Raw genomic sequence first — 62635 nt, forward strand, 5'->3', positions numbered from 1 at the left:
TTTCCTGCTTCATTGCCCTTTCAATACAGAGGTATACAAAAGGGTGGGAGCCTCCATTGGTTGGCCAGGCCTAACCAGCCTCTCCTATGCTGGGTGGGCCTATGGAGTGTTCGGAGACCTCGGTGGTAGGGACCATTGCACCTTGTTTCTAGTCAGTATAGTGGTCAGGCACTTTATGTGGAATGCACGATGTCTAGTTTCTACCCAGAAGAAAATCCTCCTAGTGGATGAGGTTGTTAGCAATATCATGGGTGACCTGGTGAAGGTGCATTCTTTGGAGGTCGGCAGATTGGGAGCATCCAAAGCCTCTCGTCTTTGGAGGGGCTTTTCCTTTTGGGTGCCTTAATGTGTCTGCCTTCATGAGGGAGGGGGGGTCGTCACCGGTGCTCAACTGGAGGTGGGGGTCTGCGTTCCGCTGAGGCACCAAAAAATTATAGAGATAGGGCTCGGAATAAGGGAAAGGTGAGGGTCAGCATAGGGTCAGCTTTCAATAGGGTCAAGAAAGGGCTAGTAATAGGGTAAGGAGATAGGGCAAGCGATAGGGAGGGTGCAGCGGTGGACGTGGTACCTTGGCCTCTGGGGGGGAGCTGGGGGGGCTTTCCCTTCTCTCTATCTGGTGATGGGCTAGGTAAGCACTGGAAGATTTTTGTTTTGTTTAGGATTGAAATGGCAGGAAAAAGGTTTACAAGCGACCGAACTTGGTGCTTTCGGGTACGGTGTATTTTGTATATGGTTTGGTATTTGGACAAGTTGGTGATGTGTATTGTATTATATTGTAGAAATGTTGTTAGAATAGGGATAGACTTAAAGAGGCTCTGTCACCAGATTTTGCAACCCCTATCTGCTATTGCAGCAGATAGGTGCTGCAATGTAGATTACAGTAACGTTTTTATTTAAAAAAAACGAGCATTTTTGGCCAAGTTATGACCATTTTTGTAGTTATGCAAATGAGGCTTGCAAAAGTCCAAGTGGGTGTGTTTAAAAGTAAAAGTCCAAGTGGGTGTGTATTATGTGCGTACATCGGGGCGTTTTTAATACTTTCACTAGCTGGGCGCTCTGATGAGAAGTAACATCCTCTTCTCTTCAGAACGCCCAGCTTGTGACAGTGCAGATCTGTGATGTCACTCACAGGTCCTGCATCGTGACGGCCACATCGGCAGCAGAGGCTACAGTTGATTCTGCAGCAGCATCAGCGTTTGCAGGTAAGTCGATCTTACCTGCAAACGCTGATGCTGCTGCAGAATCAACTGTAGCCTCTGCTGCCGATGTGGCCGTCACGATGCAGGACCTGTGAGTGACGTCACAGATCTGCACTGTCACAAGCTGGGCGTTCTGAAGAGAAGAGGATGTTACTTCTCTTCACAGCGCCCAGCTAGTAAAAGTATTAAAAACGCCCCGATGTACGCACCTAATACACGCCCACTTGGATTTTTACTTTTAAACACACCCACTTGGACTTTTGCAAGCCTCATTTGCATAATTACAAAAATGGTCATAACTTGGCCAAAAATGCTCGTTTTTTAAAAATAAAAACGTTACTGTAATCTACATTGCAGCGCCTATCTGCTGCAATAGCAGATAGGGGTTGCAAAATCTGGTGACAGAGCCTCTTTAAGTGGGTTAATAGATAGGTTGGGAGGGGGTCGGGTGGGGGGGGGGGGGGGGTTGCCTGACCCAGCCCCGGACTATGCGGACATGGGAGGACATGGGGCGGGGGGCTGGGCTGGGGTGTTGGGTGTGGTGGTGGGGGCCAGCATCTGGACTATGCGAACGTGAGAGGACATGAGGCGAGATGCTGGCTGGGGTGGTGGAGTTTAGGTAAGAAGGGTAAGGTTAGGGAAAGTCAGGATGTGTATAGTGTGTTTAAAAAAAAAAAAAAAAAGAAAAAAAAAATTGGGATTAGTATTATTATATTTTGGATTGTTTTTGTTATTATTATTATTTTATTTGTTATTATCATTATTATGTTGTTTGATTATTATCATCATTATAATGTTGTTTCTTTAGGCCCTTGGTTGACGCGGGTCGGGGGATTTTCTGTTGGTACTTTTGATTACGTTTATATGATGTTTGTATATATTCTAGTTATTGTTTAGCTTCGGATGAAGTGTAGATGTAAGTATATAAGAGTGGGGTGTATGTGGCCGGGTCTGGTATGGTTTTCTCTTCTCATATACTGAAATGTATATAAGAAAATTTGTTTATAAGAATTTGGTTGTGACTTTTTGGTTATATGGAATTAGTTATGTATTTGTTTTTCAGTTTATGTTTTGTAAATTTATATAAAATAAAGAGATACAGGATATAACTCAGGATCAGTACAGGATAAGTAATGTAATGTATGTACACAGTGACTCCACCAGCAGAATAGTGAGTGCAGCTCTGGAGTATAATACAGGATATAACTCAGGATCAGTACAGGATAAGTAATGTAATGTATGTACACAGTGACTCCACCAGCAGAATAGTGAGTGCAGCTCTGGAGTATAATACAGGATATAACTCAGGATCAGTACAGGATAAGTAATGTAATGTATGTACACAGAGACTCCACCAGCAGAATAGTGAGTGCAGCTCTGGAGTATAATACAGGATAAGTAATGTATATACACAGTGACTCCACCAGCAGAATAGTGAGTGCAGCTCTGGAGTATAATGAGGGAGGGGGAGTCGTCACCGGTGCTCAACTGGAGGTGGGGGTCTGCGTTCCGCTGAGGCACCAAAAAAAAATATAGCGATAGGACTCGGAATAAGGGAAAGGTGAGGGTCAGCATAGGGTCAGCTTTCAATAGGGTCAAGAAAGGGCTAGTAATAGGGTAAGGAGATAGGGCAAGCGATAGGGAGGGTGCAGCGGTGGACGTGGTACCTTGGCCTCTGGGGGGGAGCTGGGGGGGCTTTCCCTTCTCTCTATCTGGTGATGGGCTAGGTAAGCACTGGAAGATTTTTGTTTTGTTTAGGATTGAAATGGCAGGAAAAAGGTTTACAAGCGAACGAACTTGGTGCTTTCGGGTACGGTGTATTTTGTATATGGTTTGGTATTTGGACAGGTTGGTGACGTGTATTGTATTATAATGTAGAAATGTTGTTAGAATAGGGATAGACTTAAGGGGGTTAATAGATAGGTTGGGAGGGGGTCGGGGGGGGGGGTTTGCCTGACCCAGCCCCGGACTATGCGGACATGGGAGGACATGGGGCGGGGGGGCTGGGCTGGGGTGTTGGGTGTGGTGGTGGGGGCCAGCATCTGGACTATGCGGACGTGAGAGGACATGAGGCGAGATGCTGGCTGGGGTGGTGGAGTTTAGGTAAGAAGGGTAAGGTTAGGGAAAGTCAGGATGTGTATAGTGTGATTAAAAAATATATATATATAAAAAAAAAAAAAAAGGATAAAAAAAATAAAAAAATAAAAAAAATAAAAAAAAATTGGGATTAGTATTATTATATTTTGGATTGTTTTTGTTATTATTATTATTATTTTATTTGTTATTATGTTGTTTGATTATTATTATTATGTTGTTTCTTTAGGCCCTTGGGTGACGCGGGTCGGGGGATTTTCTGTTAGTACTTTTGATTATGTTTATATGATGTTTGTATATATTCTAGTTATTGTTTAGCTTCGGATGAAGTGTAGATGTAAGTATATAAGAGTGGCGATCAGTACAGGATAAGTAATGTAATGTATGTACACAGTGACTCCACCAGCAGAATAGTGAGTGCTGCTCTGGAGTATAATACAGGATGTAACTCAGGATCAGTACAGGATAAGTAATGTATGTACACAGTGACTCCACCAGCAGAATAGTGAGTGCAGCTCTGGAGTATAATACAGGATGTAACTCAGGATCAGTACAGGATAAGTACTGTAATGTATGTACACAGTGACTCCACCAGCAGAATAGTGAGAGCAGCTCTGGAGTATAATACAGGATATAACTCAGGATCAGTACAGGAGAAGTAATGTATGTACACAGTGACTCCACCAGCAGAATAGTGAGTGCAGCTCTGGAGTATAATACAGGATGTAACTCGGGATCAGTACAGGATAAGTAATGTAATGTATGTACACAGTGACTCCACCAGCAGAATAGTGAGTACAGCTCTGGAGTATAATACAGAATGTAACTCAGGATCAGTACAGGATAAGTAATGTAATGTATGTACACCGTGACTCCACCAGCAGAATAGTGAGTGCAGCTCTGGAGTATAATACAGGATATAACTCAGGATCAGTACAGGATAAGTAATGTAATGTATGTACACAGTGACACCACCAGCAGAATAGTGAGTGCAGCTCTGGAGTATAATACAGGATGTAACTCCGGATCAGTACAGGATAAGTAATGTAATGTATGTACACAGTGACTCCTCCAGCAGAATAGTGAGTGCAGCTCTGGAGTATAATACAGGATGTAACTCAGGATCAGTACAGGATAAGTAATGTAATGTATGTACACAGTGACTCCTCCAGCAGAATAGTGAGCGCAGCTCTGGAGTATAATACAGGATGTAACTCAGGATCAGTACAGGATAAGTAATGTATGTACGCAGTGACTCCTCCAGCAGAATAGTGAGCGCAGCTCTGGAGTATAATACAGGATGTAACTCAGGATCAGTACAGGATAAGTAATGTATGTACGCAGTGACTCCACCTGTAGAATAGTGAGTGCAGCTCTGGAGTATAATACAGGATAAGTAATGTATGTACACAGTGACTCCACCAGCAGAATAGTGAGTGCAGCTCTGGAGTATAACACAGGATATAACGCAGGATCAGTACAGGATAAGTAATGTAATGTATGTACACAGTGACTCCACCAGCAGAATAGTGAGTGCAGCTCTGGAGTATAATACAGGATATAACTCAGGATCAGTACAGGATAAGTAAAGTATGTACACAGTTACTTAGATGTTTATGGAGATTTATTTTATATGAGCACGGTTACATGGGTCACAGGTGGAGAGCGGCTGTATCCAGTGGCGGATTATCATCAGGGCGGATCGTGCGGTCGCCCGTGGGCTCAAGGCTCCCAGGGGGCCCATGGCCGCTCGAACCGCATGGGCCCCCTCATGCCCGGTGGCGTCGCTAGCACCGGAGGGGGCCCCGGTGCTAGCGGCAGCCACATTCGATTGTATCAGAGTCCTCAGATACAAACGAATATTACAGGCTACAGGCCACATAAGGCTTGCAGCCTATCAGCCACTGGGAAGACTCCCTGCACAGGCCTGCGTGATGAGGTACTGCATCACGCCGGTCTGCGCATGCGTCTAGTCCGAAGGCTTCACATGCGTCCAGCTTGAGCGGCCGCCTCGAGAACGCAGCAAGGTAAGTAAAATATATATATATTTTTTTAGGTGGAAGTAGAGCTTACACTATATACAAGGGGGGGGGGGTTCTCTGTCACACTATATACAAGGGGGGAGTGCTGGGTGGCCCTATATACAAGGGGGAGGGTAGCGCTGTGTGACACTATATACAAAGAGGGGAGTGCTTTGTGACACTATATACAAGGGGGGGGGTTCTCTGTTACACTATATACAAGGGGGAGGGGAGCGCTATGTGGCACTATATACAAGGGGGAGCGCTATGTGGCCCTATATACAAGTGGGGAGCGCTGTGTGGCCCTATATACTAAGGGGGAGCGCTGTGTGAAACTATATACAAGGGGGGGGGCTGTGTGGCGCTATCCACAGCGGTATGTGTGTGGCGCTATTTACAAGAGGGGGAGGGTTGTATGGCGCTATCTATGTCTATCCGTGTCTAAAGCTCTCTACGGGGGGGAAGTGTGTGGTGCTAGCTATAGGGGGGGTGTAATATCTACAGGGGCTGGGTGGCACTATGTACAGGGGGGCTGTGTGTGGCACTATGTACAGGGGGGCTGTGTGTGGCACTATGTACAGGGGGCTGTGTGTGGCACTATGTACAGGGGCTGTGTGTGGCACTATGTACAGGGGGCTGTGTGTAGCACTATGTACAGGGGGCTGTGTGTGGCACTATGTATAGGGGGCTGTGCGTGGCACCATGTACAGGGGGCTGTGCGTGGCACTATGTAGAGGGGGCTGTGTGTGGCACTATGTACAGGGGCTGTGTGTGGCACTATGTACAGGGGCTGTGTGTAGCACTATGTACAGGGGGCTGTGTGTGGCACTATGTACAGGGGGCTGTGTGTGGCACTATGTACAGGGGGCTGAGTGTGGCACTATGTACAGGGGGCTGAGTGTGGCACTATGTACAGGGGGATGAGTGTGGCACTATGTACAGGGGGCTGTGTGGCACTATTTACAGGGGGCTGTGTGTGGCACTAAGGTACAGGGGGCTATGTGTGGCACTATGTACAGGGGGCTTGTGTGTGGCACTATGTACAGGGGGCTGTGTGTGGCACTATGTACAGGGGGCTGTGTGTGGCGCTATGTACAGGGGGCTGTGTGTGGCGCTATGTACAGGGGGCTGTGTGTGGCACTATGTACAGGGGGGCTGTGTGTGGCGCTATGTAGAGGGGGCTGTGTGTGGCACTATGTATAGGGGGCTGTGTGTATGTTGTTTTACAGCGTTTGGTATTATTATATTCATGCACGCAGTGTTTGGTGCTATTATATTTAGGGGCACAGTATGTGGCACCATGATAATTTTATTTTCGTTTATAGGTGTGGAAATGTTGGAAAAGTGAGAAGCCGCAGACATCTGAGTGGCAAATTCTGCAGAAATGAGTCACGGCCGGGAGAAGTCGTCATGAGCTCTGGACCGGATGGATGAGAAAAGAGGAAAAAAACGACTAGAATCTGAGACGTCGTCACCTGTGAGTCACTAGATTTATAGGGAATCTGTCATCTCTCCTGACATGTTTATTATAGGAAATCCTTGTATTTCACAAAAAGTGTTTCTGCAGTCCAGGACTGATAGACAATTCCCCTTGTCAGGAGGACGTGTCCATGAACAGTGTGATCCTGTCAGTATGCGGGGACACAGCCCTGTGACAAGGGGAATCGTAACACCCATTTGTTAATGCTTGCCCAAAAAGGTAGTGTTAAAAATAGTTACAGTGCGGAAGGGGGGCCCAAGTTTGTGTAACAGCCCAGGGCCCATGGTCTTCTTAATCCGCCACTGGCTGTATCACGTTTCTGTGGTGTATAGAATCCTAGAAGTGTTGGGGCTGCTGCTGAACTTCCACGTGGTTTGTACCAATCCAACAATTACAAGCCTCTGTTCCTATCAGTTGCCACATGTACTGGGAGTGTTACTGCTAGAAGAGTTTATCTCACACATTGCACCCAACCGAGCCCGCACAATAAGAGATGGAGGCCATCCAGCCCCATAATACACAGCCCTAGGGGGCGCTATACTCTCTCTCTCTCTCGCGCTCCGTCTCTCTCTCGCGCCCTCTCTCTCGAACTCTCTCTAGCACACTCTCTCTCTCGCACTCTCTCTCTCACTCGCACTCTCTCTCTCACTCTCTCTTGCACTCTCTCACACTCACGCGCCCTCTCTCTCTCGCGCCCTCTCTCTCGCACTCCCCCTCTCTCGGGCCTTCTCTCTCTCGCGCTTCCTCTCTCGCACTCCCTCTCTCACTCGCACTCTCTCTCTCTCACACTCACGCGCCCTCTCTCTCTCGCGCCCTCTCTCTCGCGCTCCCCCTCTCTCGTGCCTTCTCTCTCTCGCGCTTCCTCTCTCGCACTCCCTCTCTCTCGTTGCATTGAACCCCGGGTCTGGGTAGGGACATGTTGGATCTGGAGCTGTGGACGTGTCTGGAGATGAGAGCTGCAGTTGCCGGCAGAGGGGCCCCTGGCTCAGAGCACATTATTGAGGGACATGGGGGAGGGGAGCCTCGATCTCATGCCCCCACGTTCCCTGTTCTGGGACAGCAGGATCTGGTTCTTGTATGAGGGGCGACTATTATAACGATATAATGTCCGGCAGACAATGACAGCACATCCTGCGGTTAATTACTGGGCGGTGCTCGTGTTTGGGGCGATATTCAGAGGCACCCGATGAAGCCGCTAATTAAACCCTCGACACCTGAAAATTCACGATGAGGAAAGTCGAGTTTCCCAGGACAGAAAGTGACTCAGAGAAACTGGACTGGAAATACGGTATTGTACGTTATTGCAGACAGACGCCACCATTACACTACCGAGACTCTGCAAGTGTCTGCGATCCGCAGGTGGAGTGTGACTAAGTGGAGAGACAGGGAAATTAGACTGTGAGCCGCAGGCATTTTATTGAGATGATAGAAATCGTAACGTCACGACTGCGATGAGAGGATGCGGGGAGCGTGGATTTACCAACATGTAGATTGTGAACAACCCGCAACGGTCAGGCCGGTCATCATCACCTGTCCATACAAGTCACGGCCGCCATAGAGATACGAGACGGAGCGATGCCAGGAAGAATGTGAACCCGGTCTACCGGAATATAAGCTCAATTCTATCCCCTCCCGTCCCCGATGTGTCCTGCACTCAATGCCGGTCAGGAAAATGGCCGGGACCTTGAGAATCAAGAAAATGTAGTAAAAAAACAGGGCGACAATCCGGTGTGAACGGTCGCAACCACAATTCTGACCCCACTGGACAGAGCTGCAGGTAGTGGGGGATCCGGGACCTCCGCAACCACCGTCAGACCGGTGGAGAACATACTGGACCTAGTAGTGGTCCTCAAAGATGAGGGTCATATCCCAGAGAAGCCCAAGTCTGGGGGTCCACGACTTAACCCATCAGCCAAACCCTGGAGAAGAACCGAGCGCACGGCCGATATGAGGAGAAGGTCCGGCAGACATCGAGGATCTCCTCTAAGGAAGCGCGAATGTGTACGGACCTTGGGGACATTGTGTAGGTGGGTTGGATTCTGGATCATTCCTGTAAATGCTACAGAACAATGTGAGGGGGAAGGGCGGTAGATGAACTGAAATTGGGGTGAACAGTCCAGCTCTGAATCATCCAGTAGATGTGATGGGGGGGGGGGGGATGACCACCATCATCCATGACATGAGGAGGAGTGTGGAGCGCTTCCTAGGGCAGGTCTAGTTACGGGTCACGTTTGGGTCGGAACCCTTATGTATTATTTCTTCTTCTCTTTCAATGGACTTGACAATTTGTGTTCAGTGGTTGTAGCCGGTGCTGAATCCCCCGGGAGATGATGAGGAGCTTCTCATGGTGACAGCTCGTAGTTCAGGAATGTCACCTGGCGAGTGCTCCAGAGAACGCCCCTCTCCACCCGTCACCTGAGCGGGACGGTCTCATCCCTGAGGAGGACCCTGTACGGGCCCCTGTGATACCAGTGTTTGGGATTGGACGGTTTCTAGGACACTTTTCTCAGGGTGTGAGGAGCCCGGGACAAGTCAGACCAGAACAACGGGTGTAACGATACCGAAGAGCTTACACAATGCAACAGCGTCACACACGTCATATCCAGCCCTATAAGATAACTATGTCACTGTGCGATACAGGACAACACGATACCTGCAAACCAGCGACAAACCCCACACTGGAAAACGGGTCAGGCTTACAGTAATGGGCAAAACCTCACGTCCAATATCATCTGGAGATGCCATAATATACAATACAGATGCTCCCCGTGTAATATCACACATGTAATACAGACGCACCCCGTGTAATATCACACATGTAATACAGACGCACCCCGTGTAATATCACACATGTAATACTGACGCTCCCCGGGTAATATCACATGTAATACAGACGCTCCCCGGGTAATATCACATGTAATACAGACGCTCCCTGTGTAATATCACATGTAATACAGACGCTCCCCGTGTAATATCACACATGTAATACAGACGCTCCCCCCCTGTAATATCACACATGTAATACAGACGCTCCCCGTGTAATATCACATGTAATACAGACGCTCCCCCTGTAATATCACACATGTAATACAGACGCTCCCCGTGTAATATCACACATGTAATACAGACGCTCCCGTGTAATATCACACATGTAATACAGACACTCCCCGTGTAATATCACACATGTAATACAGACGCTCCCCGTGTAATATCACACATGTAATAGACGCTCCCAGTGTAATATCACACATGTAATACAGACACTCCCCGTGTAATATCACACATGTAATACAGACACTCCCCGTGTAATATCACACATGTAATACAGACGCTCCCCCCCTGTAATATCACACATGTAATACAGACGCTCCCCGTGTAATATCACATGTAATACAGACGCTCCCCCGTGTAATATCACACATGTAATACAGACGCACCCCGTGTAATATCACACATGTAATACAGACGCACCCCGTGTAATAACACACATGTAATACTGACGCTCCCCGGGTAATATCACATGTAATACAGACGCTCCCTGGGTAATATCACATGTAATACAGACGCTCCCTGTGTAATATCACATGTAATACAGACGCTCCCCGTGTAATATCACACATGTAATACAGACGCTCCCCCCCTGTAATATCACACATGTAATACAGACGCTCCCCGTGTAATATCGCACATGTAATAGACGCTCCCCGTGTAATATCACACATGTAATACAGACGCTCCCCGTGTAATATCACACATGTAATACAGACGCTCCCCGTGTAATATCACATGTAATACAGACGCTCCCCGTGTAATATCACACATGTAATACAGACGCTCCCCGTATAATATCGCACATGTAATACAGACGCTCCTCGTGTAATATCACACATGTAATACAGACGTCCCCATGTAATATCACACATGTAATACAGACACTCCCCGTGTTATATCGCACATGTAATAGACGCTCCCCGTGTAATATCACACATGTAATACAGACGCTCCCCCGTGTAATATCACACATGTAATACAGACGCTCCCCGTGTAATATCACATGTAATACAGACGCTCCCCGTGTAATATCACACATGTAATAGACGCTCCCCGTGTAATATCGCACATGTAATAGACGCTCCCAGTGTAATATCACATGTAATACAGACGCTCCCCGTGTAATATCACACATGTAATACAGATGCTCCCTGTGTAATATCACACATGTAATACAGACGTTCCCCGTGTAATTTCACATGTAATACAGACGCTCCCCGTGTAATATCACACATGTAATACAGACACTCCCCGTGTAATACCACACATGTAATACAGACGCTCCCCGTGTAATATCACACATGTAATACAGACGCTCCCCGTGTAATATCACACATGTAATACAGACGCTCCCCGTGTAATATCACACATGTAATACAGACGCACCCCGTGTAATATCACACATGTAATAGACGCTCCCCATGTAATATCACATGTAATACAGACGCTCCCCGGGTAATATCACATGTAATACAGACGCTCCCCGTGTAATATCACACATGTAATACAGACGCTCCTCCCTGTGTAATATCACACATGTAATACAAACGCTATCAGTGTAATATCACACATGTAATACAAACGCTCCAAACCTCCAAACGCGCTATTTATCAAGACTGCACAAGTCCACTGGTGCTGTGTTAATGTGTTGGGAATCACATGTACGCGCCAGATACCAGGTATTACACGCAAGAAAATGGACCGGGTACACAAAGTACACACAATAAAAAACACCATCAGACGCCGGGTACCGTACGTACACACCATCAGACACCGGCTACCGTACGTACACACCATCAGACAGCGGGTACCGTACGTACACACCATCAGACAGCGGGTACCGTACGTACACACCATCAGACAGCGGGTACCGTACGTACACACCATCAGACGCAGGGTACCGTACGTACACACCATCAGACGCAGGGTACCGTACGTACACACCATCAGACGCAGGGTACCGTACGTACACACCATCAGACGCAGGGTACCGTACGTACACACCATCAGACGCAGGGTACCGTACGTACACACCATCAGACACCGGGTACCACACGTACACACCATCAGACACCGGGTACCACACGTACACACCATCAGACACCGGGTACCACACGTACACACCATCAGACACCGGGTACCACACGTAGACACCATCAGACACCGGGTACCACACGTAGACACCATCAGACACCGGGTATCACACGTACACACCATCAGACACCGGGTACCACACGTACACACCATCAGACACCGGGTACCACACGTACACACCATCAGACACCGGGTACCACACGTACACACCATCAGACACCGGGTACCACACGTAGACACCATCAGACACCGGGTATCACACGTACACACCATCAGACACCGGGTATCACACGTACACACCATCAGACACAAGGGTATCACACGTACACACCCCAGGTATCACACAATCATATACAGTATATGACACGCACACACCATTATATACTAGATATCACATAGAAACTTTACTTCCCGTCAGAAACACAGAATTGTGCAGTACAAGGAGGAAAGGGAAAACTCGTCCTTATAGAGTCCATAGAGAAGTCCTAAATCTATGTGCGGGGGCGAGAAACACGGGACAGAGGAAAGACCTTCTACCTGAGCTCTACCGCAGCCCTGAGGGAGCAGGCCGTATATGCACATACATGATAGGTCACACCTGTCCATGTCACCGCCGTATACAGGAGTGCATCCCCTCAGGCACTCGCCCTAAAGCGTCTGCAGGTCCTCTCACCTGTGGAGTCAGGAGGTCTCGGGCTGAGGACCATCTCAGTGCGGAGGTGAAGGTGGGACGTCTTCTTCTCACTAGTAACCTACAGAGCTGCCAGGTGTGGCTCCACGGGGTGGAGACAGGAGATTACAGCCTGAAGCCTCCCTCCCCTCTCATTCCTTGCACCGTCCTCATCCGCACACAGGCCACTCCACCTGCAGCCACCCCAACATTGAGAACCTCTGCTTCCCTGTCCTCATCCACACACAGGCCACTCCACCTGCACACACCACAACATGGAGAACCTCTGCTTCCCTGTCCTCATCCGCACACAGGCCACTCCACCTGCAGCCACCACAACATGGAGAACCTCTGCTCATCCCAGGCACTTACACCCCCCCAGGGAGTGAATGTGCGGCCCCCGGGGGTCAGCTGGGATTGAGGATTAGATGAGCGGCTGCTGCTGGACATTGTCCGGTGAGGATTATTCCATTGCTCCAGCCTCTGTGTCTGTAAGGCAGGGACTCCTAGCGTCGTACATAAGGCAGGGACTCCTAGCGTCGTACATAAGGCAGGGACTCCTAGCGTCGTACATAAGGCAGGGACTCCTAGCGTCGTACATAAGGCAGGGACTCCTAGCGTCGTACATAAGGCAGGGACTCCTAGCGTCGTACATAAGGCAGGGACTCCTAGCGTCGTACATAAGGCAGGGACTCCTAGCGTCGTACATAAGGCAGGGACTCCTAGCGTCGTACATAAGGCAGGGACTCCTAGCGTCGTACATAAGGCAGGGACTCCTAGCGTCGTACATAAGGCTGGGTTCACTTCCTCTTTTCATGTGTAATGGAGGAGTTTTACGCCTCGAATTAAGTCTGAAAAAACGCCTCCGATACGTCGGCAAACATCTTCCCATTACTTTAACTGGGTCTTACGATGTTCTGTGCCGACGACCTGTCATTTACGCGTCGCTGTCAAAAGAAGTGCGGGACAATTATATACATTACATGCGGTACACTTATATACATTACATGCGGTACACTTATATACATTATATGCGGGACACTTATATACATTATATGCGGGACACTTATATACATTATATGCGGGACGCTTATATACATTACATGCGGGACGCTTATATACATTATATGCAGGACACTTATATACATTATATGCCGGACACTTATATACATTATATGCCGGACACTTATATACATTATATGCCGGACACTTATATACATTATATGCCGGACACTTATATACATTATATGCCGGACACTTATATACATTATATGCGGGACACTTATATACATTACATGCGGGACACTTATATACATTACATGCGGGACACTTATATACATTATATGCGGGACACTTATATACATTATATGCGGGACACTTATATACATTATATGCGGGACACTTATATACATTATATGCCGGACACTTATATACATTATATGCCGGACACTTATATACATTATATGCGGGACACTTATATACATTACATGCGGGACACTTATATACATTACATGCGGGACACTTATATACATTACATGCCGGACACTTATATACATTACATGCGGGACACTTATATACATTACATGCGGGACACTTATATACATTACATGCGGGACACTTATATACATTACATGCCGGACACTTATATACATTACATGCGGGACACTTATATACATTATATGCGGGACACTTATATACATTACATGCGGGACACTTATATACATTACATGCGGGACACTTATATACATTACATGCGGGACACTTATATACATTACATGCGGGACGCTTATACACATTACATGCGGGACGCTTATATACATTACATGCGGGACGCTTATATACATTACATGCGGGACGCTTCTATACATTACATGCGGGACGCTTCTATACATTACATGCGGGACGCTTCTATACATTACATGCGGGACGCTTCTATACATTACATGCGGGACGCTTATATACATTACATGCGGGACGCTTCTATACATTACATGCGGGACGCTTCTATACATTACATGCGGGACGCTTCTATACATTACATGCGGGACGCTTATATACATTACATGCGGGACGCTTATATACATTACATGCGGGACGCTTATATACATTACATGCGGGACGCTTATATACATTACATGCGGGACGCTTATATACATTACATGCGGGACGCTTATATACATTACATGCGGGACGCTTATATACATTACATGCGGGACGCTTATATACATTACATGCGGGACGCTTATATACATTACATGCGGGACGCTTCTATACATTACATGCGGGACACTTATATACATTACATGCGGGACACTTATATACATTACATGCGGGACACTTATATACATTACATGCCGGACACTTATATACATTACATGCGGGACACTTATATACATTACATGCGGGACACTTATATACATTACATGCGGGACACTTATATACATTACATGCGGGACGCTTATATACATTACATGCGGGACGCTTATATACATTACATGCGGGACGCTTATACACATTACATGCGGGACGCTTATATACATTACATGCGGGACGCTTATATACATTACATGCGGGACGCTTCTATACATTACATGCGGGACGCTTCTATACATTACATGCGGGACGCTTCTATACATTACATGCGGGACGCTTCTATACATTACATGCGGGACGCTTATATACATTACATGCGGGACGCTTCTATACATTACATGCGGGACGCTTCTATACATTACATGCGGGACGCTTCTATACATTACATGCGGGACGCTTATATACATTACATGCGGGACGCTTATATACATTACATGCGGGACGCTTATATACATTACATGCGGGACGCTTATATACATTACATGCGGGACGCTTATATACATTACATGCGGGACGCTTATATACATTACATGCGGGACGCTTATATACATTACATGCGGGACGCTTATATACATTACATGCGGGACGCTTATATACATTACATGCGGGACGCTTATATACATTACATGCGGGACGCTTATATACATTACATGCGGGACGCTTATATACATTACATGCGGGACGCTTATATACATTACATGCGGGACGCTTATATACATTACATGCGGGACGCTTATATACATTACATGCGGGACGCTTATATACATTACATGCGGGACGCTTATATACATTACATGCGGGACGCTTATATACATTACATGCGGGACGCTTATATACATTACATGCGGGACGCTTATATACATTACATGCGGGACGCTTATATACATTACATGCGGGACGCTTATATACATTACATGCGGGACGCTTATATACATTACATGCGGGACGCTTATATACATTACATGCGGGACGCTTATATACATTACATGCGGGACGCTTATATACATTATATGCGGGACGCTTATATACATTACATGCGGGACGCTTATATACATTATATGCGGGACGCTTATATACATTATATGCGGGACGCTTATATACATTATATGCGGGACGCTTATATACATTATATGCGGGACGCTTATATACATTATATGCGGGACACTTATATACATTATATGCCGGACACTTATATACATTATATGCCGGACACTTATATACATTATATGCGGGACACTTATATACATTATATGCGGGACACTTATATACATTACATGCGGGACACTTATATACATTACATGCCGGACACTTATATACATTACATGCGGGACACTTATATACATTACATGCGGGACACTTATATACATTACATGCGGGACACTTATATACATTACATGCCGGACACTTATATACATTACATGCGGGACGCTTATATACATTACATGCGGGACGCTTATATACATTACATGCGGGACACTTATATACATTACATGCCGGACACTTATATACATTACATGCGGGACACTTATATACATTATATGCGGGACACTTATATACATTACATGCGGGACACTTATATACATTACATGCGGGACGCTTATATACATTACATGCGGGACGCTTATATACATTACATGCGGGACGCTTATATACATTACATGCGGGACGCTTATACACATTACATGCGGGACGCTTATACACATTATATGCGGGACGCTTATATACATTACATGCGGGACGCTTCTATACATTACATGCGGGACGCTTCTATACATTACATGCGGGACGCTTCTATACATTACATGCGGGACGCTTCTATACATTACATGCGGGACGCTTCTATACATTACATGCGGGACGCTTCTATACATTACATGCGGGACGCTTCTATACATTACATGCGGGACGCTTCTATACATTACATGCGGGACGCTTCTATACATTACATGCGGGACGCTTCTATACATTACATGCGGGACGCTTATATACATTACATGCGGGACGCTTATATACATTACATGCGGGACGCTTATATACATTACATGCGGGACGCTTATATACATTACATGCGGGACGCTCATATACATTACATGCGGGACGCTTATATACATTACATGCGGGACGCTTATATACATTACATGCGGGACGCTTATATACATTACATGCGGGACGCTTATATACATTACATGCGGGACGCTTATATACATTACATGCGGGACGCTTATATACATTACATGCGGGACGCTTATATACATTACATGCGGGACGCTTATATACATTACATGCGGGACGCTTATATACATTACATGCGGGACGCTTATATACATTACATGCGGGACGCTTATATACATTACATGCGGGACGCTTATATACATTACATGCGGGACGCTTATATACATTACATGCGGGACGCTTATATACATTACATGCGGGACGCTTATATACATTACATGCGGGACGCTTATATACATTACATGCGGGACGCTTATATACATTACATGCGGGACGCTTATATACATTACATGCGGGACGCTTATATACATTACATGCGGGACGCTTATATACATTACATGCGGGACGCTTATATACATTACATGCGGGACGCTTATATACATTACATGCGGGACGCTTATATACATTACATGCGGGACGCTTATATACATTATATGCGGGACGCTTATATACATTATATGCGGGACGCTTATATACATTATATGCGGGACGCTTATATACATTATATGCGGGACGCTTATATACATTATATGCGGGACGCTTATATACATTATATGCGGGACGCTTATATACATTATATGCGGGACGCTTATATACATTATATGCGGGACGCTTATATACATTATATGCGGGACGCTTATATACATTATATGCGGGACGCTTATATACATTATATGCGGGACGCTTATATACATTATATGCGGGACGCTTATATACATTATATGCGGGACGCTTATATACATTATATGCGGGACGCTTATATACATTATATGCGGGACGCTTATATACATTATATGCGGGACGCTTATATACATTATATGCGGGACGTAATTGGAGCCGTTTTTAAATCAGGAACAGCTCCAAATTACGTCCGTAATGGACGCCGCGAAAAACGCGAGTACGAGCAATTACGTCTGAAATTCAGGAGCTTCTCCTGAAAACCGCTCGGTAATTTCAGACATAATTGCAGTTATCGTGTGCACATACCCCAAGACTTCGCTCCATACTGAACCCCAATACTCATCACTGGGGGGGCAGAATAAAAACCTGGACACAACAGTCACCTTTGATGCGAGGTAGACGACGCATTTCTTATATGGCGGTGACAACGCGGGATCGGTCCGACTATTAACACTGTGCACCCCAAGTTCTCATAGTGAGCTCTGACACAATGTGGGGGTGCTGGTCCACTATATCCCTGCTCATCAGCCCCCAAACCACCGGGGGAGAGCCGTTCAGACTTGTCTGAGACCCCGGGTTCCCCAGTCCGGGCCCTCGTCACAAGCTTCATCATCGGAGCGGCAGTAATTGGGCGCGCTCCCCTCTAGTCATCGCTTCATCAAATATTAGACCCCAAGGACCTTTTCGTCAGAACATTTACCCCCCCCCATTCCTGTGGCTTAGATCCAGACTCTACACGACGACCTCCAGTCATTATACACAATATGAGCGGACGCTCCAGCTCATTCCCATCCGCTCAGTGTCCAGCGGAGCTGTAAAGCCTTCAGTCTGGGGGGAAGTCTCAATCTCCTCTGGACGCAGCCGTTTTCCTATTATTCTGCCGTCATGTTACGTGGAGTGCAGCCACAAATTCTCTGCTGGAATAAGATCTGGGGGGGACTCGGCCGTTGCGGAATGAAATCTTTCTGTAATTCCATTGTCTTCACGTTTTGGGGTCTTCTTGAATAAACCTTCTGTCCAGTTCTCTTGCGGACTGCAGCAGGTTTTTTCTCTATATATTTTACAGCGTTCACAGTGTTCCACAGCCTCCTGTAGAGAAGCCCGACACAGCAACTGCCGACTTATTGACACTGGCCAACATTGCGGCTTCATCAGAACAATGAACCTTTATCCACCTGACCGGCCGCAGCGCAGAGGATTTCAGCAGGCGATTTCCCCGTGTAAGTTCACAGCCTGGGGAACACCTGTCACAGGGTCTCTTGGCCTCGTTCAGTCGTCGCCCCTCGTGGGTGCCCCGCTACAGGCGGGTTTTGCTCTGCCACATTCTTTGCAGGTTTCTTTCTGTTCATTAAAAAAAGTTGGATTCTTGGCCTGGAGATTCAGTGATGTCACCCAAGAAAACAGGGACAAGTCCAGGGGGTGAACAAGGTCTAAGAGTCATGAACACCTCAGCAGGAGCGGCACTGAACGTTTATATATCAGCAGGAAGATAAACCTCTCGTCTGGAGCCCCGTCCACCATTACACATAAGAAAGGAGCAGCAAATATGACACAAGGGTCAACTCCACCAGCTGAAGGCACGTTCTTCCCAGGAATCTTTCCTGAGCTGTTGTGTTCTGGGAGAACATCTAAAGTCTCAGCTCTCAGAGGGCACGAGGGTGAAAGTCGGCACTTTATTCACATTTGTCTTCTGGATGCGCTCGGTCTTCCCAGCGTCACGCCGCCTCTGCGCTCACCGTGGACTGTATGTATCTGCAGTAACTTCACCTATTACCTGTACCAGTGCACAACCCCTCACAGCAGCGCAGAGGAATCTGCATTATGATTGTCGCAGTGGCCCGTAAATGACCGCACATGGGGGAACGTTCTCCACAGAAAATATCACCACAAATAATAAACATCACAAATTTATTATAAAATGTAAAAAAAACAAAAAAAACAGAACGGCGCGGAAAAACCCCCAGAACGGAGCATCGGGGCCTCAGGTGAAGGAGAGGGAGAACGCCCGGTATTTGAAGTTGGTGAAAACATCAATTTTACAGCTGCTGCCGGCGGCTGTGAGAACCTGAGGAATAAACACAGGATGAACAGTCTCTCACTCTCCCAGCAGTCTCATACTCAACAACGGATGTCTCTTACTGCCAAAACTGTTACTAGAGAATGCCCTGTCTCTCAGGGAGCGCACGCAGTCTTTTCCCATCTTTTACCTGTCTCTAAGACCCTCTCCATTCCCCCGTCTCTCTCTCTCTGTGATTCTCTCCTTCCCCGTCTCTCCCTCGCTCTCTGTGATACTCTCCTTCTCCCATCTCTCTCTTGGTGATTCTCTCCTTCCCCCGTGTGTGTCTCTCTCTCTCTCTCTGTGATTCTCTGCTTCCCCAGTCTCTCTCTCTCTGTGATTCTCTCCTTCACCTGTCTCTCTCTCTCTCTCTCTGGGATTCTCTCCTTCACCTGTCTCTCTCTCTCTCGGGGATTCTCTCCTTCCCCCGTCTCTCTCTCTCTGGGATTCTCTCCTTCACCTGTCTCTCTCTCTCTCGGGGATTCTCTCCTTCCCCCGTCTCTCTCTCTCGGGGATTCTCTCCTTCCCCCATCTCTCTCTCTCTCTCGGGGATTCTCTCCTTCCCCCGTCTCTCTCTCGGGGATTCTCTCCTTCCCCCGTCTCTCTCTCGGGGATTCTCTCCTTCCCCCGTCTCTCGGGGATTCTCTCCTTCCCCCGTCTCTCGGGGATTCTCTCCTTCCCCCGTCTCTCGGGGATTCTCTCCTTCCCCCGTCTCTCGGGGATTCTCTCCTTCCCCCGTCTCTCTCTCTCTCTGGGATTCTCTCCTTCCCCCGCCTCTCTCTCTCTCTGGGATTCTCTCCTTCCCCCGCCTCTCTCTCTCTCTGGGATTCTCTCCTTCCCCCGCCTCTCTCTCTCTCTGGGATTCTCTCCTTCCCCCGCCTCTCTCTCTCTCGGGGATTCTCTCCTTCCCCCGCCTCTCTCTCTCTGGAATTCTCTCCTTCCCCCGTCTCTCTCTCTCGGGGATTCTCTCCTTCCCCCGTCTCTCTCGGGGATTCTCTCCTTCCCCCGTCTCTCTCTCGGGGATTCTCTCCTTCCCCCGTCTCTCTCTCGGGGATTCTCTCCTTCCCCCGTCTCTCTCTCGGTGATTCTCTCCTTCCCCCATCTCTCTGTCCGGTGATTCTCTCCTTCCCCCGTCTCTCTCTCTCGGTGATTCTCTCCTTCCCCCGTCTCTCTCTCTCTCTCGGTGATTCTCTCCTTCCCCCGTCTCTCTCTCTGTGATTCTCTCCTTCCTCCGTCTCTCTCTTGGTGATTCTCTCCTTCCCCCGTCTCTCTCTTGGTGATTCTCTCCTTCCCCCGTGTCTCTCTCTCTCACTCGGTGATTCTCTCCTTCCCCCGTGTCTCTCTCTCTCACTCGGTGATTCTCTCCTTCCCCCGTGTCTCTCTCTCTCACTCGGTGACTCTTTCCTTCCCCCGTGTCTCTCTCTCTCACTCGGTGATTCTCTCCTTCCCCCGTGTGTGTCTCTCTCTCACTCGGTGATTCTCTCCTTCCCCCGTGTCTCTCTCTGTGATTCTCTTCTTCCCCCGTCTCTCTCTCTGTGATTCTCTCCTTCCCCCGTCTCTCTCTCTCGGTGATTCTCTCCTTCCCCGTCTCTCTCTCTGTGATTCTCTCCTTCCCCCGTCTCTCTCTCTCGGTGATTCTCTCCTTCCCCCGTCTCTCTCTCTCTCTGTGATTCTCTCCTTCCCCCGTCTCTCTCTCTCTCTGTGATTCTCTCCTTCCCCCGTCTCTCTCTCGGTGATTCTCTCCTTCCCCCGTCTCTCTCTCTCGGTGATTCTCTCCTTCCCCCGTCTCTCTCTCGGTGATTCTCTCCTTCCCCCGTCTCTCTCTCTCGGTGATTCTCTCCTTCCCCCGTCTCTCTCTCTCGGTGATTCTCTCCTTCCCCAGTCTCTCTCTCTCTGTGATTCTCTCCTTCCCCCGTCTCTCTCTCTCGGTGATTCTCTCCTTCCCCTGTCTCTCCCTCTCTCTCTCAGTGATTCTCTCCTTCCCCCGTCTCTCTCTCTCGGTGATTCTCTCCTTCCCCCGTCTCTCTCTCTCGGTGATTCTCTCCTTCCCCCGTCTCTCTCTCTCGGTGATTCTCTCCTTCCCCCGTCTCTCTCTCTCTGTGATTCTCTCCTTCCCCTGTCTCTCCCTCTCTCTCTCAGTGATTCTCTCCTTCCCCCGTCTCTCTCTCTCGGTGATTCTCTCCTTCCCCCGTCTCTCTCTCTCGGTGATTCTCTCCTTCCCCCGTCTCTCTCTCGGTGATTCTCTCCTTCCCCCGTCTCTCTCTCGGTGATTCTCTCCTTCCCCCGTCTCTCTCTCGGTGATTCTCTCCTTCCCCCGTCTCTCTCTCGCTGATTCGCTCCTTCCCCCGTCTCTCTCTCGCTGATTCTCTCCTTCCCCCGTGTCTCTCTCTCTCACTCGGTGATTCTCTCCTTCCCCCGTGTCTCTCTCTCTCTCTGTGATTCTCCCCTTCCCTCGTCTCTCGGTGATTCTCCCCTTCCCCCGTCTCTCGGTGATTCTCCCCTTCCCTCTCTCTGTGATTCTCTCCTTCCCCCGTCTCTCTCTCTCGGTGATTCTCTCCTTCCCCCGTCTCTCTCTCTCGGTGATTCTCTCCTTCCCCCGTCTCTCTCTCTCGGTGATTCTCTCCTTCCCCCGTCTCTCTCTCTCGGTGATTCTCTCCTTCCCCCGTCTCTCTCTCTCGGTGATTCTCTCCTTCCCCCGTCTCTCTCTCTCTCTCTCGGTGATTCTCTCCTTCCCCCGTCTCTCTCTCTCTCTGGGATTCTCTCCTTCCCCCGCCTCTCTCTTTCTCGGGGATTCTCTCCTTCCCCCGCCTCTCTCTCTCGGGGATTCTCTCCTTCCCCCGTCTCTCTCGGGGATTCTCTCCTTCCCCCGTCTCTCTCTCGGGGATTCTCTCCTTCCCCCGTCTCTCTCTCGGGGATTCTCTCCTTCCCCCGTCTCTCTCTTGGGGATTCTCTCCTTCCCCCGTCTCTCTCTCGGTGATTCTCTCCTTCCCCCGTCTCTCTGTCCGGTGATTCTCTCCTTCCCCCGTCTCTCTCTCTCTCGGTGATTCTCTCCTTCCCCCGTCTCTCTCTGTGATTCTCTCCTTCCTCCGTCTCTCTCTTGGTGATTCTCTCCTTCCCCCGTCTCTCTCTTGGTGATTCTCTCCTTCCCCCGTGTCTCTCTCTCTCACTCGGTGATTCTCTCCTTCCCCCGTGTCTCTCTCTCTCACTCGGTGATTCTCTCCTTCCCCCGTGTCTCTCTCTCTCACTCGGTGATTCTCTCCTTCCCCCGTGTGTCTCTCTCTCTCACTCGGTGATTCTCTCCTTCCCCCGTGTCTCTCTCTGTGATTCTCTTCTTCCCCCGTCTCTCTCTCTGTGATTCTCTCCTTCCCCCGTCTCTCTCTCTCGGTGATTCTCTCCTTCCCCCGTCTCTCTCTCTCGGTGATTCTCTCCTTCCCCGTCTCTCTCTCTCTGTGATTCTCTCCTTCCCCCGTCTCTCTCGGTGATTCTCTCCTTCCCCCGTCTCTCTCTCTCTCGGTGATTCTCTCCTTCCCCCGTCTCTCTCTCGGTGATTCTCTCCTTCCCCCGTCTCTCTCTCTCGGTGATTCTCTCCTTCCCCCGTCTCTCTCTCTCGGTGATTCTCTCCTTCCCCCGTCTCTCTCTCTCGGTGATTCTCTCCTTCCCCCGTCTCTCTCTCTCGGTGATTCTCTCCTTCCCCCGTCTCTCTCTCTCGGTGATTCTCTCCTTCCCCCGTCTCTCTCTCTCGGTGATTCTCTCCTTCCCCCGTCTCTCTCTCTCGGTGATTCTCTCCTTCCCCGTCTCTCTCTCTCGGTGATTCTCTCCTTCCCCCGTCTCTCTCTCTCGGTGATTCTCTCCTTCCCCCGTCTCTCTCTCTCGGTGATTCTCTCCTTCCCCCGTCTCTCTCTCTCGGTGATTCTCTCCTTCCCCTGTCTCTCCCTCTCTCTCTCTGTGATTCTCTCCTTCCCCCGTCTCTCTCTCTCGGTGATTCTCTCCTTCCCCCGTCTCTCTCTCTCGGTGATTCTCTCCTTCCCCCGTCTCTCTCTCTCGGTGATTCTCTCCTTCCCCCGTCTCTCTCTCTCGGTGATTCTCTCCTTCCCCTGTCTCTCCCTCTCTCTCTCAGTGATTCTCTCCTTCCCCCGTCTCTCTCTCTCGGTGATTCTCTCCTTCCCCCGTCTCTCTCTCGGTGATTCTCTCCTTCCCCCGTCTCTCTCTCGGTGATTCTCTCCTTCCCCCGTCTCTCTCTCGGTGATTCTCTCCTTCCCCCGTCTCTCTCTCGGTGATTCTCTCCTTCCCCCGTCTCTCTCTCGGTGATTCTCTCCTTCCCCCGTCTCTCTCTCGCTGATGCGCTCCTTCCCCCGTCTCTCTCTCTCGGTGATTCTCTCCTTCCCCCGTGTCTCTCTCTCTCACTCGGTGATTCTCTCCTTCCCCCGTGTCTCTCTCTCTCATTCTGTGATTCTCTCCTTCCCCCGTGTCTCTCTCTGTGATTCTCTTCTTCCCCCGTCTCTCTGTGATTCTCTTCTTCCCCCGTCTCTCTCTCTGTGATTCTCTCCTTCCCCCATCTCTCTCTCTGTGATTCTCCCCTTCCCTCGTCTCTCGGTGATTCTCCCCTTCCCCCGTCTCTCGGTGATTCTCCCCTTCCCTCTCTCTGTGATTCTCTCCTTCCCCCGTCTCTCTCTCTCGGTGATGCTCTCCTTCCCCCGTCTCTCTCTCTCGGTGATTCTCTCCTTCCCCCGTCTCTCTCGGTGATTCTCTCCTTCCCCCGTCTCTCTCTCTCGGTGATTCTCTCCTTCCCCCGTCTCTCTCTCTCGGTGATTCTCTCCTTCCCCCGTCTCTCTCTCTCTCGGTGATTCTCTCCTTCCCCCGTCTCTCTCTCTCGGTGATTCTCTCCTTCCCCCGTCTCTCTCTCTGTGATTCTCTCCTTCCCCCGTCTCTCTCTCGCTGATTCGCTCCTTCCCCCGTCTCTCTCTCGCTGATTCTCTCCTTCCCCCGTGTCTCTCTCTCTCACTCGGTGATTCTCTCCTTCCCCCGTGTCTCTCTCTCACTCGGTGATTCTCTCCTTCCCCCGTGTCTCTCTCTCTCACTCTGTGATTCTCTCCTTCCCCCGTCTCTCTCTCTGTGATTCTCTTCTTCCCCCGTCTCTCTCTCTGTGATTCTCTTCTTCCCCCGTCTCTCTCTCTGTGATTCTCTCCTTCCCCCGTCTCTCTCTCTGTGATTCTCCCCTTCCCTCGTCTCTCGGTGATTCTCCCCTTCCCCCGTCTCTCGGTGATTCTCCCCTTCCCTCTCTCTGTGATTCTCTCCTTCCCCCGTCTCTCTCTCTCGGTGATTCTCTCCTTCCCCCGTCTCTCTCTCTCGGTGATTCTCTCCTTCCCCTGTCTCTCTCTCTCGGTGATTCTCTCCTTCCCCCCTCTCTCTCTCTCTGTGATTCTCTCCTTCCCCCGTCTCTCTCTCTCTCTCTCTCAGTGATTCTCTCCTTCCCCCATCTCTCTCTCTCTGTGATTCTCTCCTTCCCCCGTCTCTCTCTCTCGGTGATTCTCTCCTTCCCCCGTCTCTCTCTCTCTCTCTCGGTGATTCTCTCCTTTCCCCGTCTCTCTCTCACTCTCGGTGATTCTCTCCTTTCCCCGTCTCTCTCTCACTCGGTGATTCTCTTCTTCCCCCGTTTCTCTCTCACTCGGTGATTCTCTCCTTCCCCCGTGTCTCTCTCTCTCGTGATTCTCTCCTTCCCCCGTCTCTCTCTCAGTGATTCTCTCCTTCCCCCGTCTCTCTGTCCGGTGATTCTCTCCTTCCCCCGTCTCTCTCTCTCTGATTCTCTCCTTCCTCCGTCTCTCTCTGATTCTCTCCTTCCCCCGTCTCTCTCGGTGATTCTCTCCTTCCCCCGAGTCTCTCTCTCTCTCACTCGGTGATTCTCTTCTTCCCCCGTCTCTCTCTCTGTGATTCTCCCCTTCCCCCGTCTCTCTCTCTGTGATTCTCCCCTTCCCCCGTCTCTCTCTCTCTGTGATTCTCCCCTTCCCCCGTCTCTCGGTGATTCTCCCCTTCCCCCGTCTCTCGGTGATTCTCCCCTTCCCCCGTCTCTCGGTGATTCTCCCCTTCCCCCGTCTCTCGGTGATTCTCCCCTTCCCCCGTCTCTCTCTCTCTCTCGGTTATTCTCTCCTTCCCCCGTGTCTCTCTGTGATTCTCTCCTTCCCCCGTCTCTCTCCCTCTCTCTGTAATTCTCTCCTTCCCCCGTCTCTCTCTGTGATTCTCTCCTACTCCCGTCTCTCTATCGCTGATTCAATCCTTCCCCCGTCTCTCTGTTGGTGATTCGCTCCTTCCCCCGTCTCTCTCTCTCGGTGATTCTCTCCTTCCTCCGTCTCTCTCTCTCTGTGATTCTCTCCTTCCCCCGTCTCTCTCGGTGATTCTCTCCTTCCCCCGAGTCTCTCTCTCTCACTCGGTGATTCTCTCCTTCCCCCGTGTCTCTCTCTCTCGGTGATTCTCTCCTTCCCCCGTCTCTCTCTCTGTGATTCTCCCCTTCCCCCGTCTCTCTCTCTGTCATTCTCCCCTTCCCCCGTCTCTCTCTCTGTGATACTCCCCTTCCCCCGTCTCTCTCTGTGATTCTCCCCTTCCCCCGTCTCTCGGTGATTCTCCCCTTCCCCCGTCTCTCGGTGATTCTCCCCTTCCCCCGTCTCTCGGTGATTCTCCCCTTCCCCCGTCTCTCTCTCGGTTATTCTCTCCTTCCCCCGTGTCTCTCTGTGATTCTCTCCTTCCCCCGTCTCTCTCCCTCTCTCTCTCTGTAATTCTCTCCTTCCCCCGTCTCTCTCTCTGTGATTCTCTCCTACTCCCGTCTCTCTATCGCTGATTCAATCCTTCCCCCGTCTCTCTCTTGGTGATTCGCTCCTTCCCCCGTCTCTCTCTCTCGGTGATTCTCTCTTTCCCCCGTCTCTCTCTCTCTCTCTGTGATTCTCTCCTTCCCCCGTCTCTCTCTCTCTCGGTGATTCTCTCCTTCCCCCGTCTCTCTCTCTCGGTGATTCTCTCCTTCCCCCGTCTCTCTCTCTCTCTCGGTGATTCTCTCCTTCCCCCGTCTCTCTCTCTCTCTCGGTGATTCTCTCCTTCCCCCGTCTCTCTCTCTCTCTCTGTGATTCTCTCCTTCCCCCGTCTCTCTCTCTCGGTGATTCTCTCCTTCCCCCGTCTCTCTCTCGGTGATTCTCTCCTTCCCCCGTCTCTCTCTCTCGGTGATTCTCTCCTTCCCCCGTCTCTCTCTCTCGGTGATTCTCTCCTTCCCCCGTCTCTCTCTCTCGGTGATTCTCTCCTTCCCCCCGTCTCTCTCTCTCGGTGATTCTCTCCTTCCCCCGTCTCTCTCTCTCGGTGATTCTCTCCTTCCCCCGTCTCTCTCTCTCGCTGATGCGCTCCTTCCCCCGTCTCTCTCTCGCTGATGCGCTCCTTCCCCCGTCTCTCTCTCTCGGTGATTCTCTCCTTCCCCCGTGTCTCTCTCTCTCACTCGGTGATTCTCTCCTTCCCCCGTGTCTCTCTCTCTCTCACTCGGTGATTCTCTCCTTCCCCCGTGTCTCTCTCACTCTGTGATTCTCTCCTTCCCCCGTGTCTCTGTGATTCTCTTCTTCCCCCGTCTCTCTCTCTGTGATTCTCTTCTTCCCCCGTCTCTCTCTCTGTGATTCTCTCCTTCCCCCGTCTCTCGGTGATTCTCCCCTTCCCTCGGTGATTCTCCCCTTCCCCCGTCTCTCGGTGATTCTCTCCTTCCCCCGTCTCTCTCTCTCGGTGATTCTCTCCTTCCCCCGTCTCTCTCTCTCGGTGATTCTCTCCTTCCCCCGTCTCTCTCTCTCGGTGATTCTCTCCTTCCCCCGTCTCTCTCTCTCGGTGATTCTCTCCTTCCCCCGTCTCTCTCTCTCGGTGATTCTCTCCTTCCCCCGTCTCTCTCTCTCGGTGATTCTCTCCTTCCCCCGTCTCTCTCTCTCGGTGATTCTCTCCTTCCCCCGTCTCTCTCTCGCTGATTCGCTCCTTCCCCCGTCTCTCTCTCGCTGATTCGCTCCTTCCCCCGTCTCTCTCTCGGTGATTCTCTCCTTCCCCCGTGTCTCTCTCTCTCTCAGTGATTCTCTCCTTCCCCCGTGTCTCTCTCTCTCACTTGGTGATTCTCTCCTTCCCCCGTGTCTCTCTCTCTCACTCTGTGATTCTCTCCTTCCCCCGTGTCTCTCTCTGTGATTCTCTTCTTCCCCCGTCTCTCTCTCTGTGATTCTCTTCTTCCCCCGTCTCTCTCTCTGTGATTCTCTCCTTCCCCCGTCTCTCGGTGATTCTCCCCTTTCCCCGTCTCTCTCTCTCTCGGTGATTCTCTCCTTCCCCCGTCTCTCGGTGATTCTCCCCTTTCCCCGTCTCTCTCTCTCTCGGTGATTCTCTCCTTTCCCCGTCTCTCTCTCACTCGGTGATTCTCTCCTTCCCCCGTCTCTCTCTCACTCGGTGATTCTCTCCTTCCCCCGTGTCTCTCTCTCTCGTGATTCTCTCCTTCCCCCGTCTCTCTCTCAGTGATTCTCTCCTTCCCCCGTCTCTCTGTCCGGTGATTCTCTCCTTCCCCCGTCTCTCTCTCTCTGATTCTCTCCTTCCTCCGTCTCTCTCTGATTCTCTCCTTCCCCCGTCTCTCTCGGTGATTCTCTCCTTCCCCCGAGTCTCTCTCTCACTCGGTGATTCTCTCCTTCCCCCGTGTCTCTCTCTTTCTCTGTGATTCTCTCCTTCCCCCGTCTCTCTCTCTGTGATTCTCCCCTTCCCCCGTCTCTCTCTCTGTGATTCTCCCCTTCCCCCGTCTCTCTCTCTGTGATTCTCCCCTTCCACCGTCTCTCGGTGATTCTCCCCTTCCCCCGTCTCTCGGTGATTCTCCCCTTCCCCCGTCTCTCGGTGATTCTCCCCTTCCCCCGTCTCTCGGTGATTCTCCCCTTCCCCCGTCTCTCGGTGATTCTCTCCTTCCCCCGTCTCTCTCCCTCTCTCTGTAATTCTCTCCTTCCCCCGTCTCTCTCTGTGATTCTCTCCTACTCCCGTCTCTCTATCGCTGATTCAATCCTTCCCCCGTCTCTCTCTTGGTGATTCGCTCCTTCCCCCGTCTCTCTCTCTCGGTGATTCTCTCCTTCCTCCGTCTCTCTCTCTCTGTGATTCTCTCCTTCCCCCGTCTCTCTCTCTCTCTCGGTGATTCTCTCCTTCCCCCGTCTCTCTCTCTCTCGGTGATTCTCTCCTTCCCCCGTCTCTCTCTCTCGGTGATTATCTCCTTCCTCCGTCTCTCTCTCTCTCGGTGATGCTCTCCTTCCCCCGTCTCTCTCTCTCTCTCGGTGAGTCTCTCCTTCCCCCGTCTCTCTCTCTCGGTGATTCTCTCCTTCCCCCGTCTCTCTCGGTGATTCTCTCCTTCCCCCGAGTCTCTCTCTCTCTCACTCGGTGATTCTCTCCTTCCCCGTGTCTCTCTCTCTCTCGGTGATTCTCTCCTTCCCCCGTCTCTCTCTCTGTGATTCTCCCCTTCCCCCGTCTCTCTCTCTGTCATTCTCCCCTTCCCCCGTCTCTCTCTCTGATACTCCCCTTCCCCCGTCTCTCTCTCTGATACTCCCCTTCCCCGGTCTCTCGGTGATTCTCCCCTTCCCCCGTCTCTCGGTGATTCTCCCCTTCCCCCGTCTCTCGGTGATTCTCCCCTTCCCCCGTCTCTCTCTCTCTCGGTTATTCTCTCCTTCCCCCGTGTCTCTCTGTGATTCTCTCCTTCCCCCGTCTCTCTCCCTCTCTCTCTCTGTAATTCTCTCCTTCCCCCGTCTCTCGGTGATTCTCCCCTTTCCCCGTCTCTCTCTCTCTCTGTGATTCTCTCCTTTCCCCGTCTCTCTCTCACTCGGTGATTCTCTCCTTCCCCCGTCTCTCTCTCACTCGGTGATTCTCTCCTTCCCCCGTGTCTCTCTCTCTCGTGATTCTCTCCTTCCCCCGTCTCTCTCTCAGTGATTCTCTCCTTCCCCCGTCTCTCTGTCCGGTGATTCTCTCCTTCCCCCGTCTCTCTCTCTCTGATTCTCTCCTTCCTCCGTCTCTCTCTGATTCTCTCCTTCCCCCGTCTCTCTCGGTGATTCTCTCCTTCCCCCGAGTCTCTCTCTCTCTCTCTCAATCGGTGATTCTCTCCTTCCCCCGTGTCTCTCTCTCTCTCTGTGATTCTCTCCTTCCCCCGTCTCTCTCTCTGTGATTCTCCCCTTCCCCCGTCTCTCTCTCTCTGTGATTCTCCCCTTCCCCCGTCTCTCTCTCTGTGATTCTCCCCTTCCCCCGTCTCTCTCTCTGTGATTCTCCCCTTCCCCCGTCTCTCTCTCTCGGTGATTCTCTCCTTCCTCCGTCTCTCTCTCTCTCTGTGATTCTCTCCTTCCCCGTCTCTCTCTCTCTCGGTGATTCTCTCCTTCCCCCGTCTCTCTCTCTCGGTGATTCTCTCCTTCCCCCGTCTCTCTCTCTCGGTGATTATCTCCTTCCTCCGTCTCTCTCTCTCTCGGTGATGCTCTCCTTCCCCCGTCTCTCTCTCTCTCTCGGTGAGTCTCTCCTTCCCCCGTCTCTCTCTCTCGGTGATTCTCTCCTTCCCCCGTCTCTCTCGGTGATTCTCTCCTTCCCCCGAGTCTCTCTCTCTCTCACTCGGTGATTCTCTCCTTCCCCGTGTCTCTCTCTCTCTCGGTGATTCTCTCCTTCCCCCGTCTCTCTCTCTGTGATTCTCCCCTTCCCCCGTCTCTCTCTCTGTCATTCTCCCCTTCCCCCGTCTCTCTCTCTGATACTCCCCTTCCCCCGTCTCTCTCTGTGATTCTCCCCTTCCCCCGTCTCTCGGTGATTCTCCCCTTCCCCCGTCTCTCGGTGATTCTCCCCTTCCCCCGTCTCTCGGTGATTCTCCCCTTCCCCCGTCTCTCTCTCTCTCGGTTATTCTCTCCTTCCCCCGTGTCTCTCTGTGATTCTCTCCTTCCCCCGTCTCTCTCCCTCTCTCTCTCTGTAATTCTCTCCTTCCCCCGTCTCTCGGTGATTCTCCCCTTTCCCCGTCTCTCTCTCTCTCTGTGATTCTCTCCTTTCCCCGTCTCTCTCTCACTCGGTGATTCTCTCCTTCCCCCGTCTCTCTCTCACTCGGTGATTCTCTCCTTCCCCCGTGTCTCTCTCTCTCGTGATTCTCCCCTTCCCCCGTCTCTCTCTCAGTGATTCTCTCCTTCCCCCGTCTCTCTGTCCGGTGATTCTCTCCTTCCCCCGTCTCTCTCTCTCTGATTCTCTCCTTCCTCCGTCTCTCTCTGATTCTCTCCTTCCCCCGTCTCTCTCGGTGATTCTCTCCTTCCCCCGAGTCTCTCTCTCTCTCTCTCTCACTCGGTGATTCTCTCCTTCCCCCGTGTCTCTCTCTCTCTCTGTGATTCTCTCCTTCCCCCGTCTCTCTCTCTGTGATTCTCCCCTTCCCCCGTCTCTCTCTCTCTGTGATTCTCCCCTTCCCCCGTCTCTCTCTCTGTGATTCTCCCCTTCCCCCGTCTCTCTCTCTCTGTGATTCTCCCCTTCCCCCGTCTCTCTGTGATTCTCCCCTTCCCCCGTCTCTCGGTGATTCTCCCCTTCCCCCGTCTCTCGGTGATTCTCTCCTTCCCCCGTCTCTCTCCCTCTCTCTGTAATTCTCTCCTTCCCCCGTCTCTCTCTGTGATTCTCTCCTACTCCCGTCTCTCTATCGCTGATTCAATCCTTCCCCCGTCTCTCTCTCTCGGTGATTCTCTCCTTCCTCCGTCTCTCTCTCTCTGTGATTCTCTCCTTCCCCCGTCTCTCTCTCTCTCTCGGTGATTCTCTCCTTCCCCCGTCTCTCTCTCTCGGTGATTCTCTCCTTCCCCCGTCTCTCTCTCTCGGTGATTCTCTCCTTCCTCCGTCTCTCTCTCTCTCGGTGATGCTCTCCTTCCCCCGTCTCTCTCTCTCTCTCGGTGAGTCTCTCCTTCCCCCGTCTCTCTCTCTCGGTGAGTCTCTCCTTCCCCCGTCTCTCTCTCTCGGTGATTCTCCCCTTCCCCCGTCTCTCGGTGATTCTCCCCTTCCCCCGTCTCTCGGTGATTCTCCCCTTCCCCCGTCTCTCGGTGATTCTCCCCTTCCCCCGTCTCTCTCTCTCTCTCGGTTATTCTCTCCTTCCCCCGTGTCTCTCTGTGATTCTCTCCTTCCCCCGTCTCTCTCCCTCTCTCTGTAATTCTCTCCTTCCCCCGTCTCTCTCTGTGATTCTCTCCTACTCCCGTCTCTCTATCGCTGATTCAATCCTTCCCCCGTCTCTCTGTTGGTGATTCGCTCCTTCCCCCGTCTCTCTCTCTCGGTGATTCTCTCCTTCCTCCGTATCTCTCTCTCTCTGTGATTCTCTCCTTCCCCCGTCTCTCTCGGTGATTCTCTCCTTCCCCCGAGTCTCTCTCTCTCACTCGGTGATTCTCTCCTTCCCCCGTGTCTCTCTCTCTCGGTGATTCTCTCCTTCCCCCGTCTCTCTCTCTGTGATTCTCCCCTTCCCCCGTCTCTCTCTCTGTCATTCTCCCCTTCCCCCGTCTCTCTCTCTGTGATACTCCCCTTCCCCCGTCTCTCTCTGTGATTCTCCCCTTCCCCGTCTCTCGGTGATTCTCCCCTTCCCCCGTCTCTCGGTGATTCTCCCCTTCCCCCGTCTCTCGGTGATTCTCCCCTTCCCCTGTCTCTCTCTCGGTTATTCTCTCCTTCCCCCGTGTCTCTCTGTGATTCTCTCCTTCCCCCGTCTCTCTCCCTCTCTCTCTCTGTAATTCTCTCCTTCCCCCGTCTCTCTCTCTGTGATTCTCTCCTACTCCCGTCTCTCTATCGCTGATTCAATCCTTCCCCCGTCTCTCTCTTGGTGATTCGCTCCTTCCCCCGTCTCTCTCTCTCGGTGATTCTCTCCTTCCCCCGTCTCTCTCTCTCTCTCTGTGATTCTCTCCTTCCCCCGTCTCTCTCTCTCTCGGTGATTCTCTCCTTCCTCCGTCTCTCTCTCTCGGTGATTCTCTCCTTCCCCCGTCTCTCTCTCTCTCTCGGTGATTCTCTCCTTCCCCCGTCTCTCTCTCTCTCTCTGTGATTCTCTCCTTCCCCCGTCTCTCTCTCTCTCTCTCGGTGATTCTCTCCTTCCCCCGTCTCTCTCTCGGTGATTCTCTCCTTCCCCCGTCTCTCTCTCTCGGTGATTCTCTCCTTCCCCCGTCTCTCTCTCTCGGTGATTCTCTCCTTCCCCCGTCTCTCTCTCTCTCGGTGATTCTCTCCTTCCCCCGTCTCTCTCTCTCGGTGATTCTCTCCTTCCCCCGTCTCTCTCTCTCGGTGATTCTCTCCTTCCCCCGTCTCTCTCTCTCGGTGATTCTCTCCTTCCCCCGTCTCTCTCTCTCGGTGATTCTCTCCTTCCCCCGTCTCTCTCTCTCGGTGATTCTCTCCTTCCCCCGTCTCTCTCTCGCTGATGCGCTCCTTCCCCCGTCTCTCTCTCTCGGTGATTCTCTCCTTCCCCCGTGTCTCTCTCTCTCACTCGGTGATTCTCTCCTTCCCCCGTGTCTCTCTCTCTCTCACTCGGTGATTCTCTCCTTCCCCCGTGTCTCTCTCTCTCACTCTGTGATTCTCTCCTTCCCCCGTGTCTCTGTGATTCTCTTCTTCCCCCGTCTCTCTCTCTGTGATTCTCTTCTTCCCCCGTCTCTCTCTCTCTGTGATTCTCTCCTTCCCCCGTCTCTCGGTGATTCTCCCCTTCCCTCGTCTCTCGGTGATTCTCCCCTTCCCCCGTCTCTCGGTGATTCTCTCCTTCCCCCGTCTCTCTCTCTCGGTGATTCTCTCCTTCCCCCGTCTCTCTCTCGGTGATGCTCTCCTTCCCCCGTCTCTCTCTCTCGGTGATGCTCTCCTTCCCCCGTCTCTCTCTCTCGGTGATGCTCTCCTTCCCCCGTCTCTCTCTCTCGGTGATTCTCTCCTTCCCCCGTCTCTCTCTCTCGGTGATTCTCTCCTTCCCCCGTCTCTCTCTCTGTGATTCTCTCCTTCCCCCGTCTCTCTCTCGCTGATTCGCTCCTTCCCCCGTCTCTCTCTCGCTGATTCGCTCCTTCCCCCGTCTCTCTCTCGGTGATTCTCTCCTTCCCCCGTGTCTCTCTCTCTCTCTCTCGGTGATTGTCTCCTTCCCCCGTGTCTCTCTCTCTCACTCGGTGATTCTCTCCTTCCCCCGTGTCTCTCTCTCTCACTCTGTGATTCTCTCCTTCCCCCGTGTCTCTCTCTGTGATTCTCTTCTTCCCCCGTCTCTCTCTCTGTGATTCTCTTCTTCCCCCGTCTCTCTCTCTGTGATTCTCTCCTTCCCCCGTCTCTCGGTGATTCTCCCCTTTCCCCGTCTCTCTCTCTCTCGGTGATTCTCTCCTTCCCCCGTCTCTCGGTGATCCTCCCCTTTCCCCGTCTCTCTCTCTCTCGGTGATTCTCTCCTTTCCCCGTCTCTCTCTCACTCGGTGATTCTCTCCTTCCCCCGTCTCTCTCTCACTCGGTGATTCTCTCCTTCCCCCGTGTCTCTCTCTCTCGTGATTCTCTCCTTCCCCCGTCTCTCTCTCAGTGATTCTCTCCTTCCCCCGTCTCTCTGTCCGGTGATTCTCTCCTTCCCCCGTCTCTCTCTCTCTGATTCTCTCCTTCCTCCGTCTCTCTCTGATTCTCTCCTTCCCCCGTCTCTCTCGGTGATTCTCTCCTTCCCCCGAGTCTCTCTCTCTCTCACTCGGTGATTCTCTCCTTCCCCCGTGTCTCTCTCTCTCTCTGTAATTCTCTCCTTCCCCCGTCTCTCTCTCTGTGATTCTCCCCTTCCCCCGTCTCTCTCTCTGTGATTCTCCCCTTCCCCCGTCTCTCTCTCTGTGATTCTCCCCTTCCACCGTCTCTCGGTGATTCTCCCCTTCCCCCGTCTCTCGGTGATTCTCCCCTTCCCCCGTCTCTCGGTGATTCTCCCCTTCCCCCGTCTCTCGGTGATTCTCCCCTTCCCCCGTCTCTCGGTGATTCTCTCCTTCCCCCGTCTCTCTCCCTCTCTCTGTAATTCTCTCCTTCCCCCGTCTCTCTCTGTGATTCTCTCCTACTCCCGTCTCTATATCGCTGATTCAATCCTTCCCCCGTCTCTCTCTTGGTGATTCGCTCCTTCCCCCGTCTCTCTCTCTCGGTGATTCTCTCCTTCCTCCGTCTCTCTCTCTCTGTGATTCTCTCCTTCCCCCGTCTCTCTCTCTCTCTCGGTGATTCTCTCCTTCCCCCGTCTCTCTCTCTCGGTGATTCTCTCCTTCCCCCGTCTCTCTCTCTCGGTGATTCTCTCCTTCCTCCGTCTCTCTCTCTCTCGGTGATGCTCTCCTTCCCCCGTCTCTCTCTCTCTCTCGGTGAGTCTCTCCTTCCCCCGTCTCTCTCTCTCGGTGATTCTCTCCTTCCCCCGTCTCTCTCGGTGATTCTCTCCTTCCCCCGAGTCTCTCTCTCTCTCACTCGGTGATTCTCTCCTTCCCCGTGTCTCTCTCTCTCGGTGATTCTCTCCTTCCCCCGTCTCTCTCTCTGTGATTCTCCCCTTCCCCCGTCTCTCTCTCTGTCATTCTCCCCTTCCCCCGTCTCTCTCTCTGTGATACTCCCCTTCCCCCGTCTCTCTCTGTGATTCTCCCCTTCCCCCGTCTCTCGGTGATTCTCCCCTTCCCCCGTCTCTCGGTGATTCTCCCCTTCCCCCGTCTCTCGGTGATTCTCCCCTTCCCCCGTCTCTCTCTCTCTCGGTTATTCTCTCCTTCCCCCGTGTCTCTCTGTGATTCTCTCCTTCCCCCGTCTCTCTCCCTCTCTCTCTCTGTAATTCTCTCCTTCCCCCGTCTCTCTCTCTGTGATTCTCTCCAACTCCCGTCTCTCTATCGCTGATTCAATCCTTCCCCCGTCTCTCTCTTGGTGATTCGCTCCTTCCCCCGTCTCTCTCTCTCTGTGATTCTCTCCTTCCCCCGTCTCTCTCTCGGTGATTCTCTCCTTCCCCCGTCTCTCGCTCTCTCGGTGATTCTCTCCTTCCCCCGTCTCTCTCTCTCGGTGATTCTCTCCTTCCCCCGTCTCTCTCGGTGATTCTCTCCTTCCCCCGTCTCTCTCTCTCTCTCGGTGATTCTCTCCTTCCCCCGTCTCTCTCTCGGTGATTCTCTCCTTCCCCCGTCTCTCTCTCTCGGTGATTCTCTCCTTCCCCCGTCTCTCTCTCTCGGTGATTCTCTCCTTCCCCTGTCTCTCCCTCTCTCTCTCAGTGATTCTCTCCTTCCCCCGTCTCTCTCTCTCTGTGATTCTCTCCTTCCCCCGTCTCTCTCTCTCGGTGATTCTCTCCTTCCCCCGTCTCTCTCTCTCTGTGATTCTCTCCTTCCCCGGTCTCTCTCTCGGTGATTCTCTCCTTCCCCCGTCTCTCTCTCGGTGATTCTCTCCTTCCCCCGTCTCTCTCTCGGTGATGCGCTCCTTCCCCCGTCTCTCTCTCGCTGATGCGCTCCTTCCCCCGTCTCTCTCTCTCGGTGATTCTCTCCTTCCCCCGTGTCTCTCTCTCTCACTCGGTGATTCTCTCCTTCCCCCGTGTCTCTCTCTCTCACTCTGTGATTCTCTCCTTCCCCCGTGTCTCTCTCTGTGATTCTCTTCTTCCCCCGTCTCTCTCTCTGTGATTCTCTTCTTCCCCCGTCTCTCTCTCTGTGATTCTCTCCTTCCCCCGTCTCTCGGTGATTCTCCCCTTCCCTCGTCTCTCGGTGATTCTCCCCTTCCACCGTCTCTCGGTGATTCTCCCCTTCCCTCTCTCTGTGATTCTCTCCTTCCCCCGTCTCTCTCTCACTCTCGGTGATTCTCTCCTTTCCCCGTCTCTCTCTCACTCGGTGATTCTCTCCTTCCCCCGTCTCTCTCTCACTCGGTGATTCTCTCCTTCCCCCGTGTCTCTCTCTCTCGTGATTCTCTCCTTCCCCCGTCTCTCTCTCAGTGATTCTCTCCTTCCCCCGTCTCTCTGTCCGGTGATTCTCTCCTTCCCCCGTCTCTCTCTCTCTGATTCTCTCCTTCCTCCGTCTCTCTCTGATTCTCTCCTTCCCCCGTCTCTCTCGGTGATTCTCTCCTTCCCCCGTCTCTCTCTCTCGGTGATTCTCTCCTTCCTCCGTCTCTCTCTCTCTCGGTGATGCTCTCCTTCCCCCGTCTCTCTCTCTCTCTCTCGGTGAGTCTCTCCTTCCCCCGTCTCTCTCTCTCGGTGATTCTCTCCTTCCCCCGTCTCTCTCGGTGATTCTCTCCTTCCCCCGAGTCTCTCTCTCTCTCACTCGGTGATTCTCTCCTTCCCCGTGTCTCTCTCTCTCGGTGATTCTCTCCTTCCCCCGTCTCTCTCTCTGTCATTCTCCCCTTCCCCCGTCTCTCTCTCTGTCATTCTCCCCTTCCCCCGTCTCTCTCTCTGTGATACTCCCCTTCCCCCGTCTCTCTCTGTGATTCTCCCCTTCCCCCGTCTCTCGGTGATTCTCCCCTTCCCCCGTCTCTCGGTGATTCTTCCCTTCCCCCGTCTCTCGGTGATTCTCCCCTTCCCCCGTCTCTCTCGGTTATTCTCTCCTTCCCCCGTGTCTCTCTGTGATTCTCTCCTTCCCCCGTCTCTCTCCCTCTCTCTCTCTCTCTGTAATTCTCTCCTTCCCCCGTCTCTCTCTCTGTGATTCTCTCCTACTCCCGTCTCTCTATCGCTGATTCAATCCTTCCCCCGTCTCTCTCTTGGTGATTCGCTCCTTCCCCCGTCTCTCTCTCTCGGTGATTCTCTCCTTCCCCCGTCTCTCTCTCTCTCGGTGATTCTCTCCTTCCCCCGTCTCTCTCTCTCGGTGATTCTCTCCTTCCCCCGTCTCTCTCTCTCTCGGTGATTCTCTCCTTCCCCCGTCTCTCTCTCTCTCTCGGTGATTCTCTCCTTCCCCCGTCTCTCTCTCTCTCTCGGTGATTCTCTCCTTCCCCCGTCTCTCTCTCTCTCGGTGATTCTCTCCTTCCCCCGTCTCTCTCTCTCTGGGTGATTCTCTCCTTCCCCCGTCTCTCTCTCGGTGATTCTCTCCTTCCCCCGTCTCTCTCTCTTGGTGATTCTCTCCTTCCCCCGTCTCTCTCTCTCGGTGATTCTCTCCTTCCCCCGTCTCTCTCGGTGATTCTCTCCTTCCCCCGTCTCTCTCGGTGATTCTCTCCTTCCCCCGTCTCTCTCTCTGTGATTCTCTCCTTCCCCCGTCTCTCTCTCTGTGATTCTCTCCTTCCCCCGTCTCTCTCTCGCTGATTCGATCCTTCCCCCGTCTCTCTCTCGCTGATTCGCTCCTTCCCCCGTGTCTCTCTCTCTCACTCGGTGATTCTCTCCTTCTCCCGTGTCTCTCTCTCTCACTCGGTGATTCTCTCCTTCCCCCGTGTCTCTCTCTCTCACTCTGTGATTCTCTCCTTCCCCCGTGTCTCTCTCTGTGATTCTCTTCTTCCCCCGTCTCTCTCTCTGTGATTCTCTTCTTCCCCCGTCTCTCTCTCGGTGATTCTCTCCTTCCCCGTCTCTCTCTCTCTCTCACTGATTCTCTCCTTCCCCCGTCTCTCTCTCTCAGTGATTCTCTCCTTCCCCCGTCTCTCTCTCTCTGTGATTCTCTCCTTCCCCCGTCTCTCTCTCTCGGTGATTCTCTCCTTCCCCGTCTCTCTCTCTCGGTGATTCTCTCCTTCCCCCGTCTCTCTCTCTCTCTCGGTGATTCTCTCCTTTCCCCGTCTCTCTCTCTCTCGGTGATTCTCTCCTTTCCCCGTCTCTCTCTCTCTCGGTGATTCTCTCCTTTCCCCGTCTCTCTCTCTCTCGGTGATTCTCTCCTTTCCCCGTCTCTCTCTCTCTCTCTGTGATTCTCTCCTTCCCCCGTCTCTCTCTCTCGGTGATTCTCTCCTTCCCCCGTCTCTCTCTCTCGGTGATTCTCTCCTTCCCCCGTCTCTCTCTCTCTCTCGGTGATTCTCTCCTTTCCCCGTCTCTCTCTCTCTCGGTGATTCTCTCCTTTCCCCGTCTCTCTCTCTCACTCGGTGATTCTCTCCTTCCCCCGTCTCTCTCTCACTCGGTGATTCTCTCCTTCCCCCGTGTCTCTCTCTCTCTCGTGATTCTCTCCTTCCCCCGTCTCTCTCTCAGTGATTCTCTCCTTCCCCCGTCTCTCTGTCCGGTGATTCTCTCCTTCCCCCGTCTCTCTCTCTCTGATTCTCTCCTTCCTCCGTCTCTCTCTCTCTGATTCTCTCCTTCCCCCGTCTCTCTCGGTGATTCTCTCCTTCCCCCGAGTCTCTCTCTCTCTCACTCGGTGATTCTCTCCTTCCCCCGTGTCTCTCTCTCTCTCTGTGATTCTCTCCTTCCCCCGTCTCTCTCTCTGTGATTCTCCCCTTCCCCCGTCTCTCTCTCTGTGATTCTCCCCTTCCCCCGTCTCTCTCTCTGTGATTCTCCCCTTCCCCCGTCTCTCTCTCTGTGATTCTCCCCTTCCCCCGTCTCTCTCTCTGTGATTCTCCCCTTCCACCGTCTCTCGGTGATTCTCCCCTTCCCCCGTCTCTCGGTGATTCTCCCCTTCCCCCGTCTCTCGGTGATTCTCCCCTTCCCCCGTCTCTCGGTGATTCTCCCCTTCCCCCGTCTCTCGGTGATTCTCCCCTTCCCCCGTCTCTCTCTCTCGGTTATTCTCTCCTCCCCCCGTGTCTCTCTGTGATTCTCTCCTTCCCCCGTCTCTCTCCCTCTCTCTGTAATTCTCTCCTTCCCCCGTCTCTCTCTCTGTGATTCTCTCCTACTCCCGTCTCTCTATCGCTGATTCAATCCTTCCCCCGTCTCTCTCTTGGTGATTCGCTCCTTCCCCCGTCTCTCTCTCTCGGTGATTCTCTCCTTCCCCCGTCTCTCTCTCTCGGTGATTCTCTCCTTCCCCCGTCTCTCTCTCTCGGTGATTCTCTCCTTCCCCCGTCTCTCTCTCGGTGATTCTCTCCTTCCCCCGTCTCTCTCTCTCGGTGATTCTCTCCTTCCCCCGTCTCTCTCTCTCGGTGATTCTCTCCTTCCCCCGTCTCTCTCTCTCTCGGTGATTCTCTCCTTCCCCCGTCTCTCTCTCTCTCGGTGATTCTCTCCTTCCCCGTCTCTCTCTCTCTCTCGGTGATTCTCTCCTTCCCCCGTCTCTCTCGGTGATTCTCTCCTTCCCCCGTCTCTCTCTCTCGGTGATTCTCTCCTTCCCCCGTCTCTCTCTCTCGGTGATTCTCTCCTTCCCCCGTCTCTCTCTCTCGGTGATTCTCTCCTTCCCCCGTCTCTCTCTCTCTGTGATTCTCTCCTTCCCCCGTCTCTCTCTCTCTCTCGGTGATTCTCTCCTTCCCCCGTCTCTCTCTCTCTCTCGGTGATTCTCTCCTTCCCCCGTCTCTCTCTCTCGGTGATTCTCTCCTTCCCCCGTCTCTCTCTCTCGGTGATTCTCTCCTTCCCCCGTCTCTCTCTCGGTGATTCTCTCCTTCCCCCGTCTCTCTCGGTGATTCTCTCCTTCCCCCGTCTCTCTCTCGGTGATTCTCTCCTTCCCCCGTCTCTCTCTCTCAGTGATTCTCTCCTTCCCCCGTCTCTCTCTCTGTGATTCTCTCCTTCCCCCGTCTCTCTCTGTGATTCTCTCCTTCCCCCGTCTCTCTGTGATTCTCCCCTTCCCCCGTTTCTCGGTGATTCTGTCCTTCCCCCGTCTCTCTCTCTCTGTTATTCTCTCCTTCCCCCGTGTCTCTCTCTCTCTGTGATTCTCTCCTTCCCCCGTCTCTCTCGGTGATTCTCTCCTTCCCCCGTCTCTCTGTGATTCTCCCCTTCCCCCGTTTCTCGGTGATTCTGTCCTTCCCCCGTCTCTCTCTCTCTGTTATTCTCTCCTTCCCCCGTGTCTCTCTCTCTCTCTGTGATTCTCTCCTTCCCCCGTCTCTCTCGGTGATTCTCTCCTTCCCCCGTCTCTCTCCCTCTCTGTAATTCTCTCCTTCCCCCGTCTCTCTCTCTCGGTGATTCTCTCCTTCCCCCGTCTCTCTCTCGGTGATTCTCTCCTTCCCCCGTCTCTCTCTCTCGGTGATTCTCTCCTTCCCCCGTCTCTCTCTCTCGGTGATTCTCTCCTTCCCCCGTCTCTCCCTCTCTCTCGGTGATTCTCTCCTTCCCCCGTCTCTCTCTCTCGGTGATTCTCTCCTTCCCCCGTCTCTCTCTCTCGGTGATTCTCTCCTTCCCCCGTCTCTCTCTCTCTCGGTGATTCTCTCCTTCCCCCGTCTCTCTCTCTCTCGGTGATTCTCTCCTTCCCCCGTCTCTCTCTCTCTCGGTGATTCTCTCCTTCCCCCGTCTCTCTCTCTCTCGGTGATTCTCTCCTTCCCCCGTCTCTCTCTCTCTCTCGGTGATTCTCTCCTTCCCCCGTCTCTCTCTCTCTCTCGGTGATTCTCTCCTTCCCCCGCCTCTCTCTCGGTGATTCTCTCCTTCCCCCGTCTCTCTCTCGGTGAGTCTCTCCTTCCCCCGTCTCTCTCTCTCGGTGATTCTCTCCTTCCCCCGTCTCTCTCTCTCGGTGATTCTCTCCTTCCCCCGTCTCTCTCTCTCTCGGTGATTCTCTCCTTCCCCCGTCTCTCTCTCTCTCTCGGTGAGTCTCTCCTTCCCCCGTCTCTCTCTCTCTCTCGGTGAGTCTCTCCTTCCCCCGTCTCTCTCTCTCTCGGTGAGTCTCTCCTTCCCCCGTCTCTCTCTCTCTCGGTGATTCTCTCCTTCCCCCGTCTCTCTCTCTCGGTGATTCTCTCCTTCCCCCGTCTCTCTCTCTCGGTGATTCTCTCCTTCCCCCGTCTCTCCCTCTCGGTGATTCTCTCCTTCCCCCGTCTCTCCCTCTCGGTGATTCTCTCCTTCCCCCGTCTCTCTCTCTCGGTGATTCTCTCCTTCCCCCGTCTCTCTCTCTCGGTGATTCTCTCCTTCCCCCGTCTCTCTCTCTCGGTGATTCTCTCCTTCCCCCGTCTCTCTCTCTCTCGGTGATTCTCTCCTTCCCCCGTCTCTCTCGGTGATTCTCTCCTTCCCCCGTCTCTCTCTCTCTCTCGGTGATTCTCTCCTTCCCCCGCCTCTCTCTCGGTGATTCTCTCCTTCCCCCGTCTCTCTCTCGGTGATTCTCTCCTTCCCCCGTCTCTCTCTCTCGGTGAGTCTCTCCTTCCCCCGTCTCTCTCTCTCTCGGTGAGTCTCTCCTTCCCCCGTCTCTCTCTCTCTCGGTGATTCTCTCCTTCCCCCGTCTCTCTCTCTCTCTGTGATTCTCTCCTTCCCCCGTGTCTCTCTCTCTCTCTGTGATTCTCTCCTTTCCCCGTCTCTCTCGGTGATTCTCTCCTTCCCCCGTCACTCTCGGTGATTCTCTCCTTCCCCCGTCTCTCTCCCTCTCTGTAATTCTCTCCATCCCCCGTCTCTCTCTCTCGGTGATTCTCTCCTTCCCCCGTCTCTCTCTCTCTCGGTGATTCTCTCCTTCCCCCGTCTCTCTCTCTCTCGGTGATTCTCTCCTTCCCCCGTCTCTCTCCCTCTCTCTGTGATTCTCTCCTTCCCCCGTCTCTCTGTGATTCTCTCCTTCCCCCGTCTCCCTCTCTGTGATTCTCTCCTTCCCCCGTCTCTCTCTCTGTGATTCTCCCCTTCCCCCGTCTCTCGGTGATTCTCCCCTTCCCCCGTCTCTCGGTGATTCTCCCCTTCCCCCGTCTCTCTCTCGGTTATTCTCTCCTTCCCCCGTGTCTCTCTCTCTCTCTGTGATTTTCTCCTTCCCCCGTCTCTCTCGGTGATTCTCTCCTTCCCCCGTCTCTCTCCCTGTAATTCTCTCCTTCCCCCGTCTCTCTCTCTGTGATGGTCTCCTTCCCCCGTCTCTCTCGGTGATGCTCTCCTTCCCCCGTCTCTCTCTCTTGGTGATTCTCTCCTTCCCGTCTCTCTCTCTTGGTGATTCTCTCCTTCCCCCGTCTCTCTCTCTCGGTGATAATCTCCTTCCCCCGTCTCTCTCTCTGTGATCCTCTCCTTCCCCCGTCTCTCTCTCTGTGATTCTCTCCTTCCCCCGTCTCTCTCTCTGTGATTCTCTCCAACTCCCGTCTCTCTATCGCTGATTCAATCCTTCCCCCGTCTCTCTCTTGGTGATTCGCTCCTTCCCCCGTCTCTCTCTCTCTGTGATTCTCTCCTTCCCCCGTCTCTCTCTCGGTGATTCTCTCCTTCCCCCGTCTCTCGCTCTCTCGGTGATTCTCTCCTTCCCCCGTCTCTCTCTCTCGGTGATTCTCTCCTTCCCCCGTCTCTCTCGGTGATTCTCTCCTTCCCCCGTCTCTCTCTCTCTCTCGGTGATTCTCTCCTTCCCCCGTCTCTCTCTCGGTGATTCTCTCCTTCCCCCGTCTCTCTCTCTCGGTGATTCTCTCCTTCCCCCGTCTCTCTCTCTCGGTGATTCTCTCCTTCCCCTGTCTCTCCCTCTCTCTCTCAGTGATTCTCTCCTTCCCCCGTCTCTCTCTCTCTGTGATTCTCTCCTTCCCCCGTCTCTCTCTCTCGGTGATTCTCTCCTTCCCCCGTCTCTCTCTCTCTGTGATTCTCTCCTTCCCCCGTCTCTCTCTCGGTGATTCTCTCCTTCCCCCGTCTCTCTCTCGGTGATTCTCTCCTTCCCCCGTCTCTCTCTCGGTGATGCGCTCCTTCCCCCGTCTCTCTCTCGCTGATGCGCTCCTTCCCCCGTCTCTCTCTCTCGGTGATTCTCTCCTTCCCCCGTGTCTCTCTCTCTCACTCGGTGATTCTCTCCTTCCCCCGTGTCTCTCTCTCTCACTCTGTGATTCTCTCCTTCCCCCGTGTCTCTCTCTGTGATTCTCTTCTTCCCCCGTCTCTCTCTCTGTGATTCTCTTCTTCCCCCGTCTCTCTCTCTGTGATTCTCTCCTTCCCCCGTCTCTCGGTGATTCTCCCCTTCCCTCGTCTCTCGGTGATTCTCCCCTTCCACCGTCTCTCGGTGATTCTCCCCTTCCCTCTCTCTGTGATTCTCTCCTTCCCCCGTCTCTCTCTCACTCTCGGTGATTCTCTCCTTTCCCCGTCTCTCTCTCACTCGGTGATTCTCTCCTTCCCCCGTCTCTCTCTCACTCGGTGATTCTCTCCTTCCCCCGTGTCTCTCTCTCTCGTGATTCTCTCCTTCCCCCGTCTCTCTCTGTGATTCTCTCCTTCCCCCGTCTCTCTGTCCGGTGATTCTCTCCTTCCCCCGTCTCTCTCTCTCTGATTCTCTCCTTCCTCCGTCTCTCTCTGATTCTCTCCTTCCCCCGTCTCTCTCGGTGATTCTCTCCTTCCCCCGTCTCTCTCTCTCGGTGATTCTCTCCTTCCTCCGTCTCTCTCTCTCTCGGTGATGCTCTCCTTCCCCCGTCTCTCTCTCTCTCTCTCTCGGTGAGTCTCTCCTTCCCCCGTCTCTCTCTCTCGGTGATTCTCTCCTTCCCCCGTCTCTCTCGGTGATTCTCTCCTTCCCCCGAGTCTCTCTCTCTCTCACTCGGTGATTCTCTCCTTCCCCGTGTCTCTCTCTCTCGGTGATTCTCTCCTTCCCCCGTCTCTCTCTCTGTCATTCTCCCCTTCCCCCGTCTCTCTCTCTGTCATTCTCCCCTTCCCCCGTCTCTCTCTCTGTGATACTCCCCTTCCCCCGTCTCTCTCTGTGATTCTCCCCTTCCCCCGTCTCTCTCTGTGATTCTCCCCTTCCCCCGTCTCTCGGTGATTCTTCCCTTCCCCCGTCTCTCGGTGATTCTCCCCTTCCCCCGTCTCTCTCGGTTATTCTCTCCTTCCCCCGTGTCTCTCTGTGATTCTCTCCTTCCCCCGTCTCTCTCCCTCTCTCTCTCTCTCTGTAATTCTCTCCTTCCCCCGTCTCTCTCTCTGTGATTCTCTCCTACTCCCGTCTCTCTATCGCTGATTCAATCCTTCCCCCGTCTCTCTCTTGGTGATTCGCTCCTTCCCCCGTCTCTCTCTCTCGGTGATTCTCTCCTTCCCCCGTCTCTCTCTCTCTCGGTGATTCTCTCCTTCCCCCGTCTCTCTCTCTCGGTGATTCTCTCCTTCCCCCGTCTCTCTCTCTCTCGGTGATTCTCTCCTTCCCCCGTCTCTCTCTCTCTCTCGGTGATTCTCTCCTTCCCCCGTCTCTCTCTCTCTCTCGGTGATTCTCTCCTTCCCCCGTCTCTCTCTCTCTGGGTGATTCTCTCCTTCCCCCGTCTCTCTCTCGGTGATTCTCTCCTTCCCCCGTCTCTCTCTCTTGGTGATTCTCTCCTTCCCCCGTCTCTCTCTCTCGGTGATTCTCTCCTTCCCCTGTCTCTCCCTCTCTCTCTCAGTGATTCTCTCCTTCCCCCGTCTCTCTCTCTCGGTGATTCTCTCCTTCCCCCGTCTCTCTCTCTCTGTGATTCTCTCCTTCCCCCGTCTCTCTCCCGGTGATTCTCTCCTTCCCCCGTCTCTCTCTCGGTGATTCTCTCCTTCCCCCGTCTCTCTCTCGGTGATTCTCTCCTTCCCCCGTCTCTCTCTCGCTGATGCGCTCCTTCCCCCGTCTCTCTCTCTCGGTGATTCTCTCCTTCCCCCGTGTCTCTCTCTCTCACTCGGTGATTCTCTCCTTCCCCCCGTGTCTCTCTCTCTCACTCTGTGATTCTCTCCTTCCCCCGTGTCTCTCTCTGTGATTCTCTTCTTCCCCCGTCTCTCTCTCTGTGATTCTCTTCTTCCCCCGTCTCTCTCTCTGTGATTCTCTCCTTCCCCCGTCTCTCGGTGATTCTCCCCTTCCCTCGTCTCTCGGTGATTCTCCCCTTCCCCCGTCTCTCGGTGATTCTCCCCTTCCCTCTCTCGGTGATTCTCTCCTTCCCCCGTCTCTCTCTCGGTGATTCTCTCCTTCCCCCGTCTCTCTCTCTCGGTGATTCTCTCCTTCCCCCGTCTCTCTCTCGGTGATTCTCTCCTTCCCCCGTCTCTCTCTCTCGGTGATTCTCTCCTTCCCCCGTCTCTCTCTCTCGGTGATTCTCTCCTTCCCCCGTCTCTCTCGGTGATTCTCTCCTTCCCCCGTCTCTCTCGGTGATTCTCTCCTTCCCCCGTCTCTCTCTCTGTGATTCTCTCCTTCCCCCGTCTCTCTCTCTGTGATTCTCTCCTTCCCCCGTCTCTCTCTCGCTGATTCGATCCTTCCCCCGTCTCTCTCTCGCTGATTCGCTCCTTCCCCCGTGTCTCTCTCTCTCACTCGGTGATTCTCTCCTTCTCCCGTGTCTCTCTCTCTCACTCGGTGATTCTCTCCTTCCCCCGTGTCTCTCTCTCTCACTCTGTGATTCTCTCCTTCCCCCGTGTCTCTCTCTGTGATTCTCTTCTTCCCCCGTCTCTCTCTCTGTGATTCTCTCCTTCCCCCGTCTCTCTCTCTCGGTGATTCTCTCCTTCCCCCGTCTCTCTCTCTCTGTGATTCTCTCCTTCCCCCGTCTCTCTCTCTCTGTGATTCTCTCCTTCCCCCGTCTCTCTCTCTCGGTGATTCTCTCCTTCCCCCGTCTCTCTCTCGCTGATTCGCTCCTTCCCCCGTCTCTCTCTCGGTGATTCTCTCCTTCCCCCGTGTCTCTCTCTCTCACTCGGTGATTCTCTCCTTCCCCCGTGTCTCTCTCTCTCACTCGGTGATTCTCTCCTTCCCCCGTGTCTCTCTCTCTCACTCGGTTATTCTCTCCTTCCCCCGTCTCTCTCTCTCTGTGATTCTCTTCTTCCCCCGTCTCTCTCTCTGTGATTCTCTCCTTCCCCCGTCTCTCGGTGATTCTCCCTTTCCCTCGTCTCTCGGTGATTCTCCCCTTCCCCCGTCTCTCGGTGATTCTCCCCTTCCCTCTCTCTGTGATTCTCTCCTTCCCCCGTCTCTCTCTCTCGGTGATTCTCTCCTTCCCCCGTCTCTCTCTCGGTGATTCTCTCCTTCCCCGTCTCTCTCTCTCTCTCACTGATTCTCTCCTTCCCCCGTCTCTCTCTCTCAGTGATTCTCTCCTTCCCCCGTCTCTCTCTCTCTGTGATTCTCTCCTTCCCCCGTCTCTCTCTCTCGGTGATTCTCTCCTTCCCCGTCTCTCTCTCTCGGTGATTCTCTCCTTCCCCCGTCTCTCTCTCTCTCTCGGTGATTCTCTCCTTTCCCCGTCTCTCTCTCTCTCGGTGATTCTCTCCTTTCCCCGTCTCTCTCTCTCTCGGTGATTCTCTCCTTTCCCCGTCTCTCTCTCTCTCGGTGATTCTCTCCTTTCCCCGTCTCTCTCTCTCTCTCTGTGATTCTCTCCTTCCCCCGTCTCTCTCTCTCGGTGATTCTCTCCTTCCCCCGTCTCTCTCTCTCGGTGATTCTCTCCTTCCCCGTCTCTCTCTCTCTCTCGGTGATTCTCTCCTTTCCCCGTCTCTCTCTCTCTCGGTGATTCTCTCCTTTCCCCGTCTCTCTCTCACTCGGTGATTCTCTCCTTCCCCCGTCTCTCTCTCACTCGGTGATTCTCTCCTTCCCCCGTGTCTCTCTCTCTCTCGTGATTCTCTCCTTCCCCCGTCTCTCTCTCAGTGATTCTCTCCTTCCCCCGTCTCTCTGTCCGGTGATTCTCTCCTTCCCCCGTCTCTCTCTCTCTGATTCTCTCCTTCCTCCGTCTCTCTCTCTCTGATTCTCTCCTTCCCCCGTCTCTCTCGGTGATTCTCTCCTTCCCCCGAGTCTCTCTCTCTCTCACTCGGTGATTCTCTCCTTCCCCCGTGTCTCTCTCTCTCTCTGTGATTCTCTCCTTCCCCCGTCTCTCTCTCTGTGATTCTCCCCTTCCCCCGTCTCTCTCTCTGTGATTCTCCCCTTCCCCCGTCTCTCTCTCTGTGATTCTCCCCTTCCCCCGTCTCTCTCTCTGTGATTCTCCCCTTCCCCCGTCTCTCTCTCTGTGATTCTCCCCTTCCACCGTCTCTCGGTGATTCTCCCCTTCCCCCGTCTCTCGGTGATTCTCCCCTTCCCCCGTCTCTCGGTGATTCTCCCCTTCCCCCGTCTCTCGGTGATTCTCCCCTTCCCCCGTCTCTCTCTCTCGGTTATTCTCTCCTCCCCCCGTGTCTCTCTGTGATTCTCTCCTTCCCCCGTCTCTCTCCCTCTCTCTGTAATTCTCTCCTTCCCCCGTCTCTCTCTCTGTGATTCTCTCCTACTCCCGTCTCTCTATCGCTGATTCAATCCTTCCCCCGTCTCTCTCTTGGTGATTCGCTCCTTCCCCCGTCTCTCTCTCTCGGTGATTCTCTCCTTCCCCCGTCTCTCTCTCTCGGTGATTCTCTCCTTCCCCCGTCTCTCTCTCTCGGTGATTCTCTCCTTCCCCCGTCTCTCTCTCGGTGATTCTCTCCTTCCCCCGTCTCTCTCTCTCGGTGATTCTCTCCTTCCCCCGTCTCTCTCTCTCGGTGATTCTCTCCTTCCCCCGTCTCTCTCTCTCTCGGTGATTCTCTCCTTCCCCCGTCTCTCTCTCTCTCGGTGATTCTCTCCTTCCCCGTCTCTCTCTCTCTCTCGGTGATTCTCTCCTTCCCCCGTCTCTCTCGGTGATTCTCTCCTTCCCCCGTCTCTCTCTCTCGGTGATTCTCTCCTTCCCCCGTCTCTCTCTCTCGGTGATTCTCTCCTTCCCCCGTCTCTCTCTCTCTCGGTGATTCTCTCCTTCCCCCGTCTCTCTCTCTCGGTGATTCTCTCCTTCACCCGTCTCTCTCTCTCGGTGATTCTCTCCTTCCCCCGTCTCTCTCTCTCGGTGATTCTCTCCTTCCCCCGTCTCTCTCTCTCGGTGATTCTCTCCTTCCCCCGTCTCTCTCTCTCGGTGATTCTCTCCTTCCCCGTCTCTCTCTCTCGGTGATTCTCTCCTTCCCCCGTCTCTCTCTCTCGGTGATTCTCTCCTTCCCCCGTCTCTCTCTCTCGGTGATTCTCTCCTTCCCCCGTCTCTCTCTCTCGGTGATTCTCTCCTTCCCCCGTCTCTCTCTCTCGGTGATTCTCTCCTTCCCCCGTCTCTCTCTCTCGGTGATTCTCTCCTTCCCCCGTCTCTCTCTCTCGGTGATTCTCTCCTTCCCCCGTCTCTCTCTCTCTCGGTGATTCTCTCCTTCCCCCGTCTCTCTCTCTCTCGGTGATTCTCTCCTTCCCCCGTCTCTCTCTCTCGGTGATTCTCTCCTTCCCCCGTCTCTCTCTCTCGGTGATTCTCTCCTTCCCCCGTCTCTCTCTCTGTGATTCTCTCCTTCCCCCGTCTCTCTCTCTGTGATTCTCTCCTTCCCCCGTCTCTCTCTCTCGGTGATTCTCTCCTTCCCCCGTCTCTCTCTCTCGGTGATTCTCTCCTTCCCCTGTCTCTCCCTCTCTCTCTCAGTGATTCTCTCCTTCCCCCGTCTCTCTCTCTCTCGGTGATTCTCTCCTTCCCCCGTCTCTCGCTCGGTGATTCTCTCCTTCCCCCGTCTCTCTCTCGGTGATTCTCTCCTTCCCCCGTCTCTCTCTCGGTGATGCTCTCCTTCCCCCGTCTCTCTCTCTCGGTGATTCTCTCCTTCCCCCGTGTCTCTCTCTCTCACTCGGTGATTCTCTCCTTCCCCCGTGTCTCTCTCTCTCTCACTCGGTGATTCTCTCCTTCCCCCGTGTCTCTCTCTCTCACTCTGTGATTCTCTCCTTCCCCCGTGTCTCTCTCTGTGATTCTCTTCTTCCCCCGTCTCTCTCTCTGTGATTCTCTTCTTCCCCCGTCTCTCTCTGTGATTCTCTCCTTCCCCCGTCTCTCTCTCGGTGATTCTCTCCTTCCCCCGTCTCTCTCTCGGTGATGCTCTCCTTCCCCCGTCTCTCTCTCTCGGTGATTCTCTCCTTCCCCCGTGTCTCTCTCTCTCACTCGGTGATTCTCTCCTTCCCCCGTGTCTCTCTCTCTCTCACTCGGTGATTCTCTCCTTCCCCCGTGTCTCTCTCTCTCACTCTGTGATTCTCTCCTTCCCCGTGTCTCTCTCTGTGATTCTCTTCTTCCCCCGTCTCTCTCTCTGTGATTCTCTCCTTCCCCCGTCTCTCGGTGATTCTCCCTTTCCCTCGTCTCTCGGTGATTCTCCCCTTCCCCCGTCTCTCGGTGATTCTCCCCTTCCCTCTCTCTGTGATTCTCTCCTTCCCCCGTCTCTCTCTCTCGGTGATTCTCTCCTTCCCCCGTCTCTCTCTCGGTGATTCTCTCCTTCCCCGTCTCTCTCTCTCTCTCACTGATTCTCTCCTTCCCCCGTCTCTCTCTCTCAGTGATTCTCTCCTTCCCCCGTCTCTCTCTCTCTGTGATTCTCTCCTTCCCCCGTCTCTCTCTCTCGGTGATTCTCTCCTTCCCCGTCTCTCTCTCTCGGTGATTCTCTCCTTTCCCGTCTCTCTCTCTCTCTGTGATTCTCTCCTTCCCCCGTCTCTCTCTCTCGGTGATTCTCTCCTTCCCCCGTCTCTCTCTCTCGGTGATTCTCTCCTTCCCCCGTCTCTCTCTCTCTCTCGGTGATTCTCTCCTTTCCCCGTCTCTCTCTCTCTCGGTGATTCTCTCCTTTCCCCGTCTCTCTCTCACTCGGTGATTCTCTCCTTCCCCCGTCTCTCTCTCACTCGGTGATTCTCTCCTTCCCCGTGTCTCTCTCTCTCTCGTGATTCTCTCCTTCCCCCGTCTCTCTCTCAGTGATTCTCTCCTTCCCCCGTCTCTCTGTCCGGTGATTCTCTCCTTCCCCCGTCTCTCTCTCTCTGATTCTCTCCTTCCTCCGTCTCTCTCTCTCTGATTCTCTCCTTCCCCCGTCTCTCTCGGTGATTCTCTCCTTCCCCCGAGTCTCTCTCTCTCTCACATCGGTGATTCTCTCCTTCCCCCGTGTCTCTCTCTCTCTCTGTGATTCTCTCCTTCCCCCGTCTCTCTCTCTGTGATTCTCCCCTTCCCCCGTCTCTCTCTCTGTGATTCTCCCCTTCCCCCGTCTCTCTCTCTGTGATTCTCCCCTTCCCCCGTCTCTCTCTCTGTGATTCTCCCCTTCCCCCGTCTCTCTCTCTGTGATTCTCCCCTTCCACCGTCTCTCGGTGATTCTCCCCTTCCCCCGTCTCTCGGTGATTCTCCCCTTCCCCCGTCTCTCGGTGATTCTCCCCTTCCCCCGTCTCTCGGTGATTCTCCCCTTCCCCCGTCTCTCTCTCTCGGTTATTCTCTCCTCCCCCCGTGTCTCTCTGTGATTCTCTCCTTCCCCCGTCTCTCTCCCTCTCTCTGTAATTCTCTCCTTCCCCCGTCTCTCTCTCTGTGATTCTCTCCTACTCCCGTCTCTCTATCGCTGATTCAATCCTTCCCCCGTCTCTCTCTTGGTGATTCGCTCCTTCCCCCGTCTCTCTCTCTCGGTGATTCTCTCCTTCCCCGTCTCTCTCTCTCGGTGATTCTCTCCTTCCCCCGTCTCTCTCTCTCGGTGATTCTCTCCTTCCCCCGTCTCTCTCTCGGTGATTCTCTCCTTCCCCCGTCTCTCTCTCTCGGTGATTCTCTCCTTCCCCCGTCTCTCTCTCTCGGTGATTCTCTCCTTCCCCCGTCTCTCTCTCTCTCGGTGATTCTCTCCTTCCCCCGTCTCTCTCTCTCTCGGTGATTCTCTCCTTCCCCGTCTCTCTCTCTCTCTCGGTGATTCTCTCCTTCCCCCGTCTCTCTCGGTGATTCTCTCCTTCCCCCGTCTCTCTCTCTCGGTGATTCTCTCCTTCCCCCGTCTCTCTCTCTCGGTGATTCTCTCCTTCCCCCGTCTCTCTCTCTCTCGGTGATTCTCTCCTTCCCCCGTCTCTCTCTCTCGGTGATTCTCTCCTTCACCCGTCTCTCTCTCTCGGTGATTCTCTCCTTCCCCCGTCTCTCTCTCTCGGTGATTCTCTCCTTCCCCCGTCTCTCTCTCTCGGTGATTCTCTCCTTCCCCCGTCTCTCTCTCTCGGTGATTCTCTCCTTCCCCCGTCTCTCTCTCTCGGTGATTCTCTCCTTCCCCCGTCTCTCTCTCTCGGTGATTCTCTCCTTCCCCCGTCTCTCTCTCTCGGTGATTCTCTCCTTCCCCCGTCTCTCTCTCTCGGTGATTCTCTCCTTCCCCCGTCTCTCTCTCTCGGTGATTCTCTCCTTCCCCCGTCTCTCTCTCTCGGTGATTCTCTCCTTCCCCCGTCTCTCTCTCTCTCGGTGATTCTCTCCTTCCCCCGTCTCTCTCTCTCTCGGTGATTCTCTCCTTCCCCCGTCTCTCTCTCTCGGTGATTCTCTCCTTCCCCGTCTCTCTCTCTCGGTGATTCTCTCCTTCCCCCGTCTCTCTCTCTGTGATTCTCTCCTTCCCCCGTCTCTCTCTCTGTGATTCTCTCCTTCCCCCGTCTCTCTCTCTCGGTGATTCTCTCCTTCCCCCGTCTCTCTCTCTCGGTGATTCTCTCCTTCCCCTGTCTCTCCCTCTCTCTCTCAGTGATTCTCTCCTTCCCCCGTCTCTCTCTCTCTCGGTGATTCTCTCCTTCCCCCCGTCTCTCGCTCGGTGATTCTCTCCTTCCCCCGTCTCTCTCGGTGATTCTCTCCTTCCCCCGTCTCTCTCTCGGTGATGCTCTCCTTCCCCCGTCTCTCTCTCTCGGTGATTCTCTCCTTCCCCCGTGTCTCTCTCTCTCACTCGGTGATTCTCTCCTTCCCCCGTGTCTCTCTCTCTCTCACTCGGTGATTCTCTCCTTCCCCCGTGTCTCTCTCTCTCACTCTGTGATTCTCTCCTTCCCCCGTGTCTCTCTCTGTGATTCTCTTCTTCCCCCGTCTCTCTCTCTGTGATTCTCTTCTTCCCCCGTCTCTCTCTGTGATTCTCTCCTTCCCCCGTCTCTCTCTCGGTGATTCTCTCCTTCCCCCGTCTCTCTCTCGGTGATGCTCTCCTTCCCCCGTCTCTCTCTCTCGGTGATTCTCTCCTTCCCCCGTGTCTCTCTCTCTCACTCGGTGATTCTCTCCTTCCCCCGTGTCTCTCTCTCTCTCACTCGGTGATTCTCTCCTTCCCCCGTGTCTCTCTCTCTCACTCTGTGATTCTCTCCTTCCCCCGTGTCTCTCTCTGTGATTCTCTTCTTCCCCCGTCTCTCTCTCTGTGATTCTCTCCTTCCCCCGTCTCTCGGTGATTCTCCCTTTCCCTCGTCTCTCGGTGATTCTCCCCTTCCCCCGTCTCTCGGTGATTCTCCCCTTCCCTCTCTCTGTGATTCTCTCCTTCCCCCGTCTCTCTCTCTCGGTGATTCTCTCCTTCCCCCGTCTCTCTCTCGGTGATTCTCTCCTTCCCCCGTCTCTCTCTCTCTCTCACTGATTCTCTCCTTCCCCCGTCTCTCTCTCTCAGTGATTCTCTCCTTCCCCCGTCTCTCTCTCTCTGTGATTCTCTCCTTCCCCCGTCTCTCTCTCTCGGTGATTCTCTCCTTCCCCGTCTCTCTCTCTCGGTGATTCTCTCCTTTCCCCGTCTCTCTCTCTCTCTGTGATTCTCTCCTTCCCCCGTCTCTCTCTCTCGGTGATTCTCTCCTTCCCCCGTCTCTCTCTCTCGGTGATTCTCTCCTTCCCCCGTCTCTCTCTCTCTCTCGGTGATTCTCTCCTTTCCCCGTCTCTCTCTCTCTCGGTGATTCTCTCCTTTCCCCGTCTCTCTCTCACTCGGTGATTCTCTCCTTCCCCCGTCTCTCTCTCACTCGGTGATTCTCTCCTTCCCCCGTGTCTCTCTCTCTCTCGTGATTCTCTCCTTCCCCCGTCTCTCTCTCAGTGATTCTCTCCTTCCCCCGTCTCTCTGTCCGGTGATTCTCTCCTTCCCCCGTCTCTCTCTCTCTGATTCTCTCCTTCCTCCGTCTCTCTCTCTCTGATTCTCTCCTTCCCCCGTCTCTCTCGGTGATTCTCTCCTTCCCCCGAGTCTCTCTCTCTCTCACTCGGTGATTCTCTCCTTCCCCCGTGTCTCTCTCTCTCTCTGTGATTCTCTCCTTCCCCCGTCTCTCTCTCTGTGATTCTCCCCTTCCCCCGTCTCTCTCTCTGTGATTCTCCCCTTCCCCCGTCTCTCTCTCTGTGATTCTCCCCTTCCCCCGTCTCTCTCTCTGTGATTCTCCCCTTCCCCCGTCTCTCTCTCTGTGATTCTCCCCTTCCACCGTCTCTCGGTGATTCTCCCCTTTCCCCCGTCTCTCGGTGATTCTCCCCTTCCCCCGTCTCTCGGTGATTCTCCCCTTCCCCCGTCTCTCGGTGATTCTCCCCTTCCCCCGTCTCTCTCTCTCGGTTATTCTCTCCTCCCCCCGTGTCTCTCTGTGATTCTCTCCTTCCCCCGTCTCTCTCCCTCTCTCTGTAATTCTCTCCTTCCCCCGTCTCTCTCTCTGTGATTCTCTCCTACTCCCGTCTCTCTATCGCTGATTCAATCCTTCCCCCGTCTCTCTCTTGGTGATTCGCTCCTTCCCCCGTCTCTCTCTCTCGGTGATTCTCTCCTTCCCCCGTCTCTCTCTCTCGGTGATTCTCTCCTTCCCCCGTCTCTCTCTCTCGGTGATTCTCTCCTTCCCCCGTCTCTCTCTCTCGGTGATTCTCTCCTTCCCCCGTCTCTCTCTCGGTGATTCTCTCCTTCCCCCGTCTCTCTCTCTCGGTGATTCTCTCCTTCCCCCGTCTCTCTCTCTCGGTGATTCTCTCCTTCCCCCGTCTCTCTCTCTCTCGGTGATTCTCTCCTTCCCCCGTCTCTCTCTCTCTCGGTGATTCTCTCCTTCCCCGTCTCTCTCTCTCTCTCGGTGATTCTCTCCTTCCCCCGTCTCTCTCGGTGATTCTCTCCTTCCCCCGTCTCTCTCTCTCGGTGATTCTCTCCTTCCCCCGTCTCTCTCTCGGTGATTCTCTCCTTCCCCCGTCTCTCTCTCTCTCGGTGATTCTCTCCTTCCCCCGTCTCTCTCTCTCGGTGATTCTCTCCTTCACCCGTCTCTCTCTCTCGGTGATTCTCTCCTTCCCCCGTCTCTCTCTCTCGGTGATTCTCTCCTTCCCCCGTCTCTCTCTCTCGGTGATTCTCTCCTTCCCCCGTCTCTCTCTCTCGGTGATTCTCTCCTTCCCCCGTCTCTCTCTCTCGGTGATTCTCTCCTCCCCCGTCTCTCTCTCTCGGTGATTCTCTCCTTCCCCGTCTCTCTCTCTCGGTGATTCTCTCCTTCCCCCGTCTCTCTCTCTCGGGATTCTCTCCTCCCCCCGTCTCTCTCTCTCGGTGATTCTCTCCTTCCCCCGTCTCTCTCTCTCGGTGATTCTCTCCTTCCCCCGTCTCTCTCTCTCTCGGTGATTCTCTCCTTCCCCCGTCTCTCTCTCTCTCGGTGATTCTCTCCTTCCCCCGTCTCTCTCTCTCTCGGTGATTCTCTCCTTCCCCCGTCTCTCTCTCTCGGTGATTCTCTCCTTCCCCCGTCTCTCTCTCTCGGTGATTCTCTCCTTCCCCCGTCTCTCTCTCTGTGATTCTCTCCTTCCCCCGTCTCTCTCTCTGTGATTCTCTCCTTCCCCCGTCTCTCTCTCTCGGTGATTCTCTCCTTCCCCCGTCTCTCTCTCTCGGTGATTCTCTCCTTCCCCTGTCTCTCCCTCTCTCTCTCAGTGATTCTCTCCTTCCCCCGTCTCTCTCTCTCTCTCGGTGATTCTCTCCTTCCCCCGTCTCTCGCTCGGTGATTCTCTCCTTCCCCGTCTCTCTCTCGGTGATTCTCTCCTTCCCCCGTCTCTCTCTCGGTGATGCTCTCCTTCCCCCGTCTCTCTCTCTCGGTGATTCTCTCCTTCCCCCGTGTCTCTCTCTCTCACTCGGTGATTCTCTCCTTCCCCCGTGTCTCTCTCTCTCACTCGGTGATTCTCTCCTTCCCCCGTGTCTCTCTCTCTCACTCTGTGATTCTCTCCTTCCCCCGTGTCTCTCTCTGTGATTCTCTTCTTCCCCCGTCTCTCTCTCTGTGATTCTCTTCTTCCCCCGTCTCTCTCTGTGATTCTCTCCTTCCCCCGTCTCTCTCTCGGTGATTCTCTCCTTCCCCCGTCTCTCTCTCGGTGATGCTCTCCTTCCCCCGTCTCTCTCTCTCGGTGATTCTCTCCTTCCCCCGTGTCTCTCTCTCTCACTCGGTGATTCTCTCCTTCCCCCGTGTCTCTCTCTCTCTCACTCGGTGATTCTCTCCTTCCCCCGTGTCTCTCTCTCTCACTCTGTGATTCTCTCCTTCCCCCGTGTCTCTCTCTGTGATTCTCTTCTTCCCCGTCTCTCTCTCTGTGATTCTCTTCTTCCCCCGTCTCTCTCTGTGATTCTCTTCTTCCCCCGTCTCTCTCTCTATGATTCTCTTCTTCCCCCGTCTCTCTCTCTATGATTCTCTCCTTCCCCCGTCTCTCGGTGATTCTCCCCTTCCCTCGTCTCTCGGTGATTCTCCCCTTCCCCCGTCTCTCGGTGATCCTCCCCTTCCCTCTCTCTGTGATTCTCTCCTTCCCCCGTCTCTCTCTCTCGGTGATTCTCCTTCCCCCGTCTCTCTCTCTCGGTGATTCTCTCCTTCCCCCGTCTCTCTCTCTCTGTGATTCTCTCCTTCCCCCGTCTCTCTCTCTCTCTCGGTGATTCTCTCCTTCCCCCGTCTCTCTCTCTCTCTCGGTGATTCTCTCCTTCCCCCGTCTCTCTCTCTCGGTGATTCTCTCCTTCCCCCGTCTCTCTCTCTCGGTGATTCTCTCCTTCCCCCGTCTCTCTCTCGGTGATTCTCTCCTTCCCCCGTCTCTCTCGGTGATTCTCTCCTTCCCCCGTCTCTCTCTCGGTGATTCTCTCCTTCCCCCGTCTCTCTCTCTGTGATTCTCTCCTTCCCCCGTCTCTCTCTCTGTGATTCTCTCCTTCCCCCGTCTCTCTCTCTGTGATTCTCTCCTTCCCCCGTCTCTCTGTGATTCTCCCCTTCCCCCGTTTCTCGGTGATTCTGTCCTTCCCCCGTCTCTCTCTCTCTGTTATTCTCTCCTTCCCCCGTGTCTCTCTCTCTCTGTGATTCTCTCCTTCCCCCGTCTCTCTCGGTGATTCTCTCCTTCCCCCGTCTCTCTGTGATTCTCCCCTTCCCCCGTTTCTCGGTGATTCTGTCCTTCCCCCGTCTCTCTCTCTCTGTTATTCTCTCCTTCCCCCGTGTCTCTCTCTCTCTCTGTGATTCTCTCCTTCCCCCGTCTCTCTCGGTGATTCTCTCCTTCCCCCGTCTCTCTCCCTCTCTGTAATTCTCTCCTTCCCCCGTCTCTCTCTCTCGGTGATTCTCTCCTTCCCCCGTCTCTCTCTCGGTGATTCTCTCCTTCCCCCGTCTCTCTCTCTCGGTGATTCTCTCCTTCCCCCGTCTCTCTCTCTCGGTGATTCTCTCCTTCCCCCGTCTCTCCCTCTCTCTCGGTGATTCTCTCCTTCCCCCGGTCTCTCTCTCTCGGTGATTCTCTCCTTCCCCCGTCTCTCTCTCTCGGTGATTCTCTCCTTCCCCCGTCTCTCTCTCTCTCGGTGATTCTCTCCTTCCCCCGTCTCTCTCTCTCTCGGTGATTCTCTCCTTCCCCCGTCTCTCTCTCTCTCGGTGATTCTCTCCTTCCCCCGTCTCTCTCTCTCTCGGTGATTCTCTCCTTCCCCCGTCTCTCTCTCTCTCTCGGTGATTCTCTCCTTCCCCCGTCTCTCTCTCTCTCTCGGTGATTCTCTCCTTCCCCCGCCTCTCTCTCGGTGATTCTCTCCTTCCCCCGTCTCTCTCTCGGTGAGTCTCTCCTTCCCCCGTCTCTCTCTCTCGGTGATTCTCTCCTTCCCCCGTCTCTCTCTCTCGGTGATTCTCTCCTTCCCCCGTCTCTCTCTCTCTCGGTGATTCTCTCCTTCCCCCGTCTCTCTCTCTCTCTCGGTGAGTCTCTCCTTCCCCCGTCTCTCTCTCTCTCTCGGTGAGTCTCTCCTTCCCCCGTCTCTCTCTCTCTCTCGGTGAGTCTCTCCTTCCCCCGTCTCTCTCTCTCTCGGTGATTCTCTCCTTCCCCCGTCTCTCTCTCTCGGTGATTCTCTCCTTCCCCCGTCTCTCTCTCTCGGTGATTCTCTCCTTCCCCCGTCTCTCCCTCTCGGTGATTCTCTCCTTCCCCCGTCTCTCCCTCTCGGTGATTCTCTCCTTCCCCCGTCTCTCTCTCTCGGTGATTCTCTCCTTCCCCCGTCTCTCTCTCTCGGTGATTCTCTCCTTCCCCCGTCTCTCTCTCTCGGTGATTCTCTCCTTCCCCCGTCTCTCTCTCTCTCGGTGATTCTCTCCTTCCCCCGTCTCTCTCGGTGATTCTCTCCTTCCCCCGTCTCTCTCTCTCTCTCGGTGATTCTCTCCTTCCCCCGCCTCTCTCTCGGTGATTCTCTCCTTCCCCCGTCTCTCTCTCGGTGATTCTCTCCTTCCCCCGTCTCTCTCTCTCGGTGAGTCTCTCCTTCCCCCGTCTCTCTCTCTCTCGGTGAGTCTCTCCTTCCCCCGTCTCTCTCTCTCTCGGTGATTCTCTCCTTCCCCCCGTCTCTCTCTCTCTCGGTGATTCTCTCCTTCCCCCGTGTCTCTCTCTCTCTCTGTGATTCTCTCCTTTCCCCGTCTCTCTCGGTGATTCTCTCCTTCCCCCGTCTCTCTCGGTGATTCTCTCCTTCCCCCGTCTCTCTCCCTCTCTGTAATTCTCTCCATCCCCCGTCTCTCTCTCTCGGTGATTCTCTCCTTCCCCCGTCTCTCTCTCTCTCTCGGTGATTCTCTCCTTCCCCCGTCTCTCTCTCTCTCGGTGATTCTCTCCTTCCCCCGTCTCCCTCTCTGTGATTCTCTCCTTCCCCCGTCTCTCTCTCTGTGATTCTCCCCTTCCCCCGTCTCTCGGTGATTCTCCCCTTCCCCCGTCTCTCGGTGATTCTCCCCTTCCCCCCGTCTCTCTCTCGGTTATTCTCTCCTTCCCCCGTGTCTCTCTCTCTCTGTGATTTTCTCCTTCCCCCGTCTCTCTCGGTGATTCTCTCCTTCCCCCGTCTCTCTCCCTGTAATTCTCTCCTTCCCCCGTCTCTCTCTCTGTGATGGTCTCCTTCCCCCGTCTCTCTCGGTGATGCTCTCCTTCCCCCGTCTCTCTCTCTTGGTGATTCTCTCCTTCCCGTCTCTCTCTCTTGGTGATTCTCTCCTTCCCCCGTCTCTCTCTCTCGGTGATAATCTCCTTCCCCCGTCTCTCTCTCTCTGTGATCCTCTCCTTCCCCCGTCTCTCTCTCTGTGATTCTCTCCTTCCCCCGTCTCTCTCTTGGTGATTCTCTCCTTCCCCCGTCTCTCTCTCTCGGTGATTCTCTCCTTCCCCCGTCTCTCTCTCTCTCGGTGATTCTCTCCTTCCCCCGTCTCTCTCTCTCTCGGTGATTCTCTCCTTCCCCCGTCTCTCTCTCTCAGTGATTCTCTCCTTCCCCCGTCTCTCTCTCTCGGTGATTCTCTCCTTCCCCCGTTTCTCTCTATTTATACCCGAGTGCCCATCCCCCGCTGTATATACAAGTGTAAGCTCTGCGGATCAGTTCCTACCTTGTTTTCCTGAGAAGTCTCGTTGATGTTTAGAGAGTAGATGGCGCAGGGGGTGCTTGGGATCTGGGCGCGGATGTCTCCGTTTATCTGACAGTGGTTGATATGTGGAGCCTGTCCAGCACAGAGGATCTGGAGACGAGAGACGTATGAGACAGGACAGGGGGGCGGGCAGTGTGGAGGAGGGGGGACAGTGAGGAGGAGGAGGGGGTTAGCGAGGAGGAGGAGGGGGGTAGCGAGGAGGAGGAGGAGGGGGGTAGCGAGGAGGAGGAGGAGGAGGGGGGTAGCGAGGAGGAGGAGGAGGAGGGGGGTAGCGAGGAGGAGGAGGATAGTGATAAGGAGGGGGTAGCCTGGGATTATTACGCACCATGTCTTGATAAAACATGACTTGCTGCTGGCTCTCTTGGATTGGAAAGATGGTGGCCGGGGTGACGGAGCGGAGGTGCCATAGCGATAACATGGGACCCCCGCCACACACCTGTAGGAGACATTGAAAGTGACAGCCTAACACACTATGGACTACCCCCAGCTCAGTATCCCCACCCCTGCAGTACTCAGCAACCCCACCCCCGCAGTACTCAGCAACCCCACCCCCGCAGTACTCAGCAACCCCACCCCCGCAGTACACACCATCCAGTCGGAGTCTGTGGCCACGCAGCTGATCCACTTCCCGTATTGCGGCCGCGCACACTCCTAGGAGAAACACAGGGGGGGGGGGGGTGAGATATTGAAACTGGGCGAGGCAAAGATGATGGGGCGGAGCTTACCTCATATTTATACACCTCAATCTTGTGCGTCTGAGACCCCGTCCTGAGATCTGTGGGGGAGGGATGAAAGCATGAGGAGGATGAGGAGACGTGGTGCCAGCACACAGGAGCCCCCCATACTCACCCCACATCCTGACCGAGCCGTCCTCACTGCCGGACACGCACTCCCTCTGCTGCTCCCGCAGGGACAGGCAGTGGATGTAATCTTCATGGCCCTGGAGGTCCAACTGCACGAGGAAATGAGGGAGGAACATTACAGACCACCCATCATCCGGGGACCCCCGCGTCATACAGGCCTGTAGAGTGGGGGAGGAGCAGGAACCCCCTGACGCCGAGTCACAATATATAAAGCAACATGATGACATCACCGCGCCGGTACGTTACATAATAACCTCCTGCTCCAGCTCCTCGGGGGAGGGTACGGGGGTGGTTTGACTTACTGTGAACGTCCCCGACTCCAGGTCCATGGCGTGAATGTGACAACTTCCTCCACCGAGCAGCAGAGAATTATCCTGTGTGGGGGAGAAGGATGTGACAATGTGTGGGGGGGCACGCTATGTCCAATCAGGGGCTCAGCAGCAGATATATACAGGGGTCCCCAGCTGTGGGGGAGGGGTGCGGCTCCCACCTTCTGGTTGAGGATGAGGCTGTTGATCTCTGGAGTCTCCAGGCTGCTCCTAGAGACAGAAGGTGAGGAGGTCAGTGTGGGGGGGCAGTGTGAGCGGGGCATGTGGGGGAGGAGGAGAATGAGGGAGGGACAGTGTGGGGGAAGGGGGGGTAGTGTGAGGGAAGGGGGGGGACAGTGTGGGGGAGGAGGTGGTCAGTGTGGGGGGGACAGTGGACAGTGCGGGGGGGGGGACAGTGCGGGGGGGGGACAGTGCGGGGGGGGACAGTGCGGGGGGGGGACAGTGCGGGGGTGGACGACAGTGCGGGGGGGTGGACGACAGTGCGGGGGGGTGGACGACAGTGCGGGGGGGGCGACGACGACGACAGTGCGGGGGACGACGACGACAGTGCGGGGGACGACGACGACAGTGCGGGACGACGACGACGGTGCGGGGGGGGGACGACGACGACGGTGCGGGGGGGGACGACGACGACGGTGCGGGGGGGGACGACGACGACGGTGCGGGGGGGGACGACGACGACGGTGCGGGGGGGGGACGACGACGACGGTGGCGGGGGGGGACGACGACGACGGTGCGGGGGGGGACGACGACGACGGTGCGGGGGGGGACGACGACGACGGTGCGGGGGGGGACGACGACGACGGTGCGGGGGGGACGACGACGACGGTGCGGGGGGGGACGACGACGACGGTGCGGGGGGGACGACGACGACGGTGCGGGGGGGGGACAACGACGACGGTGCGGGGGGGGACGACGACGACGGTGCGGGGGACGACGACGGTGCGGGGGACGACGACGGTGCGGGGGACGACGACGGTGCGGGGGACGACGACGGTGCGGGGACGACGACGGTGCGGGGGACGACGACGGTGCGGGGGACGACGACGGTGCGGGGGACGACGACGGTGCGGGGGACGACGACGGTGCGGGGGACGACGACGGTGCGGGGGACGACGACGACGGTGCGGGGGACGGACGGAGGACGGTGCGGGGACGGACGGAGGACGGTGCGGGGACGGACGGAGGACGGTGCGGGGGACGGACGGAGGACGGTGCGGGGGACGGACGGAGGACGGTGCGGGGGACGGACGGAGGACGGTGCGGGGGACGGTGCGGGGGACGGACGGAGGAGGGTGCGGGGGACGGACGGAGGAGAGTGCGGGGGACGGACGGAGGAGAGTGCGGGGGACGGACGGAGGAGAGTGCGGGGGACGGACGGAGGAGAGTGCGGGGACGGACGGAGGAGAGTGCGGGGGACGGACGGAGGAGAGTGCGGGGGACGGACGGAGGAGAGTGCGGGGGACGGGGGAGGACAGTGCGGGGGACGGGGGAGGACAGTGCGGGGGACGGGAGGACAGTGCGGGGGACGGGAGGACAGTGCGGGGGACGGGAGGACAGTGCGGGGGACGGGAGGACAGTGCGGGGGACGGGGGAGGACAGTGCGGGGGACGGGGGAGGACAGTGCGGGGGACGGGGGAGGACAGTGCGGGGGACGGGGGAGGACAGTGCGGGGGACGGGGGAGGACAGTGCGGGGGACGGGGGAGGACAGTGCGGGGGACGGGGGAGGACAGTGCGGGGGACGGGGAGGACAGTGCGGGGGACGGGGAGGACAGTGCGGGGGACGGGGGAGGACAGTGCGGGGGACGGGGGAGGACAGTGCGGGGGACGGGGGAGGACAGTGCGGGGGACGGGGGAGGACAGTGCGGGGGACGACGACGAGGACGGTGCGGGGACGGACGGAGGACGGTGCGGGGGACGGACGGAGGAGGGTGCGGGGGACGGACGGAGGAGGGTGCGGGGGACGGACGGAGGAGGGTGCGGGGGACGGACGGAGGAGGGTGCGGGGGACGGACGGAGGAGGGTGCGGGGGACGGACGGAGGAGGGTGCGGGGGACGGACGGAGGAGGGTGCGGGGGACGGACGGAGGAGGGTGCGGGGGACGGACGGAGGAGAGTGCGAGGGACGGACGGAGGAGAGTGCGGGGGACGGACGGAGGAGAGTGCGGGGGACGGACGGAGGAGAGTGCGGGGGACGGACGGAGGAGAGTGCGGGGGACGGACGGAGGAGAGTGCGGGGACGGACGGAGGAGAGTGCGGGGGACGGACGGAGGAGAGTGCGGGGGACGGACG

At 54.2% G+C, this 62635-nt stretch overlaps 1 protein-coding gene across 1 annotated transcript; it reads right to left on the reverse strand.

The window, feature by feature from the left end:
* Nucleotides 1-19786: 19786 nt before the first annotated feature.
* On the reverse strand, nucleotides 19787-60606 carry THOC6 (THO complex subunit 6). Its single transcript, XM_075831653.1, has 8 exons — nucleotides 60505-60606; nucleotides 60317-60388; nucleotides 60001-60103; nucleotides 59877-59926; nucleotides 59740-59802; nucleotides 59477-59587; nucleotides 59113-59241; nucleotides 19787-19960 (listed from the first exon to the last, which is right to left on the reverse strand). Exons 1-8 carry the CDS (start codon nucleotides 60604-60606, stop codon nucleotides 19877-19879), a joined length of 714 nt encoding a protein of 237 aa, XP_075687768.1. The 3' UTR covers nucleotides 19787-19876.
* Between the last annotated feature and the right edge of the window lie 2029 nt (nucleotides 60607-62635).

This window comes from Rhinoderma darwinii, chromosome 6 (assembly GCF_050947455.1).
Source record: "Rhinoderma darwinii isolate aRhiDar2 chromosome 6, aRhiDar2.hap1, whole genome shotgun sequence".
Taxonomy (NCBI): domain Eukaryota; kingdom Metazoa; phylum Chordata; class Amphibia; order Anura; family Rhinodermatidae; genus Rhinoderma; species Rhinoderma darwinii.

Bases quoted from the DNA above. Each gene is read 5' to 3' on its own strand.
- THOC6 (XM_075831653.1), bottom strand. From the start codon at position 60,606: ATGCCCCGCTCACACTGCCCCCCCACACTGACCTCCTCACCTTCTGTC. The intron at 59,927-60,000 runs GTGAGTATGGGG...CCTCCCCCACAG, and splicing joins CGGCTCGGTCAGGATGTGGG to ATCTCAGGACGGGGTCTCAG. The intron at 19,961-59,112 runs GTAGGAACTGAT...TTTATTCCTCAG, and splicing joins AGACTTCTCAGGAAAACAAG to GTTCTCACAGCCGCCGGCAG.